The sequence below is a fragment of the Hydractinia symbiolongicarpus genome, chromosome 4 (genome assembly GCF_029227915.1).
Source record: "Hydractinia symbiolongicarpus strain clone_291-10 chromosome 4, HSymV2.1, whole genome shotgun sequence".
In the NCBI taxonomy this organism is placed as follows: Eukaryota; Metazoa; Cnidaria; class Hydrozoa; order Anthoathecata; family Hydractiniidae; genus Hydractinia; species Hydractinia symbiolongicarpus.
The window spans coordinates 10,198,536-10,270,624 of NC_079878.1; the positions used below are offsets into that span (position 1 = coordinate 10,198,536).

At 35.9% G+C, this 72,089-nt stretch overlaps 3 protein-coding genes across 8 annotated transcripts; 1 reads left to right on the forward strand and 2 right to left on the reverse strand.

Moving 5' to 3' along the window:
* The first annotated feature begins 13,621 nt into the window (after positions 1–13,621).
* LOC130641181 (short-chain-enoyl-CoA hydratase-like) lies at positions 13,622–15,860 on the forward strand. 4 transcript variants are annotated; one of them, XM_057447873.1, is made up of 3 exons: positions 13,622–13,719; positions 13,950–13,989; positions 14,095–15,860. In XM_057447873.1, the coding sequence occupies exon 3, from the start codon at positions 14,103–14,105 to the stop codon at positions 14,946–14,948; it is 846 nt and encodes a 281-aa protein (XP_057303856.1). In that variant the 5' UTR covers positions 13,622–13,719; positions 13,950–13,989; positions 14,095–14,102; the 3' UTR covers positions 14,949–15,860. The 4 variants fall into 4 exon arrangements, with proteins under 4 accessions (XP_057303856.1, XP_057303855.1, XP_057303858.1 ...); XM_057447872.1 differs by having other exon boundaries at positions 13,642–13,765; XM_057447875.1 differs by lacking the exon at positions 13,950–13,989 and having other exon boundaries at positions 13,646–13,765.
* A 1,322-nt stretch (positions 15,861–17,182) lies between these two features.
* Positions 17,183–28,299, reverse strand: LOC130641180 (uncharacterized). 3 transcript variants are annotated; one of them, XM_057447868.1, is made up of 6 exons: positions 28,203–28,299; positions 22,175–22,498; positions 21,599–21,858; positions 19,617–19,780; positions 18,930–19,257; positions 17,183–18,594 (listed from the first exon to the last, which is right to left on the reverse strand). In XM_057447868.1, exons 2-6 carry the CDS (start codon positions 22,484–22,486, stop codon positions 17,640–17,642), a joined length of 2,019 nt encoding a protein of 672 aa, XP_057303851.1. In that variant the 5' UTR covers positions 22,487–22,498; positions 28,203–28,299; the 3' UTR covers positions 17,183–17,639. The 3 variants fall into 3 exon arrangements, with proteins under 3 accessions (XP_057303851.1, XP_057303852.1, XP_057303853.1); XM_057447869.1 differs by lacking the exon at positions 28,203–28,299 and adding an exon at positions 26,426–26,496; XM_057447870.1 differs by lacking the exon at positions 28,203–28,299 and adding an exon at positions 23,252–23,722.
* Positions 28,300–34,445: 6,146 nt separating this feature from the next.
* On the reverse strand, positions 34,446–44,625 carry LOC130641182 (cationic amino acid transporter 2-like). The gene is made up of 6 exons (XM_057447876.1): positions 43,502–44,625; positions 43,155–43,316; positions 42,840–42,983; positions 37,062–37,262; positions 36,173–36,556; positions 34,446–35,787 (listed from the first exon to the last, which is right to left on the reverse strand). Exons 1-6 carry the CDS (start codon positions 44,355–44,357, stop codon positions 35,630–35,632), a joined length of 1,905 nt encoding a protein of 634 aa, XP_057303859.1. The 5' UTR covers positions 44,358–44,625; the 3' UTR covers positions 34,446–35,629.
* Positions 44,626–72,089: the final 27,464 nt, after the last annotated feature.

The following is a 72,089-nucleotide window of genomic DNA, read 5'->3' on the forward strand; positions in this document are numbered from 1 at the left end:
TAGTCAAAAAATTTTGAAAAAAAATCCATCCGTTTTGTAAGAGAAACATCAGTTAGGAGAGACTGGGGTAAATTTTGTATACACCTAAACCTCAAACGACATTAATATTTTTCCAAAAAATATATATATCACTAAATTGAGAAAAATAAGAGCTTCCAAAATATCTACATATCAGGTTATTAAAATGTTATTTAGAGATGATATTTGGATTATAAAAATCATGCGCACTTTTCTTTACACCTGCCTTAAGTAAGAATTGACGTTGCTGTCTAGAAATCAATCCACTTTTAACAAACTTTTTCGATGGTGCTGTCAAATCAAGTAGGGTGGAAATGTTTTAAATGTTTCATATCACGATACTGAATGCGTCATCAAAGTGGCCTTGGGTCATGAGGGTTCCTGAGATCATAAAAAAAGTCTCGGGATTTAGTTAGGTACAGAAAAGTCATAGAATTCACGTTTTTTTTTAAAAACATGCCATGACATTTTCTTTTCACGATGAGTATTAAAATTGCTTGTTTAAATTTTCAGCTCTTTGTGTTTTGCGTATGCATTTGCACTTAACTTCTTAAAATTGACACGATAGGTCCTATTTATCTAAAAAAAAAGCAAGTCTTTGGAATTTATGCGTGTTTAATTCCATTTTTAGAGAAAATTACAAAGATGATTTTCGTAATTTTTTAGAAAACTATCGCATCCAAAAAAGAATTGATAAATTGTTAAAGACGATAAGTAAGAAAAAAATTGCTTTTTTGTCCAAAAATGTCATTAAATAGAGAAATCTTTGTTCAAACTTTTAAAAAAGATTTTATGTCCGTGCTTTTGCTTTAATTAAATCTCCACGTGTAATTGACAATGATTTCCAGATTATCAGACTCGTTAGGCCTAACAGTGAAATATCTAAAAACACAGAATGTCCTGGTTCAAGGTTGCGGAATAGCTCAATACATATCTGTTTAAAAAGGTTGCTCAAAAGACCATTCGGTATTGATGCTACGGAATAGCGTTATTATTACTGTTTTGAGCTTTTAAAACTAAACTCTAAAAGTGTTACTCTACTATTATTACTGAACAAAATACATAGATGACTGATCAAACGGCCAGACCTAAGGACTGCGCAGATATTAGGAATATCTTGAATTTATTTTTAACAAGTATTCTTGTTATTTTTTTTTTACTATTCATAATACATTACCAACCGCAACACCTAACACCCAAACTCACCATTGTCCTCTTTTGTACTGTTATCAAATGTTGTCTTGCCTCTAGTGCATACTTGACAAACAGGTTACCTTACGTTTCTGTAAAAAAATTGATCTAAAAATTAAGGAGCTAGCCAGGAGACTCGCATAAATTTTTCTCCGCCCCGGAGAAATCGAAAGAAGTGAATGAGAAAAATTACGCTGGGTCGCAAACGATTTTCCTGCAGGGAAATAAGAATTGTCTGGTTGTTGCTATAGTTGTTAGACAACGATCTGTAACTGAGTTATAGTTTTTTGAGAGACGAAAGCCACCAACCAATTTATCCTACTCTAGGGTTCTCATATGTATGAAGCCAATATCTAATCAAGATATCGTAATTCAATAAAAGACTCAAGTCTCACCTGCATAGCATTCGCTTAAAGGGATGCCAGGATAATTACTATAATTCTATTTTTTAAATTTCCACAAACGCAAGACTGAAATATAATGAAATGAAAAGTTACCTCATTTTTTGAGTAAAACGTTGTACCAATAAAAACATATTTTAATTAAACAAAATTCCCAGCATAAGAGCTAATATATTTCAAAAAAGAAAATACAGCATCGAGGAAACACTTTACAACATTCAGGTTAGCATTGCAGGTTAGGTTGACCACTTATTTCAGTTAAACCATGTCGTACAACTAGTGTGGAGTGCTTAACACATGTGCTGTTGTATGTTCGCGTGTTACACATACAATGAAAAGTACTTTTAGCAATGCTATTTATATAATCATATAATAAACAGTCTGTCGTTTACCATGTCAATTATATACCTCTCTCGGTTAAGCGAACAAGATATGTATACTCGATAACAAAACAGGATCTGTTTGAGTTTTTATTGTATTATTTTATTATGTAAAATAAGGTTTTGGTGCTTGTTCTACAGAGGAAAAAATTAAACTGGAGAACTCCGTCTGAAATGCACTTATACCAGACCAGACGAAATGGAAAATCACGTAATAACAAGAAATCTTACCCTTGACAAATGCACCTCGAATTTGAAACATTTTAAATTATAAGCCCTTAATTAATTAAACTTAATTAATTAAACAATATTTCCCAAAGTTTAAGACCAAAACGCTATAAATTCGTGTCTTGTTTCAACTTTCTTCGTAGAATACAATGAATAAAAACGCTTTCATAAAAATGTCTCAATCTATGAGAAAGTTCTACGCGAGCAAAAATTACATTAGATCTCTATAATTCGCCAAAAATCTGTGTAGTATCATTAAGGAAGATATTAGAAAACGAACATTCTATTTGAGGAAGTTCCATCATATAGACGCCACCGTATACTTTCTTAACTGCTCTAAAATAACGGCAGTCGACATAATAAAATAATCAGGGGGGGAATTTCGGCTCTTTTGAAGTCACTTAAAAACTTTCCCCCGACTAGTTTTTGATATTCCTGTAGATAACATCACAAGGGAATTTGAATTAATTTTTTTATATTTTATCTATGTATGTTTTTACACAAAAACAACTACGAGAAAAAGTACGAAGATCTTGTCCGACACAATTATGTCGTTTTTTGCACTAATTGGAAAGTCAGTATCTGTGTCATTGTCATCCTCCTTCTGATTTTCTTCAACTAAGCCAGTGTAATTCCAATCGTAAGTTTTTTTTATCGTTGCACGTAAATGTTAGCAGTATCGGGATTTTCAAACCTCCAGATGGTATAGGCGATGGTCTGTACATTAAAGTATTTACATGACCAATAACTGTTCCGCCTTCACTCTTAATAAAGTAATAAACACGACATGATGTTTTAAGGGGAATTTAAGTTCAACTGTTACAAGATTGTCAAAGAATCGAGTTTTAATTCTGTTAGCACAAGGATCAATTTCGAGTGACGATTCATTCGTTTCCATCCCCACTTTAACTTTTTCCCAAACTCTTGCATTTTTCCAGGACGTATTTTTGAAAACGTGGTATCCCCTTGAAGCGACAGTTACTGCAAACGAAACCATGATGATTATCATAGAATTGACAACCCATTCCTTGCTTCTCGAAGTGAAAAGAACTGAGAGACCATTCGTTGTGTGACTTAAACTACTGCCGATGTTATAGTTGTAGATTAAAAACAGAAAATGTTGTTCCTTTTTTTGTGCAATCTTCCTTGCAATTTATTAAGCTGGTAACAATGAAAAAAAAGTTTAGGATAAAAGAAAAAAGTCAGGGTAAATTTATAATTTTTGCAAAGCCTTCTTTTTTATATCGCATTAATGCGGTATAAAAAAGACGGGCGAACCCGTGGATTTTTCCACGGGCTAACGACTAGTGTTGTGAAAATAACAGACCTACGTGCCCTTCGGAGGATTTTTACCTCCGCATCTGCACGGAAAAATGACTTCGTCAGAAGATGACCTTTTAAAAGATCATTTTTGGCAGTGGCTAACAATATATATCATAGTCCACATTCTTTATGATGAAACAATTAAGCGTATTTTCTTTTTCGAGACAACATTAAATTTATAAAAGAAATTTTTTTACCAAGGTGTAAAATTAACAGAAAATTATTAAGAATTCAGCAATTAAAAAAAAAAAAAAAAAATGAACACACCACTTTGCCTGTCACAGACATAGCGTATATAAGAAAATTTTTTTGTTGTCACACTGCCTACACATTTTGATACTGCTTTTGCTGAAAGAATAAGGGATTCACACATTACGTAATCAATTTTTCGCCTAATTTCTCCTCCCCCATGTAATCAGTTGTAATCATTTGGTTGACCCCTCCCAGAATTACGTCGTCATCCATTTGAGCCCCCTCCCCCCTAAAAAAACAAAAAAATCCTTAAAAAAATTACGAATATTTATAGTTGCACCCCACCGAAGGGGCGCACATTTAGTGGACCGCGGGTATATAGTGTTTGTTTTGTGTATGGAGAAGTTTCATTCTTACTCTCAACTTCGCGGGGGACTTCGGCTCGAACATCCAACCTAGGTTTGATATAACGCAACCTGTGTGTTTAATACCATCAAGACAAAAAAAAACACTGATCGAGCAAAACTTATCTTGTCTCGGTTTCCTTGTTGTCTCTGAAGATTTGACTGCCATAAAAAATGTTAATCGAGATTGTTATGTTAATTTGAGGCTTTGTAATATTGTCTCGTTTAATGTGCTTAAATGTCGCTGCACATAAAATTATCTTCAAGAAAAGATTTGTTTTTGTTTGTCCACAGTCAGGGAAATCCTCTTAATTAAGCTGTACAGCTTAATTTGTATGTCAGCTTAATTAGGATGTATCATACATCTTAATTAGGTGACATTCATATAAATTAGGAGGTAGAAAAAGTTTTTCCCCGATTTCTCGAAAAAATTTTAGCAGAATCACCGCTGCAGCTCTTTCATCATCAGTTTGACCACTACGTTATAAAAAAGGAATGGTATCTCCAGAACCCCGGGTTCAAAAGATATGGATAAAGAATGCTAGAAATCGCGAGCCCGGCGTCTTTTTTCAAAAGTCGCAAGCAACAAAAAACTTTTATCCTGCCCTATGTCATTTTATCAACGAGGGTGCTGATATGCCACATACACCGTAAAAAGTACGTTTTGGGTGAGTAAAATAACTTCTAAAGGAACCTTTGTGGGGCTACTATCAGGTGTATATATAAAAAGATATTTGTTGAATCATGAAAAAATATTGTTGTTCATTGCACGGAACAGTCAAGTTGAACTGATAAATTAACCAACAACATAACATAATTAGCCGTTGCAGTACAAATAGACGCTACCCACAGTATGTTACAGGTTTCTTTGTTTTCTTCACTTTTTCAAGTTTTTTCTTGAAATTATAATATGATGTTGTTGATTTATCAAATCTGACAAATTTATTAATTGAGTGTCTGCCCTTTTTTGTATCAACTTGTTGAATTCAATTCGAAAACAATGACCAATCAATTTCCTCGATAATAAACAATCAAATTTGTATATATAATTCAATAAATCGATTTCGACAAAATAAGTCCTGTATTGTCCACAGGTTTGAAAATCTTGTATCGCCTGCTTAATTTTTCTTGTTTAACCAGCTTGACTAAATTTATATAAATATTTATATAGTATACCTTTTGTGCATCACATGGCATTGATTTGTATCTTTTTAATAAATTCTAACTTTAAATAAGAGAAGTAGACAATAATTAAACATGTTATCAAACCATGCACCATCAGCATTTTCGAAAAATCTTTAACGAGTTATTATATACTAGTCGATAAGGCCCGTGGAGAAATCCACTTAGGCAGATGGGCAATAGAAAAATAGGTTGTTTTAGATGTTTTGCTGACGTCAGCAGTGAAGATCCCAAAAAAGTTAGAGAAATTTATTTTATTATTTTATTGTAATGCGTAGAGGTTGAATCACGCTGATCAAAATAATGTGTAGGATGATATGTTTTCGAGGAACGCAAAAAGAGATATAAGTGTTTAAAAATTGTGCTGACGTCAGCAAAGGCCCCTAGAAAACACAAAAAATTTTTTTTCAGAAATTCATGTACCTGTTGCCTCCCTCGTATAGATCTTGAAACGCTGATCAAGAAAATGTATAAGATCATGTACTTTTGACCAACGGTTACGGAAATATTGTGGTTTAAAGGTTTTTTGATGACGTCATAAACCCGTTCGTTACGAAACGAATTTGGGGACCCAGGTTTGGAAAATTACCCAAATTGGTCCCAGGTGGTCCCTAGTTACCCACGCGGTTAAAAAACATTGACGTCACCAACTCGTTTCCAAGTTATTTGGCCTCAAAATTTTAGGTGCACTGTAATGGCTTCACTAATCTTAATTAACTTTCGTGACGTCAATACTATTTTAGCGTTAAAGTTTGGTAAATTACAGAACAATTTTATAGGCGATGTTTTATAGAATTTGTTAAAGAAAATTGTGAAGAATATAATCCACTTTGCAAAAGTCACAGACAGACAGAACTGGCGTATTATTATATAGACTAGTCGATAAGGCCGTGGAAAAATCCACTTAGGCAGGATAACAGAGAAAAACAACCGTCATTTAAATTTTGATGACGTCAGCAGAGACATGTCAGAACACAAAATTTTTTTTTTAGAAATGTCTATGCCTGTTGCCTTTATCGTATAGATCTTGAAACGCTGATCAAGAAAATGTATAGGATCGTGTACTTGTGACAAACGGATGCAGAGATATTAGGGTTTAAAGGTTTTTTATGACGTCATTAACCCGTCCATTCCGAAACGGATTTGGTGACCCAGGTTTGGAAAACTTACCCAAATTGGTCCCAGGTAGTCCCTAGTTACCCACGCAGGAGATGACGTCAGTTATTTCCACTCGTTTCCAAGTTATTTAACCTTAAATTTAAAAGTGCAATGCAGTAGCTTCACTAATCTTATTATTCTTTCCTTTGACGTCAATATTGCTCTAACGTCAAAGTTTGCTAATTTACAAAACAAATTTATAAGCGATGTTTTATAGACTTAATCAAAGAAATTTTATCCACTTTGCAAAAGTCACAGACAGAAGCTCCGTATTATTATAAGAGACTAGTCGATAAAGCCCGTGGAAAAATCCACTAAAGCAGGATAAAAATTTTGATGTTAATGAGATATAAGAATTTAAAGATTTTGCCGACGTCAGCAATGGCCCCGTCAAAACCGATAAATTTTTTTTGGAAATTTGTATACCTGTTGCCTCTATCGTAAAGATCTTAAAACGCTGATCAAGAAAATGTAGAGGATTATGTACTTTTGACAAACGGTTGCAGAGATATTAGGGTTTAAAGGTTTTTTGATGACGTCATCAACCCACCCATTCCGAAACGGATTTGGGGACCCAGGTTTGGGAAACTTATCCAAATTGGTCCTAGGTGGTCCCTAGTTACCCACGCAGGAGATGACGTGAGTTATTTCCACCCGTTTCCAAGTTATTAAGCCTTAAATTTAAAAGTGCAATGCAATGGCTTCACTAATCTTAATATACTTTCCTTTGACGTCAATATTGCTTTAACGTCAAAGTTTGCTAATTTACAGAACAAATTTATGGGCGATGTTTTATAGACTTTATCAAAGAAATTTTATCCACTTTGCAAAAGTCACAGACACAAGCTCCGTATTATTATAAGAGATATTCGAATCGTGAAGTTCATACATAGCAATCCTGTATCCTGGAATTTTCAGAATTTTTCAGATCGAGATCAGTTATAAAAATATCCAGGTAAAGTTTTAACTATTGTTTTAAAATATATACTATATATATGTAAAAAAATATTTTTTATTTTTTATCTATAAAGTTGTATTTTACGTTAATTACAATAATAATTGAGAATTAGGATACTTATGATGTGTTTATATATATAGCCCCTTTGTTCTCCGTTTTTAAAGTCTACTTCAAATTTCAGAATCTTTCAGGCTAATGATGGAAATCTTCAAGTCGCAGGGCTTTTTATTTAAAATTTTTCCCCGGGCAATAAGCTTATTTACGATGGCCCACAAGGGTCACAGTGCGAGAATTTTTTATACACTGCGCGAGAATTCTAAAATGTGCGAGAATTTTCCACTACACTGCACGAGAGCTTATAAACTATGCGAGAATTTTTTTGTACACTGCGCGAGAATATTCAACAATGCGCGAGAATTTCCAAATATTACGAGAAAATTTATATAGACTGGACGAAAAAATATTTTAAATATCGCAGGCCTACATATCATCGATCTGGTCTTTAAAATTAATTTTCTTTCGCGCTTTTTTTCTCTTTTAATGGAAACAGCATGGACTTTCGAAAGCATAGCTCGAAGTCATAATGCCTATACCAACGCACTTGCCATGCATTTCAGTGAGTGTTAACAGTGATCGTGATTCTTTGATATCGCAATACTTCTCTCAAGACATGACAAATCTTGAAATAATATCTTTTCTTGCAATTCATCACAGTATTTACATAAGTTTGTCAACATTGAAAAGAAGTTTAAGAAAAATGGGCTTGAGACGACGCATTGGTCAGTACGAGTCCAGAGAGGAAGTGATTCAAGCGATTTCAGGTGAATTGACTGAAAGTGGAAAGTCACTAGGTATTATAGCATGAGTATACGAACAGGACTTAAATTTTTTAATGTCTTGTTCCCAAGCATTTTCTACCAGGCGTGAAAACTGTTATTACAGTTGTTTACTTTTTTTAGGCTACAGAAAGCTGTGGAAGGCCATAAAGGCATACGGAATACCAGCCAGAAAATCATCTGTCATGGAAATTTTAAGAGAGTTGGATCCAGTAGGAGTTGAAAGTCGCGCAAAGAAACGGTTGAGGCGCCGAATCTACAGCGTACCTGGGCCAGATTTTTTATGGCACTTGGACGGGCATGACAAACTGAAGCCCTACGGTTTCAGTATACACGGTTGTATTGACGGGTTTTCCCGCCGATTAATTTGGCTCGAAGTTGGACCCACAAATAAACGACCAGAAGTTGTTGCTAACTATTTCTTAGAAGCGGTAACCCAGTTGAACAGACTACCTACTAGAATAAGAAGCGATGACGGGAACGAGAACAGCATAATCGAGGCCATTCAGATATGCATGAGGGCTGATCACACGGATGAGTATGCTGGTCTCGGCAGTTTCATCGTGGGATCCTCTCCGAACAATCAAAGGATTGAATGTTTTTGGTCGCAGTTGGCCAAGGATAGACCAATGTGGTGGAGAGAGTTTTTTGCAGAGCTTTCTGGGATGGGCTACTTGGATGGTGGCAATGTATTGATTGCTCAATGCGCTCGTTTTTGTTTCATGCACTTGATTCGAAAAGATTTAGATGATATGGCGGTGCGCTGGAATCAACATATCATTGCACCGAGCAGAGGTTCAATCCTACCACGCGGACGTCCAGATACCTTACATTTTATACCAGAGCTATACAATAGCAAATCATACAAGAAATTTGTTGACATTAGTGACATCAGCGAATTCAACGATCCTACATTTGCTATTGCTGTTGCAGACAACGAGCCTGAGTTTATTGAATTTGCAGACACAGTCCTTGCAATGAAAGGACACCCAAATGGACGTCCAAGTACAATTCAGCAAGCCTTAGAAATATACTTTCTTTTACTTGATGCTGTAGCAGAATTTATGTAGATAACAATGTAACAAGTTGGTGTTGAAAAATACAGATGTAATCTTGAAATCTTCAATCTTGAAACAAAATGTTTAATACATTTGAAACAGCTGTATTAAAAGTTAAAATAAAAAACAAAATAGAAGAATGGTCCATTATCAATGATAAAAAGCACTGATTCAGCTTCATTAAAAATAAAATACAGAACAAAATAGAGGAAAGAAAATCTGTGTCATTCAGAATTAAAACACAACAAAAACAGAAGACAAAACAAAAGACACCGCCCCCGTGTCAACGGCTATGAAAAACACAATTCAAGCATTGTCGTGGCCAATATTTGCAAAGCTGAATGATGTTTTAAAAATATGCTAATTCAAAAAACAATAGAATACCACTGATAAAATATACTTATCAAACAACAAGTATTTTTAAACAATGCCAAAGCCCGGCGAATTAATAATATCTTCGGTAATGTTTCTAGAAAATTTTGACCCAGTATATCTTGGTACAACCGGAAAAGTGAGCTGATACTGACATGTCGAAACACTGATTCTTCCCTTTCCAGGTATATGATCAAAAAGAACTTTGATTTTTTCGTTATTAGGTACAACAGTAGAGCCTGTGAGAAACATCATAACATCGCCTAGTGAAAGTTTTTTCTCTGATTTAGCACTCTCTTCTGTTTTTTCATTCTCGACATCAGATACGGTGAAAGTTTTAACAGTGATAGACTTACCGTGACCCAATTCATCGAGGAAGTTTTTCCAATTGTAAAAAATATCTTCCTCTAGGGCAGCTTTAACACTTTCGTTCGAATATGTTACATCAAAACAGGACTTGATAACCTCAGGATCAACAAGATCTTGGTTGTAAGTGAATAACTTCATGGCTTCCAAAGGATGCTTTCTAAGCAGATCAAGAACACCAAAAGCTTCAAGTCCCTTTAAAAATTGCTGAATTTCCTCTAATTGCATAGATATTATGATGTGGTGAGCAACCTTTCGCAATAAATCAGTTTTGTCTGCTAGTTTCGGACATGGTTTGTTGTAACCATAGTCAAATCGTTCATGGAAACGTTGAACTTGAGACTGAAATTCTGCTTCTTTATCACAATTTCTGATATTTTCAAGTTTAATTTTGAGGTCAATGCTGGGTATTTCATCAATGCAACATAAACAGTCTTTATGCCCTGAAATAGATTAAATAATCTTAGGCATAAACAAGAAGTCAATATCAAAATTTGCCAAATAATTCACTGAAACACATGCAAACAAGGCCTTTTATAAAGCTTCAATACATCAACACTAATGTAAACCAAACGCCACCTTGGAAATCACATGTTAGTTAATCCTTAGACTCACCGACCCTGAACCTTTGAAACCATATCCCCCCCCTCCCCCCAAACAATGTCGAAACGTACATATTTCATGAAGCAGTAAAATGACATGAAGGCAAAAATAGGTTTTCGTTTTTAAAGAACTCACCCACTATAAAGCCACTGAGACCAGCACTGAAGTATGGTGGATTGCAACCATGTAATAAAGATAATGACACAAATTTTCCAAAAAACATATATTGATCTTCTGTTAACTTTTGCAGATCATGGATGAAAAATTCATTATTTTGAAGGCCATATGTAAGTTTACCAATTGTGCTTTGATAAAATAGCGATATTAACTCACGAGTAGGACCACCTGTGTCTACACCAGCTTCCTTACCACCCATACTGGTGAATTCTACCTTGAAAGGAGACAATTCAGCATCTGAAAAAAACACCTCCATTTTTTGCATAACATCATTAAATACACATCTTCTTCTGATATTAAAAGTTACTTTACTTTTTTTCATGAACTTCGCTGACAAAACATTCAACTCCTTCTCCAAGTTTAATTTTGGTGAATTACTAGATAAAGCTTTAATACGTTGTTCTCGCAAATTTTCGATAGATCTGTCAGTAATATTTTCATTGGATGGTTCTTCGGATGTTGATCCACCTTCAGAGTCAAATGAATTCTTTTGACTATCTTTCTGCAATGACTGTTCAAACTCCTTATCTTGCTTACATCTGATGCAAAACCTGAAGTAAGTGCCCGAGCATGTGTCACAAATTTTTCTTTTCAAAGCAGGACCAGCAGCAGTAATAGGCTCAGAATCAGAGAGTGACATACAATCATCATTGTAATCATAATCAAAATAATTTTTAAGCTCTGGACCATTATCATTTAAACTAGTTCTCAAAACAAACCATGTTTTTGATGGAAACAAACCCCTTTCTTTAAGATAATCTGGAATACTGTCCCGTAAGTTGACTGTAGTACCGGTAACATCTTCCAGTTTTGCAGTCACTTCTAGTCGGTCTTCATTGAAACAGTTCTTTCCACACACACCAAAATAAACATCCAGACTTTTTGTCAATAAATGTTTGAAAGTTTGATTCTCCTGATTTAAAGCAATGAAACGGCTTCCTCCTCCCTCTGCTTGTTTCACATTTATCCAATTTCCTCCAACCTCTCTCATTCACCTTACTTGGATTCTAATATCCTTTTTATTTGTTGAAGCATTGCCAGCAGCACGAACACTTTTTTTGGTTATCTTTGTCAACAAAGTGTTCAATCTGGTAGTGATGTTTCCATGTCTCTTCTGTTCGTTCTTGATATCACTGGATTCTCCATTACAAGCTTGGTCTTGGTCATGTTTTGACAAAATACTTCTTTCAATTTCTTCTTTCACCTCTTTCCTGACTTCTTCATTTTGAATTTGGAAAACAAACAGAACAACTTTGCTCTCACCCCGAGATACCTAAATAAATCCTCCATAAATGGTATGGGAGGCGCTGTGGTGGAGTTCAACCTCGGTTCCAGGATACTGCAGATAAACTTCAGACCAAGGTCTGTAAAATAGCATAAATTTGATTTTCATAAGAAACTTTCTAACACAAATATAAATTCTCGCGCACAGTTTCGAAATTCTCGCGCACAACAGTTAGAATTCTCGCGCAGTGTATAAAAAATTCTCGCACTGTGACCCTTGTGGGCCATCGTACTTATTCACAAGCCTCTATGCAATTCCGTACTGCATTTCTGTTATCATATTCGTTATCACGCAGAACTAAAATTTTTGGCGGAAAATGTTTCAGCAGAAAAACTTTCGGACACAATTTGTTATTTCAGCACAAGAATTTTCGGAGATTTGTTAAGTAAAAAATGTATGCGTAAGTCTTTTGAACGAATTTTAACCAAAATTCAAAAGCAATGATTACGTGTTTAATCAAGATCTAAGAAAGAGTCTTCAGGATCCAACTTTATAGATAGAGCCTTAGCCAAATGTGAAAATAACGAAAATAATAAGTTCTAATACCACCATTTTCCATTTTAATTTTCAATCTTGTTCTAAATGTAAATGTTTTAAATCATTATTAGCAATTCGGGGCGCATTAGTGGCTAGTTTTACATTTTACCTTTATATTTTACATGCAACATATAGAATATGGTGAATGCAAACGCTTCAGATAGTTGATATTTTTCCCACTCATAATAGAATTTGCTGTTAAATTTTTTTGATTTGCTTATGTCATCAACCTACTTGACCCCTCCTTCTTCCCCATAATCAAGCGTAAGCAATTTCGATGACCCCCCTCCCCTTACCTGATTACGTAATAAGTGAACGCTCCCTAACAATACCAGTCCTTTAGGGGAAAATTGTAGATGCAACGTTTACTGAATGACAGTGTATGATGATGAGTCTGCTCAGCATTTTTTAGAAAATCTTGAAAATACAGCTTTAATGATCTTATCAAAAACAGTTTAAGTAGAAAAAGGTCTGGGATTAGTGTAAACAGATCTTGATAATGTCTACTTCGTGCAGAACCTTTCGTATGGTCAAGAACTTTTGCGAAGCTTGTTCACATTCGCGAATAATTCTTTTTATATGCGATAATATCAATAGGTGTTTATTCATTTATTTATTTACTCTAAGATAGGTGTTTTATGTTAATGCCATCGCGCTTTCAGAAAATATTTTAATCGCATGTACTTGTTGAATGAAAGATTAAATATAAATTTCAACTTATTAAGCGCTCCTCCCCACGCGGTTTTTATAGTTAACGTTTCTTTTGCTTTCCTGCTTGCATAATTTGAAGGTAACAAAATCTGCATAAAAATTTTTTTAACTTTTCCATTTCCTCTGTCTCCCTATTGACTCTGTGTTCTATTAATCAAAGTAAGTAAAAAGGGAGGATTTTTTACCCCTTCAATGTTCACAACTATGGAGAGTACTTTTCTGATTTGAAAGGAACTAAAAAGATTGAAGCTATTTCTAACGGTTTGCGGGAGGTAAATGAGCTGAATGAAATAGACTATTTTTGCTTTACAAAGCTCGTAAGACTTTTTCAGCCTTCAGGTACGAGATCATATAGACGTTATTTGAGTTCTGTTTTGTTTGCAAGGTAATATGAATAGGCAATTTTAAATGTAGTTTTTAATTTCATCACAAACATCAGGTTTCTTATCTATATTTTTTATCTCTACTTTTTTATCTTGTAAACCCTTATTATTTTTTTTTGTTTTTCACAAAGAAAGTTCTCTTATATTCAAGTTTGCATAATTTCTCAAATTTTGAGTTTATTTTAGGGTGCGGAAACAAGGTTGGCAAAAGGCAGTAAAACACAAGGTTGAAGCCAGTTTTTTTAGTTCTTATAAGAAAAACTGTGTGATGTTAAGTTTTTTTCGCTGCTTGAGGTTGTAATATTCTAACTGTGAATACACTCACTTCTAGTGATCATTATGGCATACGAGGGATACACCACATTTAAAGTAAATGTGAACGAAGGCGTTGCTTGGGTGACGTTTGATTTCCCACCTGTCAATGTGCAAGGGATGCCCATGTTGAAAGATCTGGATAGTCTATCATCGGAACTCGAAAAAGACGGCAGCGTCAAGGTTGTAGTCTTCCAATCTGCACATCCAGATATATTTGTATGTCATGCAGATATTGATATGCTGTGTGATCTTAAAGCTGAGGAAGTGAAGAAAGACAAAGAATCATTGCTTTACTTACAGAAAGTCTTACATCGTGTTTCTACTTTACCACAAGCAACCATAGCGAAAGTTGAAGGTATGGCTCGAGGTGGAGGTCACGAGTTTATGTTAGCATGTGATATGAGGTTTGCCGCGCGTGGGAAAGCTGTCTTTATGCAAATGGAAGTAGGCATGGGTATTGTACCTTGTGGTGGTGGAACCCAAAGATTGGCTCGTCAAGTGGGGTTAGGAAGAGCTTTGGAAATAGTATTGGGTGCGCATGACTTCGATGCTGACATTGCAGAAAAGTATGGAACAATTAATCGAGCTTTGAATGCAGACGAGATTGGTCCTTTTGTCGAAGAGTTAGCAAACCGAATTGCAAAGTTTCCAGCTGCATCAATCACTGCATGCAAGCGGTGTGTTTACGCAGCAGTCGACACAACTATAGAGGAAGGTCTCGTTGAGGAGGTGTACCAATTGGGACAAGCTTTAGCACGTACTCCTGCGACGAAACGATTTGCGTATGGCAAAGAGCAGGGAATACAAAATGACCTAGAAACCCAAAAAAATTGGGACAAAGGGGTTATGGATATTCAAGGTATTCAATAATTGCGCGGTTTTAATATCACAACTATTTGATATATATCTGCTGGATAAGTTGCATACTACACGCATAAGCATGTACAAATTATCATTCCATGTTCACACACACTTTAGTATACCTTCAAAAAAAATAAATGAATAATACTCCGTGTTCTAACTTGTTTTAAACTTCTTGGCGCAAGTACTGAGCTGCAGTTAGGTAGATGGCGATTTTCCATTACTAATGGTAACAAATTGATTTGAAAACCATCTTGTTTCTTTCTACTCCACAGACTTTACATTGATGATCTTGTATACAACTGAATTATCGAAAACAGTGAGGTTTTTTTAACTTGTGTAGAAATAGGAATTTCTGCAGTAGAAACCACTTCTTTAAAAGAGTCCTTGATATGACACAAGTTTGCCAATTCTGATTGATTTGATGTTAATTTTTCTTAAACTAACATCTTTAGTCTTTAGTCGGAAGTATTTTCACAGATTATTAATACTTTTTGAATTGGAAGAGAAATTTGCCACAGTCCACCTCGATTTAAATGAGAAATCAAATTATTTCTTTCTTCCCCCTTACTTGCTGCCATAAGTGCTATTGCTTGTTGGTATTCCAGACTCTTCCAATTTTTTGAACTTTTTAAATTTCTGCGAAGTTTGTGTAAAATATATCCCCAATGTACTGGAGTCCTCCTATTTCCTATATAAACACCGTTTGAAAATCCTTTAAAGTTTTCCGATCTTCCAAACCAGTGTCTTTTTCTAATAACTATGGTAAGATGTAATATGTTAATCTACTTTAATTTTTCCTCCTAGCCAGATATTATAGGTAGGATGTTATAGTTAGCCTATGCACACTGAAATGATGAGCTGTCCAGCTATGTATATATTTTTGTCCCATTCCCTTGCTTATATCCTTTTACTTTTGCATTCAGCTGCATTTTTTGTTAACCCAGTAGTAATCACAAATTTTTTTTCGCCATTTTCGATTTTTACCAAATTTTATAATTAGCCTAATTGACAAGTTAATTTGAAAAATAATAAAAATAAACAAACGTATGTGCATCACTTCGCCGGAAAATTAAGTGTCTAAACTACTGACCTCGTTTTCATGTTAACGTGTGCGCAAATGCGTCAAACTTTTCATTAAACTCCATCAAACTAGCGAGTTTGATGAAAATTTTGACACATTTGAGTTGAACCATCAAACACGATTTTTTCGAAAAAATGAGAAAAGAAGAAAAAAATTGAGTTTGATGAAGTTTGTTCGTGATCAAACTTTTCATCAAACAAATAACTGCGATGAGTGCAAAAAACATCAACAGTGGAGGGTCTTTCGAACGTTTCGAACATTTTCAACATTCGAATACTGCTTTTGATAGTCCATAACAAAACACAAATGCTCATTCGGTCATTCGTTGAACGTTGAACAAGACAAAATGGCAACGTTAGAAGGTGAAACGGAGATCAAAAATGGCAATTTGTTTGCCAACAAAAAGAAAGAGAAGAAGAAAACGGCTGCTAAAAACAAAAAAGAACTAAAGCTAAAGGTTGATGATAAAGCCAAGGCTTTTAGTTCCTTTACAATGTATCCCTTTTCATCTCTTCGTTTTATCCAGCTGCGTGTTTTTCCTCGATGTGGCTTTTGATCATCAGAATCCATAAGCTCACTTAACACCAGACGTTTCGCCATATCAGTCGCCATTTTGAAATTTTGTAAATGAATAGGCCTTCAATCATTTCGAATGTTTTGATAAAACGTCTTTGACGAATTATTCGCAGTTTGATAAAATTTTCATCAAACAGTTTGATGAACAGTGACGCATTTGCACCCGTCTTTAGCATGTTTATTCCGGCCGTGGATTTTTCGAAATAAAAATGAATAACAGTAAATGACTTGATTCGAACGTTTGTTGGAAAAGCTTAACGGAGTGTTCAATTCAGGTACCGCAAGTAACATTGTGGTATAAACGGGACGGGTAATCGCGTGAGTTTTCCACGGGTACCGCCTAGTTTGTTATAGGTTCTTCGTATATACTTTACATTGTTAGAATTTAACAAATATTTTAAATAATTAGTCATCAAAAAAGGATACTTTTGTAGAATTTTGTGTTTCCACAGGTGCCTAATATTTTTATCGACTGAATATGTATACCAACGGTTTCGAGTCCACGCTTTTTTCTCCGACTATCGACAAGCAACCACATTATTGACAACAAACAGTCATAGGGGTGGCGTAAAGAAATATGTCGTGGTTAAACTACATATAATTATGAAAATAATTACAGAAATAGCATAAATTTACATACAAATTAACTGATTAATTCATTCAACTGCCCATGTGTAGGTTTATTGAGGTTGGAACTACATAAGAAAAGGAAGTTTTTGAGCCAGAAGTTTTTCGAAAAGTCATAAAAGTATTTCTTTCACAAAGACAAATTACTTTTTGATTATGTGTGTTGTATTATTTTAAAATACACTCTATTAGTGGAAAAAAATAGGATATAAGAAAGAGAATGCTTGGCTTCTGCGAAATAATTACCACCAAATGCAAGAAGAAAGAAACAAAAAAGAAATTACAAATTTGATTTAAAGTTTTAACCGCTGCTTCTGTAAAATTCAGGCTCTGTTTTATTATTTTAAAATACAGTCTATTACTGGGAAAAAATAGGCAGGCTAAGTCAAATCAGGCTCCACAGCATACGAAATTTATAATTTTGATTTTAATTCTCCCTGATTGTCATATTCGTTGTACTTAATCCAATCCAGAGCAATTGGAGCTGACAACATGTCGTCTGTCAGCGCGAAAGCGTCCGTAAGCGCAAGCGATTGAGGGGCAATCTCTTTGCACAATTCGCGAGCAACTTCTGGAACTTTTTTAGCCGCCCACGCAGGCAGAAGTCGCTCACCCACAAACCATCCTAGATTTCGCTCTAAAATTGTGATCACGTATAGATGATGCAGCTTTAATAAAATATCTCGTAATGACGGATCTGCCGAAAGCCGAGTTTTAGTGCACACTTCGCTCACCAACCGTTCACCATACGCATGCGCAGCATGTTGAACAAGATCACTGGAGTCGTACATCCATGTTTCGAACAGTTTTGCTCTTCCAGCTTTTGCCATCTTCGTGCCCAGTTCTAAATACAACAAGTCTTCTCTTTTTTTCAACAAGCCATGCAAGTAATCAATGCTGTTAAGGTTTGGTCGCGATAAAATACCAGTGCTAAATTTCGACGATAACCAAATTGTCATAAGATCAGACTTCGTGTATGATGTCAACCGTTCCTTAGCAACCTTTTGCATCAACACGCAGTTGTCTCCTTCCGCAGTCATCGAAGCATGGGAGGACGTGATAACAGTTCCTAAACGATTGACAGACAAGAATCCTTGTCCACCGGTTCTTTCGCGACAGATAGTTCCAACATTTTCCACATTCCATCCACACAGAGGCTTAATGACGCAACACATTGTGACAACATCAGCATGTTCGGATCCATCAGCAGCTTGGAACGCCCACCTATCTTTTACATAATCCAATCCGATGTTCAAACAGTAAGTTTCTGCTAATAGGGGTATCAAAGCACGCTGCTGAAGTTGGTAGCTCAATATCGGTCTGTCTGATTTACCCTTTGGACCTACAGTCAATCTTGTTGCCGAGTACCTAAAATCAAGTTGTATAGAAATGTAAAGCTCTTACATCTTTTTATAAGCTTACAAACTCTGTGAAGTCCATGAAAATTTAGCACATTGAAGATTAATTGCAGCCTAAACTTTGAAAGCTAAAAATTTTTACCCTGATACGCAGAAAGAAACCTTTGGCCAACACTGTTAGACATACTTTAGGCATATTTAGATTATAATACCCATATATGTCTGTCTGTCACGCGAAATGGTACCGCAAGTAGCGAGACGCACGCAATAAAGTGTAAAAAGGACGAACGGGCCGTGAATTTTTTTCACGGCCAGTGACTAGTATATATAGAATAAAGCACCTACCGTAAGGCAACTGCTAATGCAGTTTTGGCACCGCCTTGCGACATGGCAGCTATGCACAATCGTCCGGAAAGCAATTGATCAGCTACCGTTAAAAAACGACCACGGTTGCTTTTGATATCAGTAGTGAAGGTTCCATCCTCCGCCACATCAGAAAATTTATTCAATAAATTTTCTCTTGGCACTCGAACATTATCAAAACTGAGTTTGGCGTTGTCCACGCCATTTACACCCATCTTGTATCCCATATCTTCCACTGTAATTCCAGGCAATGGTTTTAAGTTATCGTCTCTGATTTGAACAAGTATACCATGTATGCCATGATCAACGTCTAAAACACGAATAAACAGGCATAAAAACTTACAAACTGTAAGTTCCTGCTTTACAAAAATGCTGACGTGCCACATTCTTTCCATTAGTAAAAAAGGTTATAAATATCCCTAACCATTATTTTATGCATTTAATCTTTTAGAAATTGAGCCCATCAGAATGTATACGCTTTTTTATAAAAATATATTTTATAATCAACTTTTGTCTGACAACTTAATTTTGCGAAAAAGCTATCTTATAAAACACCATTTCCTTTCCCAACTGAAGTTATCTCAGGTTGCCTAGTATATTTCAATTAAACTGCCAGAGTCTAAATTAAAAACAAAGAAGCTGAATGAAACAATTTCGGTTGAGACCTACCGCCTATTTTTAATTGTGCGAACACCACACAGTGTTTTGCATGGATGGCTCCATTAGTGATCCAATATTTCTGCGCCAGTGGTGTAGGTGTGTTTATGATGAATTCTTTCGTGGCTTTGTCATACACAGCTGTGGTTTCCATTTCCACCGCATTGTTGCCATAACTACCAGAATATAAAAACATACCAGTAAAATAAAACAAAAAAGAATAAAAAAGCCATCGGTTTAAATTGACAGTTTTTTTTATATCGGTCAATGTTTATCAGTTTGCACGAAAGAATTACTTGCGTTTTCAGGATCAGTCAAGTAAAATTAGAAATTTTCATAATTAGTTTAATTACTACGATTATTTACCCTCCTTAGATTCTAATGCTGCTGATTGATGACGGTCCTGAAAAGAGGGCCCTAGGGCATTTAAACCTTCAATTTGAGCTACAGAGGGCGTGTAATTACAACAGCCGCTCAAATAATATCAATCCTATTCTCAGGCTGAATGTTAAGCATAAAGGATAGATTTACACTTAATAGTCTTTGGCATGGCTTGGTCACAGAGTTAACGCTCTACCACAAAACCACCAGTCGGTAGCTAGTTTTTTAACATATTTTTGCCTGAATTTTGCCTGTATATATCAGTTTGCGCAAATACCTCTGTACGCAACACCTGTACCAAGTGCCAAGAATATAAAGTTTATCACCCCAAAATAGAGCTACAAATCCCAATTCCGTAAAAAAAAACTGGGACGAACGTGATGCGTGACGTTACAAAGTGTGGAAAGCGCAATTTTATGAAGTGACTGGTCTAATAAAGTAGCAAATTTGTAAATCGTTTATAGTTTTCACAAATATAGCTACTCGCAATTCCATCTTATTTTATGCTAAATATGCCAAGTTGATCAGCTTTCGGTTGTACATGTCGCTGCACGTTTAACAAATTGCTTAGTTTTCATAAGATACGTTAAGAAAAATCAAACAACACACTTCGTAAAAAATGATTGCAAGCGATTAAAAGAGATAGGTCTTTAACAAAAGGTTCTGTTTTTTACATCTGCTCAAAACATTTCACTGGCGATTGTTTCCAAAGGGATATGATAGTGAGACAAAGTTCATCTTGATTTCTTGAATGTAAAAAAAGTCACTGGTCTTCAAGTCCACGCCATTGTATAATTTACGTTCACTTTCATTTTACTAATATTGTTTCACAAGTTTGTTACCTTCTTCCATTTTAAAATTTGATATTTTAAAGTTAATTTTTCGTCCTGCTTGCCACTTATGATTATCTTTTCTCACAACTCATAAGCAAAGTTTTACTTCAGAGACTAAAAAATTGTCCCTTTTACTCCCTGAATTGTTTCTCATTTAATATGCAAACTTTCCAAGTTGAGGACCATCACACAAAAAATATAAAAAAGAATGGGCTACTGTTCTCCTTTGTCCATAAAATTTCCTTTTTTAAAATTATAACGGTTCAACGGGAGAGGGACAATGCATCAAAAGTCTTTGAAAACATTTACAGTTTTTTTTATGAAGACTGTTTGTTCATTTGAGAAATATTGTTGTTTTTTGACGAAAAAGAAAGATTTATTTTTAATATATGCTTAGTTATTTTGCTTCTTGTTTATTAAAAAATAAGTTAATCGTAATGTCTCCTCTTCTTTTCGATGTGTTTTCTTGTAGGCCTCTCTCTGCTGCTTGCTACATGTCACACTTTGCAACGTCTTTTTTGATACTATTTCCAGTTTTCTTGTTTTTACGCAGCCCGTTAAAAAAAAGGATAATTCTGGCAAAAAAATTGCTTTTATTGAGATAAAAACAGACATAATTAAGTTGCACTTTCTTATTTTTTTACATATATTACCCATTTTTGACAATATATCAAAAAATATTTTTTGCACGCAGTTCCCCTTTAATTTAAAGGAATAAAAACTATGATGCTCTCCTAGAAGATAGCTTGTTCAAAATTAGGAAAACGTGGCCAACCTTACCCAAGCTCTGTCAGTCCGAAACACCCTACATCTTGCAATGAGTCAATTCCTTTTAAAAGTTTCTTGTGATGACGTTCCGTACCAAGTTTTAAAACAGTGCCACCAAACAAATTAAACTGGACTGTCATTTTTGTTGACATTGCTGGATCCACAATACTGGCCAACTCATGAGCTGCAAATATTTTCAACGGATTGTCGCGAAAATCAAGCACTGAGATATACCCTTTGTCGCAAATCTTTTGCAAGCGCTGCAGAGCTACCTAGAAAATCAATCAAATGTTCCAGTTAAAAATTTTTAAACTATATGACTATGAAAAAAAAATTGTCTGATAAATTTAAAAGAACCACACAAGGCAAATTGAAGAAAAAACAGAGAAAAGAAGACTTTATTTCATTCTTTCTGCAACCAAATAATTGTATATAAGGCACATGTAAGCTTTAAAATGTCAAGTGTGTTACATCACGCAAACATAAATAAAAACTACAAAACTACGAAGTCATTAAACAGTTTTGAAGCTAATTTCCAAACTTTAAAAATTTAATATATAAAACACGGAACATGCTAATGCTACAAACCTCTCTTTCCTCTTGTAAGCTAATGTTATACTCTGGTCGAAACACAGGATCACTGAGAAACTCTCTCATCTCCTTTCTCATCTCATGATTATCATGGTCAATCAAAGCAGTCATTTTGTCTACATCAAAAGATGCTTTTGGCCATTTTGATCGCAACTCTTTTGGATCACGGTTAAGTTCGACAGCAGTCCAAGCACATCTTTTCAAGTTTAATGATTGCCTGTTCCGAGGTTTAAGCTTAGTAGTGAAACTTGAAGCCCCAGTTGAAACAGCAAACCTTTGACTTGACTTAAGCATCTTACATGCGAACATTGTCTAGTGTATCTATATATTTATTAAAAAAGTAATTTATTATGCCAGAAAATAAAGTTGTGCCAGACCCCCAACTATTAAAAAAGTTTAAAAAAAGTATACATTCCATGGAACTTATACAATGCAACTTATATAGTCATATTACGGAGGATAATTGGGTAAGAAAGTGTAGAGACTTGATAGTTCCTGGGGCAAAGCCTAGAGGCAGACCGAGAAAAACTTGATACAGAGGAGGTTGAGTTTGATCTAACACAGTCTACATGAGATTGGAAGAGAGTCATTAATATACCCCGTCCAACCCATGCTAGCATGGAGAACGGACGTTAAGCCGAGAATGATGATTACATTAATGGCAATATGTACGGGCAATTAGGTAATTTCTTGTATATATTTAAAATGATTAGCATATATATATATATATATATATATATATATATATATACATTTTTTTAATTTATTTTTAAGTAAAGAATGAGTTATATGACTTCCCTAAAAATATAAAGGTCTAAAATTTACTTATAAAACTGGAAATAAAGGTAGTTTAATTTCTTAAGTCTCCCATTGTTTTTTCCAGCTACCTACTTCCAGCTACTTTAAAATAATTCTGTATACAATGGCTATGCTTTTGAACTTTCAACAAAGGCATTTTACCGGAGAATGAGGATATTTTTTAAAGAAAATTATAAACTCTGACTACACAGTAACAATTCGCAAACTAGTTTTCATTTATCATACTTTTAATGAAAAAGGTTAAGGCAAGCCCACCTTTTTTTCTTTATTTTTCAGCCATTTTATTTGCCAGCTCTTACAACGCAGGCCATTAATAACACATAGACCATAATTTTGCCACCCTTCAAATATAACTGGAATAGAGTAGGTACATGATCACTACATCACATCACCAACATAAAATCTAAAGTTTTATCATAAGTCAATTTACATAGCAGGCAGCGAAAATTTTTTGGTGGAGCAAGACAGTTTAATTTATTAATATTAAGCGGACGCCACAAATATCTTGTGTTGGTGTCAACTGACCAACCGTATTTTTTATTAAAATTTTTGTCTCCTCTACATAACATAATGGCAAAAAGAGAAAAAAAGTCCTGGGATCGATATTGCTTACAATCTGCATTATTCTATATTTATAATCGCTGAAACAAAACGTCTAAAAATAAAAGCATGTGCAACAAACAAAAATAAAAAAATTTATAAAATAAAATGTCTTAAATAATCCAAAGTGTCTAACAACCGTTACGTAAAAAGCGGAATACGCTAAAACTATATACTTGCTTTGCCATTCCAGAAGTACACCTGGGAAAAAAAGAACACCAAACATTAAAAAAACCCAACATTTTTGATAAGTCATGCAAAAAGCTATTCAGTCTATTGCATCAACAAACCTTACAAAATTATACTAAAAATATAAAAAATTAATAGCTGAAAACACATAAAAGAGAAATATGAAAACTTGAATATTGTATATATTTCTTTATATGTATATAGGAATTACCAATGATACTATTAAAACACAATTAAAACCCCACCAACAATTATTAGTAATCGCCTAGATAGAAGATCAACAATCTCCCTCTATTTTCTTTTTGTGTGGCTTTCAGTTGGTTATTGGAATGTGAGAGGAACTTATAGCAACTCCAACTCGCTTAGTACAGTGGTCTAGGGGCAAAACCCGCATTTCACCAAAACCCTCTACTGTACTGGTCTTGGTTAAGTCATCACTACATGTATCTCTCTTTCTTCGTGTGATTATTTGTGTGGAATTTAAACATAAAAATTCCAAAAGATAAAAACTAAAAGAAACTTTAATTTTTAAGCAAAATATTCAAATTTTCAAAACTCAACATTTAATTGTTCACTATTATTCTTCATGACCCCTCTGTAGCACATTCATTAAGAGTGTGCTATTTGCTCCTTGTTTTGTTAATACGTCTGCTAACTGATGTTTGGTAGAAATCCACTTCAATTTAATCTTTTTCTGATTGACACTCTGTCTAAGTTAAGACATATCAACCCTTAACCGTTTGTCTTCCAAAGACTTTGTTGAAAGGGCAGCTTCGAATAATGATTTGTTATTTGTATGACATAAGATGCCTTCTAGATTAGTATTCAACACTTAATTTATCACATTCTTCACCCATATGCATGAATCAATACCATTAACAAGAGCAAGTGTCTCAGCAGCAAGAGTGCTACTCGCAACCCTCTTAATTTTCAAGATTCTCAACACCTTTCAGGAAAATAAAAATTCCACTTTGAGAGCTGCCATCTTGAAGGTTCCCAAATGAAACATCAGAATATAAGATCAGTTGTAATGGAAACTAAGCTTCCAAAATTTCATGGAAATGTTGGGATCCAATTTCAACTTCTTTACCACTTTATTGGCTCTCATAACATCATCAACTACTGCATAGTTTAGTTTTCTGCTTAGCTGGCACACATCAAATGAAATATCAGGCCTTGATTGTGATGACATCGAGTTTAGTTGTCCACACATGCATTGGAAGTTTGATTGTTCTTCATGTGTTAGTTGTTGATGTCTGTCACTTGAAAATCATGGAATCCTCCCCACAGAAAATTATCAACCTATATTACAATCAGTCCTTGGCAGCAATCATCTTGAATCCAATAAAATAATGCTTCATCAAATAAAGACATTCTCAACCCCAAGCCGATTAGCTCTTCCTTCACACGTAGATACAAAGCTCTTGAAGCATCAGCAAGGCTGTATACAAGTTTATTTAGTTTCCAAAACACACCTGTTGATTTGCTTCCTTTAGGGGCTTTATGATAATCTCTCTGTCAATCTGGTTGCCTTGAAGAAATGCGGTCTTGACATCTAAGGTGTGACATTCCCATTCGTATGTTGCTAACATCGTAAGTACAATGCAAAGACTTTCTTTTGAAAAAGTTGGGGATTTTTTACCTCTTTTTATTTTCGAAACCAAACGACCTTTAACTGTTTTGTATCCCCATGTTCTTTGTTGCGACCACCCATCTTGTGGATATTACAGATTGACCCTTATCTTCTATGGTGGAAAAAACTTTGTTGTCCTCCAATTGGTGAAGTCTTTATACTTTGCATTTAGGACCTCATCTGTAACAGTTGCTTAAGTCGATAATAGTACTTCTTCAGTTTTGTTTGTCTCAACAACAGGTTGCCAGTTACTCACACATCTTTTGAAATCTAACCAATTTATTTCACCTGTGTCTTCATTTTGGCATTTAAACAGCTACCATACTGTCTGCCTTCTTTTCCTTTTTTGCTCACTTGTCCAGCTCTGCTGTGGACCAATCCCCTTGTCGGGAGTTAGCTTGTAAATGATTTTTGTCCACAACTTTTGTGATTTCATTCATTGAGGCACCGTCTGATGTTGTTTCTTTTGTTGTTTGTAAATTTGTTGTTTTCTCATTTTCTGGTTCTTCTGTATTTTTACTGTCAAAATCATCTGCACCAACACATTCACCAAAAACATCATCTGCACCAACACATTTACCAAAAACATCATCGCATTTAAGTGGAATGCAATTGTTTACTTGTGTAGTTGTCACTTCAGTACTCCTTTCTGTGTCTTGTGATGTGATTTTTGTGAATGCAAAACTTGGTCAAACTTCTGCAAGCGACACATGTATACTCTAACATAACTTCCACCATGTTTTACAAGGACCTGCTTATTCTCCTGTCCAATTACAGTGTCTGGTCCATGCCATTTTCCACTGTCTTTTCTTTTATAGAAAACTCTATCTTCATTGATACATCGGTCATCATTGTAACATTCAGAGGATTTTTTCCAATATTTAACAATTGTCCTGTAGGTCATCTTTGCAATAGTTCTTTTCTGTGTATATAACGCAACGCTAAATTAGTGTGATTGATTCAACTAACACTATGGAACAGAATCTTAACTGAAGACAACGACTTACCAATGATAATGGTTTAACACAATTAAAACTCCACCACCAAGTGATTCTATTAGTAATTGTCTACCGAAATATTTTAACCCAAAATATTAAAACAACAGTTTGCCTTACAGACCCAAACTTATAATCAACAAAATCATGCATAAAATCAAAGAAGATAACAGTGCAGCGTTTTTTGAATTTAAGAATTGAATATTTTTCAAACGGTTGTAATGTAACAGATGAAAACATTGATTTAAGTTTAGTTTTTATGTTTAGGTTTTTTATAACAACATCAACACTGAATCACCCAGTCTGTAGTGTTAAATAGAGTAACAACGGCAAAATTACTTTGTACAGCTTATGTAAATTTTTATAAGAATAGTATATTATTTTTAATATTTTCTTACCATAACTATAACCTCAAAAGACATATTTAAAAAAAATAAGGCCATCTAAAAGTTACTATTTTTAATGCCAATTTCTACTGTATGCAACAACATTGCTTTGGACATAAAAAAGTTCAGTTTGTTTGATATGCAATAAAAAAGTAAACCTCTGATTAATTTTGTGCATCATAAAAATTTTCATATTGAACAAACAATCAAGCTTAGACATATTCTTAGGATATTCTGACCCATTGTTTAGAATGTATTCTTACAAAAAAAAGTTCCTAACTTTCTTGACAAATACAATCCTTGTAGCCTAAAAAGCTTGCTAAATATTGCTATATATAGCTATTGGCAATTTTTTTATATTTAGAACAAACAATCAAGGGTAGATATATTCTTAGAATAATCTAAACTTTTGACCCATTGTTTAATATATATATATTCTTACAAAAAAGTTCCTAACTTTCTTGAGAAACACTATCCCTGGTATTCTTAATTATATTTTTAGCATGTCTATGTCCTGAAAATATATAAGGGCTATGAACCAGTTAAAACGCTCACATTCCGTATATCCCGCGCACATATTAAAAATCCGACAAACGCGTTTTGTGCAATGAACAGACCAGTGCACTTTGCTTGCTGGTTCAATATTTTTTCCCAAAAGTATATTGCAAAGAAATATTTCAGCAAGACTCATTCTGGATGAAAACATGACCAAGGCTGTAGAAAATAAAAACTCTAGATATATCTATATGTTCGAGTCTGTAAATTACATACATGCCGGAAAAATAACCATTTTTGTTTTTCGCTGCCTTCAGCTCTGATAGTTGTATCTTCTCATTAATAGTTATCTAACTAATACAGCTGCATGGGACGCTGAGTTTATATCAACAGAAGTATCACCAAAGTATCAATCTAGTTGGACAGGATCAAACTCACTGTAAGTGTTATATTTCAATTTAACAAGCTCGACTTTCGTGTAAGTCATGAAAGTCGAAATCCAACAACTATAAGTTGCTGTATAGCTATTGGAAAATTCTTTTTATATTTAGAACAAACAATCTAGGTTGAACATATTCTTAGGATATTCTTAACTGACACTGTTATAATTTGTCTAATTGTCGCTAAACTGATTATACAAAAATCATAAAACATAGATGCATAAATGCAAAACAAACCTATATATATTATGAAACTAAACATATGATAAAATGTGTGAATAAAAAGAAAGAAAAACACATTGCCAACAGACCAAAGGCCTTATTTTAGTAATCAAGTGAACAGCTAGCTCAATTTGCTTGAACTGTTGCTATAAACATTAAATGTTGTTAAGACCCTCAGAAATCGAATTTTAAATTAAAAGGATTTTAAATTAAAATAATAGTTAATTATGAAATTGAGTTACTTACCCTCAACCGAAATATGGTTTTGTCAATCGCGTCTTTTCGTGGACTTTGAACTCTATGTCTATTTTGTAGTGCCGAAGACTAGGGGCGGCTGCAGTAGTAACGACTGACACTGCGCCCACCCAGAAGAACCCAGGCTACGGATACCGTCGCAATGATGCAATTAAGCGCCCAGCATTTTTTAAGTTCCCCCCTTTTGAATAAGCGCCCAGTTAATTTCCTTAAAGTTCAATGAGCGCCCAGCACTTATTAAGCGCGCCCCTCCTTGAATAAGCGCCCACCTGATAATGGGGGGCGCTTAATCGAAAACTACCTTGTGAAACTGGGCGCTTATTTGAAAATTTTACTTTCTTATATTGAGAACCCTGAAAAGACTAAACTCATTTCGCTTGTTCGGATCATCAAGCTGTATATTGGAAGCGTGGACGCAACATAGTTACCAGCACTTGCCCCTGATTTAAATAAAAAGCAGCGTGCGTTAGAAAAAAGGTTGGCATATGAACGTTTCAACTAAATCGTTTTTTCTTTGTGGAAAATAAACCTAACGTTTGTCACAGACATCAAAATACGTCTCAAACAAAAATCTCTAGGAAGATTGTCTTTTTCTGGGAGGGTCAAAAGTTTATTCTGGATTGTATCATGGTTATTAAAATAGAACACCTTTCACTTTCTCTTGCGTACAATAGCACTAAATATTTTACATGGATCCCTCTTTTAAATTAGGCGCCCCTCACCCAGCCTTCTGTCCTTTAATAAACGCGATAAATTAAATTAATTATTGTAGTGTCAAACGACGTTTAATTACCAGGCGCTTCTTTTAAGTAAAATTTCAAATAATCGGCTACTGCATTTGTCACGCTATTAACCTGACCTGTAGTAGTACCTGAAGTCCAATTTTCTTTTTATCAAGAGACAATTAATGCTATCCGTTCACTGCTTTAAAAAAAATCGATTTTATTACCATTTCCTCCACACGTTATTCACACTTATTCCGAATTTTGTTGAAAAAAATTAACCATATCTTTAGACTGATCATGTAGTTACAGCACAAAAGTTCGATATGTCCAATTTGCTTTTTTATCACTGGATTCCATATGTCAGTTTGAAGATGGTATTATGTGTCCTATATGCCAGCCCTTATCGTATTTTTTCCGTCTAAGTGTTCAATAAACTATGCTTTATTTTGTTGTTGCACCCAAGAAAATTGTGGAAACTACTCCCTCATTTCCCTAAATCCCCTTATGAGGTTTGAGGGTTAATGATATCTACTAGGTGACCAACAGGATAATAAAAAGACACTTAAATCTTAAAATATAATGCTCGTACACTGCCTTCTCACCTTACTATGTTCGCAGATTCAACTTTCAACGCATAGTTTGAATTTGGAACTTCGAAAATCGTTCTCGCATAATCGACACCACTGCACATGTTGTTTACCTTTGAGATTGACACTTGGCATGATCGAAACATCTGATGCAAATTTTAATTCGTCAAAGATTCGTCAAGCAATGAAAGGTGACAGGTCGTCCCTTTTTTACTCTCCATTGGGCACACACAAAATTCTTTAGACATTCTAGACAATATCTTACCGAGTGGAAGCTAAGAATCCAAGCAGAGCATAATTTTTATTGTGAAAATTTCTAATCTTAAGGTTAGATTCAGGGCTGTTATACGATTTACTCGAAATGATCCTGGTAAGGGTCGCGTGCGAGTGAAGTTTGCTTATCTCAACTTTCACGGGTATAGTAATCAATTTACTTTTAGGATTGTAAAAGACTTCGTCCACTACTCCTTTCAAACCTTATGCAGTTGTAGGTCTTCCTTAAGGCTAGTATCCTCCTTTCTTATTGTGATGACCTTACTGGGCAGTATTTTTTTAAATGCCATGCCCATGCAGCAAGACCATTCCACAGGACCTTCTTAACTTACCTTGTTAAATTTCAGTGCAATGTTGAAGATTTTATAGGTGGCATCAGCGGGCGTAAAGAAACAGAAGAAAGGTCTGGTGTACCTGCAACACCTGGACCAAGAATGATGGAGGCAGTGCTGCTGATGCAGCGGCTAGTACTGGATGTAGTAGTGGTAAGCGCTTTGTGTGAAAACAGTTTGAGAGGATTCCTAACATGCTAAAATGGCTAGCCGGTAAAGCTGCAGCTGTCCTACCTGGCATTCTAGCAAGGAAAATCAAGTTCTTCTTACGTTCAGCTGCTAACGTAAAATATTTTATTGTTCAAAATTTATACATTGCAGTTGCTTTCGTTGTAGCTAGTCATGACGTACACTCGACGTCGAAGTTTTATTGCTTGTGAAAACTGTAAAACTGTCTAGCCTTGCTTATGCAAAATGAGGAATACTATACTTATTACACCAAAAGCAAGCACAATTTTTTTCATATCCTCATGAGCATCGGCCATTCTCCGAATATGTGGTGCAGACGTGTATTATATGCCATGGAGCTCCGCCTAATCTAAAAATGTTGCCAACTGATCAAGATTTGGTTTTTGAAGCTTATAATTTTACTTATATGAAAAATTATTTTAGTGAATACACCTTTTTCAAAATGAAAATTCGTTCTTCAAAATACACCACAAAAATAACCGGGAAAAAATTTCGAGTAAAACTTTGAATTGCTACATGGAAAAAATCAAAAGTGAATGTTTAAAATGTCACAAAAATGCAATTTAGCTGAGCTTGAGATCAAGTCGTGTGACGATTTTAATATATATGGTGCGAATGCACTTAACAGTACTTGGGTATTAGAAATAAATCTTTAAATCGTTAATTCGATACTTTGGCCAAAAAGAAATCCTTTATTTTCATTTTCTTATAAGGTATGTGGTATCAAAAAGCTATGTTCTCGTTTTTTTTTCTTTTGCAAGCTTTTTTTGTTTTTTTGACTACACATTTTTTCACTTCTCTTCTTTCAGGGACATCGAGAACGTTTGTTACTGAAAGAGTACAAAGAAAAGGCTCTCTCTTTGGAAGATCCTTTGGCTTGACTAAGAGAAAATGAAGGATTAGCTTATTGGCCAAAGTTATATTGCTTGGACATATCTAGGTAATCTCGGTAAAGTACAACACAGATAATTTCGGTAACGTACAACACAGGTAATTTCACCAATTTACCTTCCAGGCTGTTTCCATAGAAAACGTGTAAGGTAATTTGCTACAGATCAGGTCATGATTCTCAAAACTCAAAGAAGTTTCTAGTGTCAAAACATCTCCTGTTTCTTGCATTTCGAAAAACAAATTTGTACCAAAGTTGTGCACTGGCGCGTGTAAACAAATAACAAAGGGATGCCGTTTCTCCCATACATGCCGTTTATTTTGGCGTTCCTTCAGGATATGGTTAAGTGGGTTTGAATAATGGCTTGGTTGTTGTAGGACCATGCATTATTCAACCTTTGAAAGCTGACGATATTCGCGAAGTATGTAGGGATCTTGGCATGCTTGTATAAAATAGCCTTTCCCTGTAACATTTGCTACACACAAGATCTTTGTGTTTAAAACTCAAAGAAGTATAGTGAAGTATTATTAGTTAGAATCATGCAAATCGGTGTATTATTAACTCAGTGAGTAAATGTTGCTACAAGCGTGTGGCTAACATACTCAACAGATATCTTTAAAGAAAAGCAAAAAGAATTTGGACTGACATTCGAAAGTTTGCAGTTTCCTACCAAATGTAGATCGACGCTCATCACCACTTCGTGTTAATGTGGCTGCAAAGATGTGTTATCCAACTTAAAAGAAGCATTTAAGATGGTAAAACGTCCAAATCCAAATTATTCTCCTAAGCTTACAGCGTTGCTGGAATCTTTAAAGAATTTGGAATACAAATTCATCTTTGCGTATGGGGAATATCTGAAAAAAGGACGTGTTAAATGTCACACAAAATCAAGCTTTAGTAAATCTACTTTGATGAATAAAACTAAAGAGTTTTTTAAAGACAGTAATGTTAGCATCATCTTCAGTCGTGTTGCCGTACGAAATTCTGTGATAATAAGAGAAACGGTACTATATTTAGATCATTTTAAGCGATATGTCATCCCATATTTAACAGCGTAGAGAGAAAACAGTGTTTGATGTTTATTGACTTAGCTAAGCTAAGCCATTTTCAGACCAGGACACTCGACTTCACTCTTGTTATTCAGATTTTGTGCAACCATTTCAAGCCTTTAAATATTTTTACCAAAATTTTAATTTTATATAACAAATCACTACAATATAATACATATTCCTTTTCAGTTATGTAGTTCGGTTTTTGTTACCACAAAGGAAAAATGTTAAAAGTTTAAAAAATAAAGATATTATAAGAAATTGCCATATTCTCTAGTTTCGTCATTTGTCCCTAACCTTCGGCAAATTAAAACTTTTCTAATGAAAATTTGTATGCGAAGCTGGGTGTAATACACCTTTTTATTATTTTAACACTTTACTTATTATTGTATTAATTTATCTATGTTCGCTAATATTTATTAGTATTCATTAATAGCAAATTTTAGGAGAAAAAACTTGTGCCTCCCACAATTTGTTTTATTGCTGTACCTTTCACCAAAGAAATTTCGATTTCCTACGCTGGTCTAACATGGCAATACATGCTACAACTCTGTTCAGTTATTAAACAGCAATTTTCTATTTTCGTGTAATTATATTTTTTTCTTTTCCCGTTGACACAAAACAAAAATGACATAAATTGTAATTACGATGAGCTGAGCGCTTAAGTGCAGGTAAATCGTGCTACACAGCCAGGTGAGGTTTGTAGTATTGACACACGTCGCTAAGCAAATCCAGTGGAGCACTTCCGCAACCATTAAGAACATATTTTATACTTAGCTAGCCAACTATCTAAGCTAGCTCTGGTTTGGGTTTTTTATTGAATATATAACTAACTAGCTAGATGCCTAAGACTTACACTTTTTTCCAAGGAGGAACAAGACTTTTAAAATAGAAAAGCTAGCCACCTAAGTTGGGCTAGGTTATCCATGTATCAGCTTATTGCAACAAAATCAGCTCTATCTAATCACACATGACCACATTTTGTTTATAAATAATATTTCTTAAAAGATTTCATCACTATAAAATATAGTTTCATGTGAACAAATGATTTTGGTTTAAAATAAAACATTTTTAAAGTCAAGCGTTTAAAAACATTAACAACCAGAATACTTCGCCATGTGAAAGAAACTGTAACAGAGCCACAAATCAATAATTATTTATAGTGACTAACATAGTGGTTATGAAAAGCAGCCTATACCAGGGTCTTGTTTAGCCGTCAAGTAAGCGCTAGAGGCTTTGGCATAGGGAACAAACCCTGGGGCATGTTATATTTTTACATCTGCAGTACAACGTTTGATACAAAATTAAATTTTGAAAGACTTTAGAAGAAAATTTTGTTGATGCACATTTTCACTTTTTTCTGTCAAAAAGTTCATGTTTTTATTTAAAATATATATTCTAATAATTATAAGCTTACCAATGATATCAAAATAAATATATTGACAAAAATAACGCTTTGGGTGTTTGATATATAGTCAATTAGCTCTATAATCTCCAAAATTTAAGAAAAAATGTGGTGTTTTTGTTACTGATGCATTTAACTGGCTTTCATAAATAATTGCGCCCATATAAATATTTCGCAGTTAGCGTAAATTCTATAATGAACGCCTCGTAATTTTCGAATTTTTGGAGAGAAACGTTTATTGGAGACGGGTATTAAATTAGAGACAGGCCAGGCCGGTTATTAAAAACAAAGATTTGAGGAGAAAGAGAGGTCTAGCTTAGCTGAAGGTTTATAAACTAAGTTTCTCTCATACAAAAACTTGACGCAAACGAATGTCAGAACAAATCCCTAAAATTCAAATCCACCGAACAGCAAACACCCAAATCTAAGTCAACCAATGCGCACATAGCCGGCGTGGCCACATCTTACCCTCTTACAATACGAGAATTAATTACATTTGATCGGGTGGGTGAGACCATTTGCGTTTAAAACAAAAGATTTCCCGATATTGATCACGTGAGTGAATAAAGGTAATCAACCGAAAATAACCGGCCTTAACTATTTCAGTTTACAACAGGCTAGGAATATTATGCTGGGTTTTCTTGATAGAGGAGATCTGGCCCTGTTTTTTTTCAATTTTCAGTTTAGTTACGCACGTGATGCATGGGGTTAAACGTCAAACCAGTCTTCTCCCTGGGTGTCTTAGGTTCCTGTATTTGGACATTTCAATAAAAAGAAACTAAGGATTCCTGGAACGAGATGTGGAATTTTATTTTGGTGCGTAACTTATGCACGAATGGGCGAAAAACCAGTACATGTAAGGTTATTATATTTATACAAGGTGAAAGCATGATTTCTTAGTTAATCATTACTATACTTTAGTGAATTGTATTTCCTTAGATGAAAGTTTTCTGAATAAATTGTGATGGAAACATTAGAAAAATGAGAAGCGATCTTTACCTTAATGAAAATTATTTTGGCAACTTTCGTGAAAAGAAAATTAATGAAGATGAGTTGAAGACGCATCATAGAAAACTAATTAATTTAAAATTCATGGAAAAGAAAAAAAAATTGGCAAAAATCGTTTTTTAGAATAGCTGAAAAAAATTAAATCCGCGGGAAAAAATGTTAGGAAGAATTAATTTCGCAAAGCTGATGAAACTCAGAAAATTTTGGCAACATAATTTCCGAAAAACTAATTCCCTATAAGCGTAGTAAATAAATATATCGTTTTTAATAAAAACATCCTAACAACGATTACCAAAATATAGTCTCATTTTTGTTATATAAATAATAAAATAATTCAAAAAATGCTTCCGTCACAAACTACTTGTTCTACCTAATATCGAGGAAATGGTGTAAAATACAATAAATTTTTATGACAAATATTCGTAAATATTGTGCTCCTTTTTAAAACCACTACTTCCTCTCCCTAGCCTGCAATTTATCCTGCTAATGACATGTACATGTAAAAATACATGTGGGTGACAAAAGTTTTAAGAGTAAGCCTATCGCAGCGCAATAATAACAGCAGGCCACTTTTAATTCATAGTAAAAAGAAAGAATTTTTTTATTATTTTCACTGTAGTAACTTCTTGTAAACGCCACAAGACTATTATAAAGCAGTGTTTTTTGAAAGAGGCGTTTAGGTATTAAAATCCAAGCCTAAGTAACGCAAATAAACAATGTTACATTCAATTTATTCTTTATTAGTGGAGCGTTTATTCAAAGGCAGCATTCACAAAATAAAATACTGTGTTTTCTCTCAAAAAACTTTCTCGTTTTATTGTAAATTTATGTAGAGCAGCATTTAATCTAAAATTCTAATAAAAAATACCAACCTATCCAAATAACTACCACCTAGTGATATGTATTTAAAAATAAAATTCAGCTCAACTCGTTTAGAGCCGTCAATTGAAGGATGTGATCACTAATCTTGCTTAGCAATAATTTTCAGTGGTGACGTTTCGGTAGGTGGGTCATTTCGTGTCATTTTGTTTTCAAGCAGGATATACTCTTCCTCATCATCGGAAGCATTTAACTTCTCTGAGCTATGATGCATGCTATACCCCAAATACACAACCAAACCTATGTTGAAAAGATGGAGAAAAAAGAATTAGCTAGAGTTATTAAGTATCCCTTTTTTGTAATTTGTATGAGGCTTAGATTTGCTAATAAACCGAGCATACAATTTTTCAGATATTCTCTCCCTGACCAAAATGATATAATGTAAGTAGCTAAACACAGGAAATGCGGTAAATAAAGGACGGGTAAACCCGTAGGTTTATCCACGGGCCACGGACTAGTCTGGTGTAAGCCAAAGATAGCCGTTGCAGGACTAGTATTTTCTTAATTTTACATGCTTACGAAAAATGTTTATTACTAAGGAACACTTAAATTGCGCAAGCTATTTCAGCGCATAACGGGTAATGTATACAAACGCACGGACGAACGAACATAAGGAACACCTTACCGCCAGCCATCCACACACCAAATCGAATCCAAGTTAAGTGACTTAGTTCTAACATAAGGTAAATATTGAAGAACAATGCAATAACAGGTAACCAAGGTACCAATGGTACAGTGAAACTCAAACCTTCTATATTTGTTTTCAATCTGGATAAGTAAAAACATGCAGCCAACAACATGATTAGTAATACCAAAAGTATTAAAATAAAGCCAAAATCTTTCTCCAGTAGCTTATGTCCATATTTTGAAAACACAATGCATAAACCCAATAAAATGAAAATGATACTGACAACCATGACATTAATTAGTAACGGATTGTTCTGAAAGTTGCATCCATTGTCAAAGCAACCTTGATTAGCTTTCGATTGGTCCAGAAGGAGAAATTCGTCTAAAACAGAAAACTGTCATTGGGTACAGGTAAATAAATAAAAACTTTGAGACTGTTTTTGTTTTGCTTTGCACTCACAAAATCACTTGCAATACACTTCATTGCGCATAATTATTTGAAGTTTTGTTTTCAAAATTAGCATATTAAATGAAGCGCCTGTTGTTTTTTAAGACATTTTAATACAAAAACAACATAAACAGTACATACATAACTAATAACTTAAACAATATTTATGACAGTGAAACTTTGTTAACTTTATAAAATTACTCTCAGAAAATTACAAGAGACACAGTTTATCCATTTAGCATTCCTTCGCCTCCTCATTTTAAATTGCGTTTGTTTACAACCGCGCGGACTTACGTCACACAGCTTAGTAATTTACCGAACAAAAGGTCCTTATCGACACTGTCATGGCGGCAACTGTAGTACTAATTTGACCTTAAACATCTCGAGAACCAATCTTTAGTTTTCCTTTAAAGACAAAAGTAAAAAAAGTATTAATTACCTCCTTCTATTTCCTGGGTTTGAATGTCTAAATTAGAACCAATAATACTTTCAGATTTAATGGGTATTTGTCTTTGATACGTGTTAAAGAACCTGTAGCGCAATACAATAACACAAACATCTACGATGGTGTACGCTAGCAGAGTACCAATAGATAGCATTTCAACTAAAGCTTCAAGGTCTAAGAGAGCTGCCATCAACCCTAGAACAGAAAGCAAGTATGTTTATAACCTCCGTATTTTATAACAGGTTGCCATCAAAGTGAGATAACGTTCAAAAAGTTAGAAAAAAGCACATTTTGCGGTTCCGCTCGTTTTTTAAAAAAGAAAGGTTGAGGTGCACCACGAAATAAAATTCTGCAAAATGGTAGATTCTTTAATTTTGCTTCCTTGGCGTCAAAACAAACAAACATAAAAATCTTTCGATAAAGTTCTTGACAAAAGGCGAACTAAAGAAGCGGATAAAAATGTCTTTTTTCGACGATCCCTTAGTCATAAAAAAGTGCAGATATTAAGAATAAGGAAAGTCAAAGTGAAAAAGTGGAGTGGTTTAAAAAAGTATATAATTTGAAACAGGGTTAACATCGACACACAAAAAACAACAAAAGAACGGTCCCTTCGTCTTCAAAAAAGGGCAAAAAAGTAAAGTAGTTCAAAAAAGCATATATAAAAAAGAAAAAAAAGAGACTAAGTGAAGAAGTAGAAGTAGAAAAGTGAAGTTGGAAGCTACAATAAGTTACTTCGGAAGTGAAAAGTGGAGCTAGAAGTAGTAAAGTTAGAAGTACAAAATGAATGCTAGAGTTTCAAGTGAATTGGAATTGAGAAAAAGTAAGAACTTTGATATTTTTAGACGTTCCGTTTTTATATGTAGCACACTTAAAATTGTCAAGGGGAATCGCATTCTCAATAAAAAATCCATTGGAGCTTCAAACTCTTTAAGTTTTATGTTTTACCCCGTTTTTTATAACAAAAAGCTAGCATTTGTTTACTTTTTTTTGCATAATTAATGTGTCTCCTGGTGCGTAACTAATGAATTTTCTTAAAATTCAAAATGCTGCATAAAGCTGTTAGCTAGCTACCAAACAAATGTGCTAGCGAAATAGAAAATTTTGGTTTGTTGAACTAAATTCAAATGTCATAATTTTTACATTGCTATTGTTTTCCGTTATATGTGTTTTACTAAGCATAAATAGCTAACTATAGACTTGCTAAGTCTCCCCAGCTTAAGTATATTTAACTGAGTGTCTTAGGTATATACTGTTTTGTTAGCTAGCTAGCTAATGTTAGCTTCAAGGCTCCATCCCATAGCTAGCTCTAATCTATGAGTTTTGTTGTTATTTTTTTTTTTTAGGTATTTATAGCTACCTTAGTAGTCAAACTTCTCTTCTTTTTTGAACACGAATTATGATGTAACAAGCTGGCTACAAAATCTTTCTTGAACTTTTAGGATACTGTGGCACATTTTTATGCCCATAGAGAATAATTTTTTCACTTTTCCTGTAAACTTTACATGGGGAGCACAATATGACAAGTGGAATGAAATTTATAGAATTTAAAGTGTGTGTGTGTCAAGTTATTTTTTGTTTTGTTTCCTCATCCTGTTAAACTTTTGTCAGCCTACATGTAAAATGCCAGGTTTTTTTACAGGAGTTTTTGACATTTAATTGGAAATTTATATACGTGGGTTTATGACTTCGGGTTAAAAGAATTTATGAGAGGATGGTATGGTTGTCAGTTCATATTGTTCGTGTTTCAAAATGCTGTTTTTTGAAATTTTGTCTAAACTTTGTGGAAATAGACCTCATGCAAAATATATATTGAGAAAACAAATCTTTGTAGAATCAGACTTCACTGTAAGCTATTGTAAAGCTGATGTCTTTATCGGTATAAATAACAGCCATATTTTACTAATTAAGAAAAAAATAAAACGAGTTTGAAAGTTACATTAAAAAGTTACATTAAGTACATCTTCCGACTATATAAACAACTTTGTCTGTATATTTCGTTTTATAAACTATTGTTTGAGAGAACTGTATGTGATGTAATTTTTGCTGGAAGAAAATTCCATGGCTTCACGTTTTTGTTTTTCTTGAGAATTTTACAAAATTTTGGAGGGATAAATGTTCACTGATGATAAACAAATTACTTAATGTTCTGACTGATACTGTTTTTGTTTTTACATTTTGTAATCTAAACGCGAGGACTGTGTGCACTGAAATGACTGATATTTTTAAATTCTGATGTGTTTCATAACCTTTTTGTGGAAGATTAATGGGTAATGGCATTTTGAATTTTAGGACATTAATTATGCAAAAAAAGTAAACAAATTCTAGCTTTTTTACAAAAAAACGCGGTAAAACATAAAACTGAAAGAATTTGAAGCTCCATAGCATATTTTTTGAGAATGCGATTCTCCTTGACAATTTTAAATGTGCTACATATAAAAACGGAACGTCTAAAAATATCAAAGTTCTTACAATTCCAATTCACTTGAAACTCTAGCATTCATTTTGTACTTCTAACTTTACTACTTCTAGCTCCACTCTTCACTTCCGAAGTAACTTATTGTAGTTTCCAACTTCACTTTTGTACTTCTACTTGTACTTCTTCACTTAGTCTCTTTTTTTTCTTTTTTATATATGCTTTTTTAACTATTTTACTTTTTGCCCTTTTTTGAAGACGAAGGAACCGTTCTTTTGTTGTTGTTTTGTGTGTCGATGTTAACCCTGTTCCAAATTATATACTTTTTTAATCCACTCCACTTCTTCACTTTGACTTTCCTTGCTCTTAATATCTGCACTTTTTTATGACTAAGGGATCGTTGAAAATAAGACATTTTTATCCGCTTCTTTAGTTCGCCTTTTGTCGAGAACTTTGTCGAGAGATTTTTATGTTTGTTTTTTTTACGCCAAGGGAACGTTCTATTCGAATGCCGTTCCGTTTAAAAGTAAGTAGTAATTGGGCGAATCATACTGCTTATTTTCTATCACGTGGTTGCTAACGGTTGCGAGACAAACTCGACAAACTTCCGCATTCAGGTGGTAAAAAAACATAATGTTTGCAAAAGTGACAGACAGACAGGACTGGCGTATTATTATATATAGACTAGTCGATAAGGCCCGTGAAAAATCCACTAAGGCAGGATAAAAATAAAAAAGAAGCGTCATTGAAATTTTGATGACGTCAGAAACCCATCCACAAAAAAAAATCAGTACCTTGTTTTCACGTTGCCTCTACTGTGTAGAGCTTAAATTGCTGATCAAGAAAATGTATACGATCGTGTGATTTTAATAACCAGTTAATGAGATATAAGGGTTTAAAAATTTTGCTGACGTCAGCAATGGCCAGTCAAAACTTAATTTTTTTTTTAGAAATTTGTATACCTGTTGCCTTCATCGTATAAATCTTGAAACGCTGAACAAGAAAATGTATAGGATCATGTACTTTTGACAAACGGTTGCAGAGATATTAGGGTTTAAAGGTTCTCTGATGTAACCCGTCCATTCCAAAACGCGTTTGGGGACCCAGGTTTGGGAAAATTACCCAAATTGGTCCTAGGTGGTCCATAGTTACCCACACGGTGAAAAATCGTTGACGCCATCACCTCGTTTCCAAGTTATTTGGCCTCAAAGTTTTAGGTACACTGTAATGGCTTCATTAATTTAATATTGGACATTAACGTTAAAGTAGTGTTATTGACGTCGCGCCCTAACGTCAGAAAATCTCTATAATAATACGCTAAGGGTGTCCGTCTGTTTGTGACAGGCAAATTTGATATCATCATTTTCCTCTGATGTTGCCGAAATTCTCTTTAAAGTCGCCGAAAAAAATATGTTCATTTTGCTAGCGGGTTTACTTTGTTTACATCAAGTAATGAAAACGACTCATTTTGATTTGCTGAAACTCATTTTGATTTGCTGACATAAATTTAACGGCTAACTTTCGAAAAATGGTGTCCTCTCGCCATCAAAAAAAAAAACCCACAAAAGAACGATCTTGAATAAAGTAAAATAAGTGGTTCAAAAAAGCATATTTAAAAAGACAAAAGTCCAAGTGAAAAAGAAGAAAAGTGAAGTTGGAAGTGAAAGTGGAGCTACGTCGAGCTAGAAGTAAAGTAAATTTAGAAGTAGAAAATAAAGGCCACCAAAAAAAGCAAAGAACGATCCCTTTACCTTGAAAAAAAGGAAAAAAAGTGGTTTAAAAAAGCATAGCTATATATTTAAAAAGAATACAGACCAAGTGTAGAAAAGTGAAGTGACAAGTGGAGCTAGATGTAAAGTAAAGTTAGAAGTAGGAAACAAAGGCTAAAATTTTAAAGTGGATTTGAAATCACAAATAGTATAAAAACTAAAACTTTGAGGCCAAATAACTTGGAAATAAGGTGGTGACGTCAATGGGTCTTCAGCGCGTGGGTAACTAGGAACCACCTAGGACCAATTTGGGAAAATTACCAGGCAACAGGTATACAAATTTCTATAAAAGAAATTTTAGGTTTTAAAGGACCATTGCTGACGCCAGCGTAATTTTTAAATCTTTAGATCTTCTTAAACGGTTGTTTTATAGCACATGATATTATACATTTTTCTTATCACCAATTCAAGCTCTGCAAATTACAGGAAACGGATAAACAAATTGCGCGAACTTTTTTTGTTCACGCACTGGCTGATGTCAGCAAAAAACCTAAAACAACCTATTTTTTATATTATTAAGTGGATTTTTACGGGCTTTAAGACTAGTTTTGTTAATAAAGTAAATCATCAAAAGAATTGTACACCCAAAATCTATACTATATGTCATAATACACATAAAAATACACCTAACTTTAGTGAAGATCTATTTTTTGGCGAACTTTGACTAAAATGTCCACAATTTGCAATAATATATCTTTGCAAAATTACTAAATAACTTATTAGCTAAAGTTAATCTTCTACGAAAGAAACTTTCACGAGTCAAATCAGGAAAACAAGGAAAATAACTTTCCAAAACAGCCCCTTGTAAATTTTTTACTTGATTATGATATGTTAAAGTTAAAGTCCTGAAATAGCGTTTAAAATTTACATTAAATTGCAAGCATCGATAAAAAACCACATAATTATAGTTTTGTATCTCAAAGAAAAAAATTTAGAATAAATAAAATTCGCGAAAATAAACTTTCCCGAGTAGCATTTTTAATATATATTTAGGGGCCAGGGGGACTAACTTAGTATATTCGCAAAAAAGTGTTCCTTTATAGTATTCAGTGATTTTTTTACACATCGGATAATTTTTTTTTTATCTAATTCGCAACAAAATAATCTTCGTAAAATTGATTTTTGCGATTTCGCGAAAATTAATAACTTAAAGGCTCCTTCCTAATTTATTGGATCGGACCGGATTTTCGGGCCACGTATGTGCAAATTACACATATTTTTAGTCCAGAACGATCCAAAAGAGATCTGGAAAATTGAAAGGGAGTTAACTTTTCCCAGTTCGCCTAGATTGATCCAGTTTGATCGATGTTTGAACCAATGAAGAACGAGTATTTCTGGTCATTTCACTTTGAAATAACAAGGAAGGGCACTATAATGCTTATTCGGAAAAAAACGTTCATGTTGACAGAAGGAATTTAAATTTATTTGTTGTAATGGATAACCACGAAGAAATTATAAACATAATTTTTTGGGGGTTTCTTGTATATGTGGCAGCATTTGAGAATGTTGAAGAAAGTATACTTCTGATCATCATGGATTAAACAAGTTATATATATCTCATGGATTAAACAAGAAAAAGTATTAGAATACCTATTGCCACACCCGATATTACAGTTGATATCACCGGGACACCAGTTCTATCATTCACTTTGGAAAAAAACTTCATCACCATACCATCTTGTGACATTGCATACAAAAGTCGAGGAAGAGGTATCATGGACATAAGTGTGCAACCTAAAGAGGGTGCGTTAGACAACTAGATGCCTATACACATACTGCTTTGAAAACATAAACATAATAAAATGATAAAAAAATTGGAGGTTTATTTTTTCTGTTTTTTTTTCACTTCCACAACATTTCGCGAACAAAAGCGCATTTGCACCTATACTCAATTAAAAAACAAACCTAATAGGCCCATGGTAGCACCTACGCCAATTAAGTATCCCATAAATCCCAAACCACGTTGATGAAATGCAGTTGCAACAGCTGAAGAATCGTGCAAATCAGTATATGGAACAAGAAGAGTAACGGACGCACTGACTCCAAAATATGCCAAGAAACAAATTGCTAAAATGAAAGCATATTACATGAGAGCTTTTGTGTTTCTTTTTGTTTAGTACATGTCATTTAGTACAAAATCTTTTTTCAACTATACAACTATATACAAGCAAAATATATATATGCAAATATTATAAAAACTGCAAAATATATTTAGAAAATGTGTTGTCATACATCACTTATAATCAACTCACTTATGGTTCCAATCATACTGATTGGGATAGATCTTGATGGGTTTTTCGCTTCCTCCGATGTTGTCGCAATGACATCAAATCCAATAAACGCAAAGAAGCAAGTAGAGGCACCAGCCAAAACTCCCTCGAAACCATAAGGGGTAAAATTACCCCAATTTTCTACTTTTGCATATGCTAATCCAACAAAAATAACCAGTAAAACAGTTGATATATTAATTGCAACACACACATTATTAAAACGTGCTGAATTTTTAACACCAAGTGACAAAAAAATTGTAAACAATAACACAACACTTAAAGCAAAAATGTCAAAATAATTGCTCACACCAGTAACATTAATGTCACCAAATATTCCAATAGTTCCATTTTTAATAGCACCACTGGCAAGAGAGTCTACATAAGCACTCATAGCTCTTGCTACAGCAGCTCCACCTATGATATATTCCATGATGATATTCCAACCAATAACAAATGCACAAAACTCTCCAATAGTTAAATAACAGTATACATAAGCTGATCCAGCTTTTGGAATTCTCGCACCAAACTCTGCATAACATAAACCAGATAAGACTGATGCTACTGCAGCTATTAAAAAAGAAAGTACAATGGCAGGACCAGCCTTATTTTTTGCAACCTCACCAGTAAGAACATAAATACCAGATCCCAATGTGCTTCCAATTCCAATAAAAGTTAAATCTAATGTTGATAAACATCTTCTAAGTTTAGTGTCAGTGCTTGATGAAGTATCCCATGACTTTTGTCTGGCACAAGATGTTAGAATGTGAGTTACAAGTTGTCGTAAAAGTCTCATTCTCTGTTGGCAAAGGTGTTTTATCTGAAAAACAAAAAGAACCATTAATTTTTTGTAGTGTACTCAGGAATATTGTTGTTTGCACTTTTCTTTGTTTTCTGTTTTCATCTAGGGAGCATAAAAGCTATACAACTGTTAATGCATATAGATAATCTTTTGGCATTTCTTAAAATTCTTAAACAGCATCAGCTGGTTATTACTCTACAGTATAAGCAACCTGTTAAAGTTATGATTTTTGCAGCAATTTCCCTATCAATCATTGTTGACAGTTTGATTTGCCGTCCACCAACTATTTTCATTATTTTATTTTATTTTTATGCTTATCAATCACTTTATGGATTGGTATATGTCTACAACTGTTGTTGTAGGAACTAATCCTACAATCAACTGTAACCCACTTATCAAATAGATTACTGAGATGTAGGCATTTCCACAAAATATGCTTAGAGGGTTGCACGAGAGACACTGCAGGTGAGTTTGCATTTCCAAGAGAGACTAATGTTTTCATGTGAGACACCCTATAGGTCAGTTAGTGTTTCTATACGAGACGCTGGAGGTCCATGACAGACACCCCAGGCGAGTTAGCATTTCCATGAGAGGCACATGTTATTTCCACTAAAGCCGTCTTAAGGGTCTACTTAATACAATCCTTGCCCTTTCACCAAACTTAAGCGTAGTTAACATGATAAAAGAAGAGACATATATATACTTTTTTACACAATTTGTTATCTTCTTTGTTTTTGCTTCGCAACCATGGCAATTGAACCTAAAGGAATTGGCTATTATGTCAACAGCATGTATATATTGTTTAGTTGATGGTGTAGAGAACAATTTATTCTTTCATTTATGGTGAAATTTCTAAGCTGTTATGAGTTAGGGAAGGAGGAAGCTAGTGTTTGCAGCGCTGTAAATTAGTGGTTATGTGGCGCCGTAGATTAGTGGTTATAGCTCTTGAACCGTGTGCGGGAGATTGGGGTTCGATTCCTCTTGACAGCGACTTAACATGGGTGAGTGGCGCCGTAGATTAGTGGTTATAGCTCTCGTACTCTGTGCGGGAGACCGGGGTTCGATTCCTCTTGACGGCGATTCAACATGGGCGAGTGAATGTTACCATAGCCCCGGGTTAACCCAAGCCATGTGAGGGAAATTGGGAAGATGGCACACTGTGTGGGCCGTTGGATGTTGCCGGGAGTTGTCTAGTAGAGCGCGGGCTCTAATTGGGTCTGCGTAGCTCAAAATGAGCATTAAATACTCTAGGACTCTCCATCTACGCCATGGCCCCTCCTGGAAATAATAGACAGGGTATATCCCTCGATATTTGTGAGGCTAGCCATGTAAAATATGCACCTCTATCTCTATCTCTAGTGAATGTTACCATAGCCCCGGGTTAACCCAGGCCATGTGAGGGAAATTGGGAAGATGACCCACTGTGTAGGCTGTTGGGTGTTGCCAGGAGTTGTCTAGTACAGCGCAAGCCCTAATTGGGTCTGTGTAACTAAAAATGAGCATTAAATACTCTAGGACTCCCCATCTAAGCTATGACCCCTCCTGGAAGTAATAGACAGGGGTATATACCTCGATATTTGTGAGGCTAGCCATGTAAAATATGCACATCTCTCTATCTACCTAGTGTTAACGGCATTTAAGGTTGCCGCCAACCTTATAACAAGTTAATCTTAATCGAAAGATATTATTAAAACATTACAGAAAAAAGTATTATTTAATGAGCAACTTATAAAATAGAAGCACAAAAACAGTTCATTTATTCTGTTTCCATAAAACCTTTAGCTTTGATTGACATTATTGAAGCATTAAAAACATGCTTTTCAGGATAACTTATGACGTCACAAAAGCCAAAGGTACAGACAGTAGTCTTGCAGCATGAAAACTGCGAAGAGGGATTTCGAAATTAATAATTAAAATTTTTTTGCGAACCTATAATTCTAATTATTTAAAAATGATTTTCTTTTAAAATATCGTAAGCATTGTTTGGTGTATAATAGGATGTAAAAATAACAGAGCAAAGAATCCATAATTATCATTTTTGCCTAAGAATAAAAATAAAGCAGGAAGTTCTCCAAAAACTATGTTAAAAGTCATTCTTTTGATCAGTTGATTTAGAGCCAAATCCTCTTTTTTGCAATCACATTAGGAATCGTGCAATATTGATTTTGAGGCAGAAGAAATCCATGTCAATTTTGATGTATAAAATGTGATCTTGGTGTTTGGGTAGCAGTAAATTGTCAGAACGCTAACGGAACCCTGTTGTTAGCCCAATTATGGAATGCAAGAATTTTCGTAGATACTAAAAGTAGGAACCAGCAGTAACCAACAGTAACCAGCAGTATTTCGAAGTAACCACCAGAGAACCAACAGTATTATGAAGTAACCAGCAGAGAACCAGCTGTTTTCTTAAGTATCCACAAGAGAACCAGCAGTTATTATTAATTTACTCCAAATAAGGCTGCAACAGCCGCGCAAAGGTATTGGGATTTTTGTGCGCAGCACTTCTTGACCTTAAAACTACCAAATATGATAAATAAAAGGGCACCTAGCTCTCAGGGCTTTTTTCTGATACTTTATGCTCTTGCTATCTAGCTACGTTTAAGTTGTTTTCACGAGGTCCAATAAAATGCATTCCGTGAAGATTAATTTTCGCAAACATGAATAAAATTCGCGAAATTCGCGATACCAACTTAAGTTATTTATTTATTTATTTATTTCGCCTAAAGGCAATAATGGAAACAAGAAGAACAGAACGATAATAGTATTTTCGGGAATAAGTTTCATTCTTTGAGATAAAATATAACACGTTTCAAGAAAAAAAAGTTCATATCGAAAGCATAATTTTTTTTACTTGAACAGAAACCATGTGAGAAAAACAAACGTATATTTTCCGCCGGATGCCACAATGTTTCTTCACACAATTTATAAATTCATTCGAACTTTACTTTGTCTACCAAAAGAAAAAAATGTCTCTTTTTGACCCTCCTCCGCATAGCGTTATATTTGGTTTACAATACACGAATTGTAAAATGAAAACCCTTTGGTCAAACACATAATCTGATTAAGCAGAATAATTTTTTAGGAAACGTTGAAGGAAGTGTGTAATAACTGCGAAGAATAAACTAAAATTTGATATGAACAGGAAAACAATGTCTCTTTTTGGACTATTCTCCATACAGTGTTTCTTTGTTATATTTGGTTTAAAATTCAGATGTTAGTTCGTTATTTAAAATATTAATTGTGTTTTTGTTAATTCTCGCGTCTGGTCTTCTGTCTCAACTGTTGCATAAAGCCCGAGTCACACCAGACATAAAAATTTCAGAAAAATGGGTAATGAACTGTTGTGTATGTACATTATTAAATGTTTCACATTTGAAGCGGTAGCTAGATGTGTTTTATTTGTTTTATCGATTTAACTGGTCGTTCTCTTGTGGTTACTTAAAAAAAATTCTGGTTCTCTGTTGGTTACTTCCAAATACTGTTGGTTCTCTGGTGGTTACTTCAAAATACTGCTGGTTACTGCTGGTTCCTACTTTTAGAAAAAGCGGTAAAATATGCACATCTATCTATTTAGTTACTCGAAGAAGGAAAAAGCCAAAGCAAGAAGTTAAAAATTAGACTAAAAATAAGGAACTTCAGTAATTTTTAAGGGTTAGTTGGGGAACACTTTAAAATTCTAGTCTATTTTTTTATGCGAAACCAGAAAGATTTCTGACGTGATGTCCAAACCATTTCAGCAGCCATCTTGAAATTGTGTTTACAGATTGTGCGCGATAGGCGCCCAGGCGCAATTAAAGAATTATAAAGAAGGCGCAAAAATGTACTTCTAAACGCCCCCCCCCCCCCCAAAAAAAAGAATCTGAAAACATTTATAAAAGCCTCTCTCTAATAAACGCCCTTTTTCTAATAAACGCCCCTATGTTCTTCAAAGGGGGCGTTTATTAGAGTTAATAAAAAATCTTTTAACGGATATTCCTGGAATAAAATAAACGAGTTTGGCCGTCAATTTGCTTTCTATTTCTATCGAACTACATTATTTATAAAATTTATAAATTATAAACAAAAGCATATGATACAGTTTTTTTCTTGATGTTTAAGTTCCATGTTAAGTTCAATGCTTTATTGTATCGTTGTTTTCGCTTAGAAATTTCTCTATCCAGCACAATGGCTGTTCTTTGTCAAAAGCGTTGGATTTAGGCGTTGTGGATGAGGTTAAGCTTACGTGCTGCATGGATAATCAAGATGAAACGTTAACGGAAATGTCACATAAGGGTGAACTACGGCAGAAACACAGCATGGAATTTAAAAAAAGTGTGAGTAGCTAAGTATGCAAAAAAAAATTCTTACAAGTGCAGCCAAGAAGTTAAACATTGACGGTAAGAGAGTTCGTGAATCGATCGAAGGAAAAGCGATTCAGAGTTGCATTGGAGGTCGTAAACTTAATGACAGTGATTTGGAGGAGGAAGTTCTTGACTGGATCCATGAACGAAGAGCAAACATGCTACGCATTTCCCGAAAACTAATAATGTTCAAACCCAAATCAATTTTCGATTAAAACTGTTGCGAAATTGAGGCGTTGACGGAAAGCTTTATCGCTAGCAATGGCTGGCTCGACAAGTTTATGAAACGCAATAACCTTTCATTACGAAAAAAAAACCACCATTGCGCAAAAGGACCCATCTCATCTCATCAGCAAACTTGTTGGCCACGTAATTACGTAGCCAACATTCATATGGTGTCTATCGGTACTGTCATATGCATATCCAAGCAGTAAGAAAAAATATTGACAAAATCATTCGCAAGTAGTGATTTCGGCTATTTCTATATTCTATTTACCCAATTTAAACTTGTGAAAGTTCACTATTTCTTATTATTTGGTTATACCCAAACTCTTAAGTTGTGCCAATGGTTGCTGACCTGAGATCCTTTTTCCGATATTTCGGCACCACTTCATGGCACCTAATGTAGGCTATTTTGTAATGCACGAAGGCTATCAATTAAAACCAATTATTCACGTTATTCATTGCAATGGACGAGACAGCTGTCTGGTCCATTGCAACTGCGAAGACTGATGGTATGAAAATGAAACCCTTCATTGTTTTTAAAGGTGCCAATAGAGAATCAGCAGCTCTTTTGTTGAATTTAAAAGTCAATGTGTTATAAAATTTTCTGTCAATGGTAGAATGAATGAAGAGCTTGTCCTAACATATCTGAGAAAGATTCTAGGTATGTTTACTTTCCAAAAGAGACTATTAGCCTGTGATTAATGCGAAGCTCACATGACAGGACCAGTAAGGAAGTTGTTGTAAGATATAAAAACAGAAGATGCTCTGATGGAGCGTGCACCAAATATATCCAGACACCAGATACTTTATGACATAAACCTTTAAGGAGTCACACGATGGAGCTTTATGATGAGTGTTTAGCATGCGGCGTACATGAGTTTAACGAATCTGGGAATAAGAAAGCTGTATCAAGGCTTTTAGTAATCAGTTGGGTCTTGCAAGCATGGATTCGCCTAGACAAAACTCTTATCCAAAACTCATATAAGAGTTGCATATGGAATATGAAGGCCGATGGTAGCGAAGATGACTTGATACACTACTTTAGAAACGACCAACCGTGCGCGCCTGGATCTGCTGTTCTGAAGGATCAGATGAAGCTATTGAAGGATGCTGATTTTCTTGACATAAACCTGTTCCAAACATTAGCCGATTCAGACATTGAAGAAGGCAACATCAAAGACAACTTAATAGATATTGATGATCTGGATGGTAAAATAACATTCTTCCTGATAAAAAAATTGATTTTTGAAAAAAACGCCCCTTTTTTTAAAGCTACGTTCCAATAAGCAGTCCCTGTCCTACAATCTGAAATTTTTATAAACGTTCGAGGCGTTTAATTAAGAAAGTACGGTAAGCATGAACACCCTTAAAATTCCCACTCCATTCCCTAATTTTAAATATAGAGAAAAAAAATGATACCAAATGTTCGAATCAACAAAAGCTTCCGTTAAGTTTAGCTCGAATAAAAGCGCAACATCTTCGAATTTTAGTTAGCACGCATTAAAACATATTAAAATGTTGCCAACAAATCTTGCACGGAGTTGTTTATTTTTCGTTAAAAAGCAAATGTAATGCTTTGTCCTAACCTCCTAGGATAACTTAAGCGGGCACAACAAATAAAAAAAGGGTAGAACCGTCTATGACTGTATTACTCTCTTTCCGAGGACCAAGAAAGAAAGCGTCAAGTCACACCGCAGGGTCCCTGTATCCGATATTATAGTTTAAAACGTTGTAAAAACTATCTAAAATAATGCGAATACAGTCTTAAAGGTAGGATGATAAGTCTTAAATCTGTTGGGATTTTGTTTGTCAACCGTTTGTTCAACAGGTTTAAGCTTCATGTCGCCTAAAAATTTTGTTTAGAAAAAAGAAGAAAAGTGTTCTGCTGCCAACTTTCCTTACACCAATGTTTGTAACATAAATCTTAATTGCATCATATTTCCCATTACTTACATAGAAAAACCAAGATCACATTTTTTGCAAAGTGTTAGAACTTAGAAAAAAAAAGAGAAATAACAAACATTTTTTTTCAACGCCGTTCAGAAATGAATTCGTCCGAGATATACCTAATCCTGATTGACAATAATAACATAGTAGCTATGATCTTTATTACGATATATAAAAATAATTTTTCAAAAATGTGAATTACATTGAGTTTCTTTGTCTGAGAATTATCTCCAGACTATTTTCGCTCGTTGAATGCGCAGCTTTTTAAGGCCTTTATATGCTACCACTGCAAACTTGCTGTTTAAATAGTCCCTTTTTTCCCTTTATGTCATTTTTATCCCTAGGATTTCATGCAACAATTTTTAACTCACGTTTCGAATTGATCCCAAATCGTGTGTATTTTTATCGAAGTGAGATTTTTAAGTGGACTTGGAATGGCATTTTTAAGCGTTTAGCTCCTTGGTGGGAAGCAAGGCTAGAATTTTTAAATTTTTACCAACAAGCAGGCAGTCGTCTTCATCCAATTGCGGACAAACAAGTCTTAACCTATGGTACACATCGGTTCTGTAATAGGCATTGTATTCACCATTCGTGTAGTACTTTTTTGCAGGCCAAATAGCTCTTACAAAAGGTCTTAATAACCACCGTATACCCGTCACTGACACGAAGCCTGCAGAGTTCATTTTTCAGGACAAAGAGCTTAATCTTATCTTCTGCTTGGCTATTGACAATACTCGCAATATCCTCAATCCTATATAAACCGTTCATAATCTCGATCCGGGTTACCCTCTGGTCAGGCCCCACTTTGCGGATAGCAAAGTCGTTGTTACTATACATGTTCAGCCATGCAGGTCTAATACTGATGGATTTCAGAGCTATACGGGTATCCTGTCCTAGGTAGTCTTTAAATATAGTAGACTTTTCGACATCACTGATATACAGTTGCTTCACCCCTTTCTTGTTAGAAGAAAAGGATGAACGAATACTCATACAACCCTACGGCAAATTACAAAGTTAACAGGGGAGAATGGCTACTTGTTGTTACAAATTTGGAGCATCAGGGCTGGCACGTGTCTACAGACTCACATATTGAGGTGGCATCCCCGATTCTAGCAAGTATGCCATCTCTATTCCCACAAATCTGCTAAATGACCTTGTTAGAGGGAGATGGACAGGGCAGGCGATGGACTACTGGAATATCCAAGTTAATTTTAACACCTATTGTGCAACTACGGCAGTAAGCATATCTGCCAACCATCTGACGGGTTCCGCAATTCTTGTTAACTCCATCTTTAAATTTCACGTCTATTACCACATGCATTATATTCTTGCCAGAATGAAAGCACCCATGTCTTATGACGACGGCTTTGCTCAGTAAAAAAATCCCTACTCCACATCCGGATACGCCCAAGTATGCCACGAGTATGGTGCAGATCCTAATACCCTGTACAAATTCAAAGCTGTCATGTCGTCGTTGACGACATGACAGCTTTGAATTTGTCATCCCCACAAGCCATGGTCTAACGTTGGAGGGTCTGACCAAACTTAGTGAGAATATCAGGGTTTACGCAGTCCTGGCATTCCTCCTAGGGTCCGGTGCAGACAACTACACAGAAAGGCAGATCCTATTGCAAAAATTCGGGGCCATTGTCCAACGTCAGGAAAATGTGGGGCATGATATCACGGAATTCCAGAAGGTGCTGCAGTATGCGAGGACGCTGGTAAATGTTGCTGTTATGCCCGACGTCTACATGGTGCCCTTTGATATGAACCTGAGGATAGGCAAAATTGTAGGGTATAATAAAAATATTTTGATCGCACCTGCCAACGTAAACGTGGAGGTGCGGCTCGATGTGAACAACAAGCCTATTCATACAGAAAGTGTCATCAAACCACTTCTCAAGCATACCGAGCATACCATCAGACATGTTGGAGCTATCAAAGCACCTTCAAAGCATACTACACCTCCTGTACCTCCTAGGCATACCACACCTATTACACCTCTCATACATACTACCGATCATACCATACTGGCTATACCGTCTATACTTCCCAAACGTGCTACGCCTCCTATGCATCCTCCAGAACAACTACCACAAAACCAGCATGAGGATACCAAGACTGTCATGATCATACCTGGGGTAGGTATCATTATTGCCTATATATGGCTTTAAAAATAGACCTATTTCCTCACGTAGCACGACAAACCCAGCAACGGCTGCAATGGCCATGTACAGATGCTTGGCCGCATATTTCACGATAGTTGACGCTACCCTCAAAAAGAAGGAGACAACGGCACCGATGACTCCTGGTAATGTGATACCTGCTTTCTCTTGCAGGATTTGAGAAAGTTTTCGAGCCTTTCAAGCTGTTTCTCCACAAACCCTTTCCTGGCCCCATCCGCGGCATTTCCCCCTGCAGCACCTGCCGCTGCACCTCCTTCTGGAATGGAGAGTACAATGGTGCTTAATAATAGACCGATGGCAGACACTATACTCGCTATAGTTATACCCTGCTCTTTGAAGAGTATCTTTAGCTTCTCCAGCAAAGGCATGTCATCCCAGCGAACTTCATCAACTCAGCCTTGATATTTTCCAGATGCTTAAAAATCTCGGAGGAAAGTAGACCATTCCTACTCAGTGCAACCTTCTTTAATTTATCAATCTCCTTCTCAAGATCGGCGATATCCTGATTCCTTCGCACCCCGACCTTCTGCTTTTTGAGTTCTTTCAGATTGCCCTTCTTTGTATTGATGTCACTACCATATTTTATAATTTTATCCTTCACCTCCTTAATTTTATTCCGCAAGGTTTCAATTTCGAGCTTTATTCCTCCTATATTAATATCCTCCTTTACACGTATCTACATAACCCTCCAAATCATTTGTAAAATTTTGAATACCATCTAATGTTTCCATCTGAATTATCTCACCCGGGGCCCCCTATTTACCCTTACTCACAAGGGCATTAACACCCTGGATGAGGTTCTGGGACTCTGCTTTATTACCTCTATTAGGTGTTTGATAGTTGGTAAAGCCTAGGGCCTTGATACGCGTAGAGCCTAGATCCTTTTCTATGGCTGTAATAGCCCTTATCTCACCAGCCTTGGTTGTGAGTACTATCTCTTTATAGACCTGTTCACCCTTCTATATCTGCCTAAAAGTAAGCTTCTTGCCCTCGCCTACCCTAAGATAGTCATAGATTTTTTCGGATGCTGTCCTGTTTTAATGCTTGCTAAGCTCTTCATAAATTACGTCTACATCATCCTCTAAATTCTGTTCCCCAGCCTCAATACCAGTCGCCTACGTGTACCCGACTGCTGTCCCGGCGTTGAGGTCCCCGATGTCCTGGGGAGTTGTTGCGTCGATGGGGTATATTCCTTATCATCCCCATCACCCCTACCAAGATCACCGTCATGCGTGAATACTGGATTATCAGCCATTCATTAGAACATTTTCCTCCTGTAATAAAATGAATGCATTCGGTATAATGCTAGATCCCTATGCAGAGAAGAAGCAGCTTTTTGGTATCAAGGGCAGGGTTCACATAAGTCACATACCCTCGACCATCAACTAGAATGAGGACCTCTACGTGAATATTCCCAACATGGGGCAGAATGATGTCATTCTGCCGGGTAGTCTAAAGCTCCTATTTGACCGGACACTGGCAGGAACTAATACAAAGCGTACCGTTGCCAGTGACCATGTAGGTACGGATGAAGAAAAGTCGATCGCGGCTGCCTATGGCAACACCTTTTCTATATCCTTGGGAAAAATGTTTAAACTGGCCCGAGATTTACACTTATATACGGCAGGTTAATACGACAGACTGCAATTTGCCTTACATTTTGCAGCCCATGTCGACGTCATCAAAGATGCAAGGACAGCAGCCTCACGGTCTACGGCAGACAAGATGAAGATCATGATGAAAAAGGCAGATACCTGTTACAACCTCCAAATTGACACCCCGGCAAAGAGCCTCAAAGGCGTCCTTCTATTGTTCATAGACCCTGGAAAAGTGAAGCCCTATGCCGGTGTCAACGAGTTGTTCTACACGCCCAAAATTGAGAGTATTATTATCACCGTTGAAGGGGAGCCTAATGAACTGTATAGGCATGTATGTAACTGTCATGCTTCCCAAAGATCATTTGGAACAGATTGTTAACATTTTCGGTGCCCAATTCTTGAATGAAAGGTATGCCATATTTGTGGACTTCCGGGCCTCTCCCGACGATATCCTACATGGTAGCGGAAGGCCCCTGCAGAGGGTTAGTGATGACATTAGCCTCCATATGACAATAAGGCTCACGGAACTGGGGATTATACATGCTATTTATACTTGCTCCAAGACGCCTAAATGAACATCCTGGATGGCAGGCTCCATAAGGTGGAGTATTAAATAACGATGGCAACGATAGTTATGATCGTGGCCAAATTATCTATTTTCTAAGCTTTCGAGGCATGGAAAAGCGGAGCGTAAACGGCATGACGAGGCCGTTAAAAAACTTAACAAAGTCCGGGCAGAGTGGATATTAAAAAGGCAGGCTAAATTGGACTGGTTCAATGAGCATAGGCAGATGCTGCACAAGGCAGGAAAAAGTCTCAAAGAATTGGACGACGATATGTATCAGTATTACATTGCTTCGGACAAAAAGGCCCTGCAGCTAAAAATGTTTTACACCCCTTCAAAAAACCCAACAAGATGGTGAGTTAACATTCGTTTTTGGCTCATTATCCCTACTAAGATTCATAGCCTATAAATATAAATGACGCCTTTTACAGCAAACATATTTACAGGTTGGACCGTATAGTAGCGGGTAGTCGCGTTTTGTACTACCTAAAAGACGGTCCTGAAAGAAGCTTCTTCTCGGAAGAGTTGATGTTTATTCCAGAGGATGTGAAAGTACCTCCACAACATGTAAAGGATTGGTGGACCCTTTCAATTAGCATACCTGAACAACTGTAGTGGCCGGCTAAGCGAGATCGGCGTTTTACGTCACAGATACGTGCGACGAGTTTGTTTTGATTCCTCTCATCGCAACACACAAATTTCTCACAAACTTCCTTGATTGTTTTGTGTAAATGTATAAATATACAATAATGTTATTTAGGCTGCTGTTTACTTGAAGAAATTCAAGCAATTTAGTTATGTGTATTTCACTGAATTGAGTAACTAGGTTGCAAAACTTGTAGTTAGGGGAAACTTGGAAATTATCCGTGTCTGCATTTACTGCTTTAATAGGATGACAAAGATTTTGCTGTATTTAAACAATACTTAACTGAAACTGAATTCATATATAGTGGACTCATTGCTTGCAGTTATATTGGCTGAAAAAGGCTTCAGAAAAGTATTTACTTCAGAAGTATTTTTTCATTTACATTTGTGGCCTCAACATTTCCCAAAAGCCACCCATTTCTGATAAATTCTGCTTTTTCTTTTCTTAAAGACATGTTTTTAAAACGCCTTGCAGCTTTTTTATTTTTTACTCAACAAGCTCACATTTAATTTGCACACACAGATATACAAAAACAAGGGTTTTTCTGTTTAAAACATAAATTATCCAAACATTTTATCAAGAGCATTATGCTGGTTTGAAAATTGAAATCGAAAAGTGTACGTGTGATCTGTTTTCTTGATTTAATGTATCACTGCCTTAATAGTTTAGAAAGAATTGGTATACGACTTTACCAACAGCAAAGTATTGCTACCTTGAGAAAAAAATGTTTCGGAAATAATTTTTTGAGGAAATTATTTTGGGGATTTTGGACCAAAATTAGTGTCATAAATTCGCACTTTTTAGAGCTCATCAAAATTCTGCTGCTGTTCAAAAATCGATTTTTTATTGATACATGCATCTATTTATTGTTATTATTCTGCTTGGAAAATATTTAAAATGCCAAACTAGCTAGCCGTGAAGATTAATTCAGTATTCTCATAAGAGCATCCTATGACAAAAAGATATCAGCAAAGAGATATTTCTTGCAACTAAATTTTTTGTTTACTGGCATAATTTTAGGTTGAATCTTATCTGACATTTCTGAGGTTAGAATAGCTTTTAAAATTTTCTGAATCTGTATCTTGGTCAAAATTGATATGCTGTCAAAACGCCTTATCGGCGTCTCTGAAAAGGGCTAAATTCTTAAACTCAGAAAGCATGATGATAATAAAACTATTTTTTGGCTCAATTTCATCAAACCAATCTAAAACCATATCATACCAAATCTCAAGTCAATATTTTAATTTTTACTGTGTAAGGTTCGTGAGTGGGTAAGTGGGATCACTAGAGGAGCGGAGCGACGGAAACGTTTTGCGGTTGTTGCAAAGGTGGAACTGCTGATGGGCAAGGTCTCACTGGAGGAGGGATTGAGCTGTCATCGTTGGTCTGGCGGCAAACTGGGAAGATCTGTTTGAGGAATCGTCTGTTTCTCCAGGTGGTGTATCGGCTTCCATCGACGACGGTCCGATATTGGCGGTTCGGCAAAGTTTCGGATACGAATCCGGTACTGTTCCATTTCTTTGGTTGATTGCCTTTCTGGTTCTGTATTTGCACGGAGTCCCCTACGTTGAGTGGTGGTAGTTCGTTGGTTGTTTCTTGTGGCGGTTTGACAACGTGTCGTTTTGCTAGCGCTTCTTCTCTCTTGCTTGCGATTTCTTGCCATTCGGTTCGTAGCTTGACATTCGACATTGGAAGGTGGTTTCTGATTGGTCGACCGAATAATGTTTTTGCTGGTGATATCCCGGTAAGTTGACAGGGGGTGTTACGGTGAGTCATAAGGACTTTGACAGCGTTTTCATTGTCTAATTTCCCGGTTCTTGGATCAACATTGCCGAGGAGGATGCGCTTAGCTGTTTTGACACCGGCTTCCGCTCTCCCGTTGCTTTGGGCATAGTAGGCTGACGATAAGCGTTGGCGGATCCTCCATTGTTTCAGGAAGACTCTGTAGTCGTGCGAGTCGAATGGTGGGCCTCCAACGGCAGCAATCTCTTCCGGTACTCCGAACAGGGCAAAGTACATCAGTAGGACTTTTTTGAGGGACCGGAAGTTCGTACACGTTAGATTTGCAACTTCGACCCATCCAGAGTATGCGTCTACATAGATGAGGTAAGTGAATCCTGAGAGTTTGCATATCTGTGGCATCTGTGGCGACGATTTCGAACGGAACTTCTGGTGATCGTGACTCGATTGGTGGTTCTGCCGGCTGTGTTGGTGCTTTCTCGTTGCATTGGCGACATTGAGCTCGGTACAATCTCACGACTGCATCGAGTCCTGGCCAGAAGAATCTCTCACGAGCATTTGCCATCATACTGCTGATTCCCCGGTGGGCTGCGTGTAGGCCTTTGAGGACGATGCGACGGAGATCTTTGGGGATGAGCATTTTGAGGCATTTGAACGGCACGCCGCCGACAACATACAGTTCTTCTCGCATGTTCCAGTAGGGATGTAGGTCGGTAGGCAGGTCGGCCTTCGTAGACGGGAATCCGTTAGTGATTACGTCGACAAGGGCGATGCACTCCTGGTCATGAGCTGCATGGCGTCGGACGATTTTTCAGTCGACTGAGGAGATACTATCTGCTTGTGATTGTGCGAATGATAGTGCTGCTGCTTCACAGGCTTCAGTCTCATTGGCTTCTTCGACGGGGTTACGGGATGTGGTGTCGGCAACCTTCATCTTCTTGGACTTGCCTGGGATGTGGACGATCTTGAAACGGTACATGAGTGTTTTCTCCTTGAAGTATAGTAACCGTGGGTTTGATATCAAACTTAGTTCTCTGTCGTTCCGAGTCAGCGGTTTGTGGTCGACCGCTACCGTAAGATTTGGGGACCCCAACACGAACATTCGACAATGTTGTAGGCCGTGGACAACTGCTAGGGCTTCCCCTTCGATTGGGGCGTATCTGCTCTCAGCGTCGTTCGTGAAGCGGGAGCCAGCGTAGACTAGTTTCCAATGGTCGTCTCCACAATCCGGTTTGGAGGATCCCTGAAAATCACAGTGCTTCTGTGTCAGATCGAAACCTATTCCTGTTTTTGACCAGTCTGTTGTCAAACAGGTAGGGCGTTGTGGTTCAAATGTTCTCACACCGTCTTTAACTAGTTCAATAATCTTATTCTTGGAAGCTTCGAAAAGTTCATCTAACGTTTCGTCCCAAAAGAATGTCTTTGATGATAGTAATTGGCGAAACAGTTCCATGATCGGGGCCTGAGCAAAAGCGTATGCGAGTTGGTTGACTAGTTCAAACCAGGATCTCACGTCAGTGACACATTTTGGTGTTGGGAAGTCCTTGATGGCGGAGAGAATTTTCCTGAGTGGGCGGTATCCGTCTTCGAATAGCTCAAAACCAGCGATTTCGACGACTGGTTGACAAAACTGAAATTTATCTTTGTTGAACACAATGCCGTTGTTGGCGCACAGAATTAGATAGTCTATTGTGTGCCAGAAAGAGTTTTCAATGCTGTTGTCCCAAAGAAGTGTATCGTCGATAATTCTTGCGGATCTTGGGAATCCTTGCGTGATGTCGTCGAATCTCCGAGTGTACGCGTCTCCGGAGACGTGGTGTCCCATAGGGGCACGGCAGTATCGGTACCGGCCCCATTCTGTGATGAATGTCATACTACTTTTGGTGGATTCGTGGAGCGGTAAGCTGTGATATCCGTTCCATGCGTCTATTACGGTCCTCAGGGTTCTCACAGGAACAGTTGATACGACGTTGAAGGGGCTTGGTGTGTGGTGTGGTTCTCTGAGAGTGGCATCGTTGAGTTTTTGCAGATCGACGGTGCGGCGAGGGTCTCCGTTTTTCTTGGCGGTTACGACCATGCGTGCACACCATGGTGATGTTGTTCCTTGGGGAACCTTCTTGATGATTCCTAGGCGGACGTCTCGATCCATGTCTTCTTTAACCTTCTGTTTCCAGTGATGTGGGACTGGGATGGGCGTATGAGTCGCGTAGGGGGTCGTGTCTTCTTTAAGGTGCAGTCGGACGGGTTCTCCTGTCATCGTAGGTAGTTCTTGATGAGGGCATTGATTGAAGGCGGAGGAGTTGAATGTGTTGAGGATCCATTCTTTCAATTTCGGACTGTTCTCTGGTATGGGCTCGAAAGGGATGTCTTTCGGCCGTTCTGGTGGTGGCGTTCTCTTGGGGCAGTGGCACTCATCGGCTGGAGATTCGGCAGATGAGGCTACGCTGTTCGGGAACGACTCGTCGACAATCCCAAGATCTTTCATAGTAGTTTGAGAAAGGTAAAATTTATGACAGTTCTTAGAGATGTAAACCATTTGGTTGGATGAGCGTCCTCCAAATGTGATGCGGAGGAACAAAGTGCCTACTATGTCAAGCGTGGCGTGTGTAATACCCACTATTTTATGCTTTGTTTTTACGAGGTAAGCATGCGGGCACTTAAGCTTGTTTAACAGTTCGGGCACAGCGGTGCACGTCTGGCATCCACTATCTGCGATGGCTTCGGTAGGTACGTCCGTAGTTAATGGGCCGTTCTTTTTACCAAATTTTTCGTGTGTTCGTTCGATGATGCTGATGGAGACGTCGATCTTGGGTGGCTTCTCAGGTCGGATTGGGGCGAAGGAGTCGCCCTTCCACTCCATGTGGGAGGGCACGGCTGCATTTGCTAGGGTCGGTTTTTCGGATGCGGGGCCAGACAAAAATCCTCAGCATTTGCAAAGGCGAAGGATGATGCATCTTCCGGTTGGCTTGAATCACCTTGGTGTGGCTGGGCGGTTTCTCCTCCTGTGGCGTTTGCTTGTGAGCGGTTGGATGTGTCTTCCATGCACACGGCACGGAAGTGGCCTCGAATACCGCAATTACCACAGTTCTTATTGAACGCTGGGCAGTCCTTCCGCGACATGGTTTTCCCTTCGTGTGACGTACGACCGCAGCCCTTACATGGGTGGATGGTTTGCCTCCTTGTTGTTGTTGCTGTTGCGGGCGTTTGTTTTGGGTGCGTCTGTAGGTTGATTTGATTGGTGCGCTGGTAGAGTCGGAGGTGGGAGGTTTCGTCCTCATGAGATCAGTTGATTGTTCTGTTGACTCCAGGCATTGCAAGCGTTCTATTTTGTCTCTCAGCGTTGGTAAGGATGCTGTCTCAGGGAGGATTCGGGACTGGTGTTGTTGGTTTCTCAGACCGAACACTAGTTGATGGGTGATCATTTCCTCTGCAAAGCTGACGTGGTGTGGTTCTTCATGGTTTTCGCATGCTATTTTAAATTTGCACAGGATAGCGTACGATCGGAGACGGGCGACGAATTGTGTAATGGTTTCGCCGTCCATTTGACAGAGTCAAAAAAATTCATACGATGGACTTCTTTGTGAGTGCCTTTTACGGCAACACTCTTAATAAAGTCTAACAATTGATCTTCGGTAGTAGTGTTCAAGGTTTCCGCGCCGATGTATTCAAACAGCAGGCGGTTGACGTCTTGGGAGCATGCGGCTCTAAGTTCTAATTGAAGTATATTAGCGTCAGTTATAGCTGTCATGGTCTTATATCTCTCCCAAGAGTCTTTGAAGAGTTCCCATTCTTGTTCGTCGGTGTCGGCGTTGATCACCGGTCGGTCAGGGGATTTCCTCTTTACTCTTGGTTGTTGGTGTTGGTGTTGTTGAGGTGGTGCAACGACGTTGTTTCTTAGCTGTGCGTTTTCAGTTTGGAGAGTTGTGAGTTGGGTCATTTGTTGCTCCATAAGCATAAGCATACGTTGGATTTGTTCTTCGGTAGCCATGGTGGCGTCTGATAAGCGGCGAGCGTCGGATGGGCGTTTTTGATGATGTTAGCGCGCTGAGGGCGGATCGATGGGCGTTCTTGAAAGGTGGGCGTACGCGTCGATACGGGCAAACGCTTTCTTGTGAACGGGCGGAAATTCGGTTCCGTACGAGTGGATGGGATAGTGGTGCGTGCGACCACAGTTGGCAAAACAACAAATATGGCGGATGAAAAAGTTCCGTACCTCGTGTTGGAAGCTGGTTGAATTTTGGTTGATACAAGCTGGATGCGTGATTAGGCTTTTTGAAATCCTACTCGCAGCGCCATGTAAGGTTCGAAAGTGGGTAAGTGGGATCACTAGAGTCTCAAAGCCTCGATGTTTAGCACGAAGGTGACAAGTGACAGGAGATCAACAACGTGACTGATTACCAGAACTAGATATCTTAAAAGAGGATGGCCTCACGGCCTATGATAAACTATATACATTCTACATACTGAAGTTATGGGACGCTATATAAACTTTATACTCGGTTTAGACTTTTTTTTTTTTATGTTCACTGCTTTGTAATTTGTATTAAAACTCTTGAGATAATGTATCACAGTGGTGAGCTGTTAAATATCTACTACCATCTGCAGTACATCCTGGATTTAACCATATGCCTGATTGAGCGCTCAATCAAATTTGATTGAGTTCCATTTTCTGAAATTTCTTCATAGCGCGTTAAAAAAGGCCTAGCAAGAATCAGTTTAAGAGAATCTTCCTCAAAATGGCTTTGTAAATTTTTTATGCCTTGTGAAAAATTATATTTTATCAGATTGGTTTAAAAGTACTCCTTAACAATAATAACTTTAACTTAACAATAATAATAACAATAATAACTTTACCTTAACAATAATAACTTTATTTTTTTACTGAAGCAATTGCACTTTGAATTTTCTTGAATTAGGCCTGGTAAATGTGCATTCAATGATAAAATGGCTCCGACAGTTAGCCTACTGAGTTTTTATATCTTTTATAGTAACCAAAGCATATAAGGTAATAAAACATGCCCACTAATAACAACCTGATATAATTTAAAACGTAATGTATATATATATTTTGTAAAAAAAACATTTTCGATATTTTGTGCAAAATTATTTTGTCTATAAAGGACATGGGCAGCAATTTTATGCAACGTCATTCTTTGCAAAAAGCTGCAAATTAAGCCTGGCCACTTGGAAACAAGTTGAGTTTCTTTCTTTTGTTCTTATCTTGATAGTTTGCTAGGTATAGTGTGCTAGCTAGCTACTTTTCTAGCTTTATTAAACATTCCCAGCTATTGAAATATTGTCATGTAAGCAGTATTACTTTATGATGTCTTATTTTATACTCTCATTGCTTAGTAATGCTTTTTATTAAATTTTTCACTTTGAAAGAAACTTACTTCTGATAACCCCCTCCGCCATTTTAATACGAACAGCTTCCTCCTGTTGGTCATAGACTCGCCGCCTCGCCAAAATGTTTTGTATGACGCAATAATTATTTGACATATCCTCGCCAATCAGGTTTCATATCGGACCAGCCTCCTCCAGGGCCATGTTCGTATCGCCGTCCCAGGGTCAGAAAAGATACAAGATGCCCTGGGGACGGGGTTGTTTCTACTTTTGTGGGTAGTAGTAAAAATTAGCGTCTGCCTAGTCCTCTAGTGCCGCAACACCCAGATCTTACAGGTCATCACGAGTAAGATCGATTAGTCCAAAATGGTTCCTGAAACGTTCTACATGCCCATCCTCTTAAAAACTATTAAAGGCGTGTTTACCATTGGATTGGATTGTCGATGACAACAATCTCTTCGGATTTTGGGTAGTTGATGTTGAACCATCTCCCTATGAATAATACGTCTTTGAACACGCGCACAGTAGTATTAAAGTTGATGGTATTCGCCGTCATCCTGTGCACTATGTTTTCTGTGTATCATGATGACGTTGTCCTTACCTGGATCCTGAGCATATGGTACGTACCGTTCTTTGAGCCTTGCATTTTCCTTCTGTACTTCGAGTTCGTATCCCAGCTCCACAAGTTGTTCATCCCTGGAGTCATGATCATCCTCGAGTATGGTGACGGCAATATCTCTGTCCCGGCGGTGCTCTTTAATTATATCCTGTAGTTCTTGGACACCTGTCCGGGCTGGCCATTTCATGACCCCAATAGCTTCATTCTTTTTTGACCTACGCACAATCTCCAATGCATCGTCTAATGTCACAAAAGCGTTATGTCCATTATGACCTTCTTTGAGGAGTGCGACCGCCGCACCCCTCATAATATCACGGCGAGGTAAGGTTTTCATGTCTCTGTATTTTACCTTTATATCATCAATTCCTAAAAACCTCCCCAAATCGGCACGTTTGAACATAGATTGATCCTGGTTGTTGGCCAGGGTCTCGATGGCTCCTGCGTTGAACATAACTTGCGACGACATCTTTCAAATATAGAGACGAGGGCCAGAGGATTTCAACGTGGTCATTCGAGAATCTTCCAAGTCCTAGAGTGTCAATCTCACACATAGGCATGAATGCTTGCTTTTTTAAGCTCGGCTTTAATTTGATCCCAGTCTGGGATTAAATTCGTCTCCTCGTCCAGCAGCTTCATGTCGCTCCGTTCATTAGGGTAGCACAGAAACAGGGCCTTCTTTTACCTCCTCAAATTTTTGGGGAGAGCGGTATATGACTGCTTAAGTAGCCACAAGCTGTGTTCGCGGTGCCTATCACTGATAGCAAGCTTAAGTAGTGATTGTCGACGCTTGTCGAGGCTTTCATCGGCTATGACGTGGTCGACTACGAAGATACTCTTTTTATCTGCCAACAACGAGGACAGTTTTTGGATCCATTCAAATAGTTGTTCCTTAGGATCAATCAGAAACACATATTCGTCACGCCATAGCGTTGCCCTCTCAAGGCATGGTTTATTCCATTTCAGAGTAGGGCACAGTATGACAATATTGTGGTATTTCGTTTTATACTCATTTTCCAGGAGGTTCAGTACACGCTGTGTCTTGCCGCAAGAGGTAGGGCCTGTGAAAATTTCCGTGTTGTAGTCTTTTATATCATGCATTTAGTAATAGTTGCTCCACTTCCTGTTTACCTTCCACTGAAGGGCGCTACGGGCCGTCTAGAATTTATGCTAACACACGCCTATCACCATGAAAAGAACGTCTCGTCCACCGGCCTCACGATGTATTTGCTAATTGATTTAAATTCAATGCGGTTAGCCCTCATCGAGTGTATAGCTAGCAGCTACCCTGTCCATTGCAATCCAATCATTTTACATGCTTAGAGCAGCTCCTAAAAGCAAAGTAGCAATAAGACATTAAATTGCTTAAACTGTTTTATATAACATTTAAATATGACAACTTGCAACAACTTTCTTTTTTTACAAAAACTTTTAAGTTTTTAAAGGAACGAGATTTCAAAGATCGCCATTTCTACGTAAAAGAACGTGGTATAATACACCAAGTATATTTAAAGGAACACTTAAACCTTCACTAGCCATCGCTCTTCATTAAAAGGTTATTACTAAAGTGAAGAATAAACCCTTACCTTCCTGCATCTATGAAGAATTCATATTCCGTTGAGTATTTCTTACAAAAAAATACGTTTGTTTTTTATATACATACGACAACAACAAGTATGGTTGGTTGACCTTTAATCTTTTTCTCAAACTAATTCCCTTTTAAATTATGCAGCTAAATTTTTTTAAAGACAAGGGTAAACCCCTAAGGGTTATTTAAACAATAAACTTTGGCGATTCTTCTTGTGACAAGAACTTGCAAATTAGAAATGAAAGTTCGATTGGTATATGCCCAACTAGCAACGAATTATCTTGATCATGTTTATATATTCCAACGGCTTAATCAACGTGAAAAGAGCTTCTTCTTGTAATTATGATGTCCACGTGCGGCAGACGTAGAAATTTTTCTGTTAGATGAAGATGATGATGAAACAGATGAAGTTACATTATGTATTAACTTGAAACATAGATATTGTGTTGAAAATTCTATTATTTATTTACCCCCTCCCCTTTTTATTAAGCCCCTGTTTGAAACCTTCAGAATTTAAAACGCCTTCCCTGGGGACTAAAAAGAGGAATTATGGTATTTTCCTACTATTTTGCAAGTAAAATTATCAGCATTCTACACTGAAAGAATCGGTCATTAGTAGAACCCAGTGACGAGCCTCCTCCGCATTGTTCGTTTGAACAATAGGGTTTATCGCATTGTGTCTCTTTCTCTTTAATTATATCTAGGTCTGACCTAGTTTTTGTCAATGCCTTATAATATTTTTTGAAGTACTTTGGCTGTAAATGTCTCAAACGAAATTAAATCCAATGTCTTTTCTGTAAACCAGCCGTACGTTGATACAACCGTTTTTTTGTTATCAGATTTGTTATTCGTTTACACGATTATAATCGTTAAAAAAAAACCCATCTTTTTCCTCTGTAATTCTTTTATCTTCATAAATAAATAAAATAAGTTTTACGATTGAGGTAATAACTTTTGTTATAATCTCAATCTATGTATTATCATTGCATCATAACCCCAATAAAAAAAATTCTGAGAATACTTCCTCTTTTATTATCGTATTTTTTAATTTATTGTAATATGTACCAGGAAAAAATCTGCACGACAACGTTTAATAAAACAACCTGATTATTCTAAATTTTATTAACAAAAGATAATCATTCTTTTCTTCAGACAAAACAAAACAAAACAAGGAAATAAATTCGTATTAAATTTAAAAAGGATTTTATGTCACGCTTTTGTAAAATGGCCAGTATTACGCTTTATGATCACCTGGCCCAGATTATGGATACAAAAGGGTAAATTGTAATTAATTTCTTCAAAAGGATGAATTAAAAAAACAACCTATGCTGAATGTTGATGCAATTTTAAATGGATTTGAATGATTACGTTTATCTACGTAGTAAAAAACTTGTTATCTCCCTTTTTCTTGTTGAAATCCTTTTAATTTTTTTTGCAAACGAGTTTATTATTCAAGTATTTATGGTAAAAGGAAATATATTGTCCTTAAAAAATACAACATTGGTTGCTGCAACTACAAATCCTCTAACATTTTTTATTCTTTTACGTTATACCTTATGCACCATCTTCATGCGTTTACCCTTTGCCATTTGATTTTCAATTTAATTAAAAATTGAAAATCAAAACTTTTTTATTTTGAAATTTAAAATTTATAAAATAAAATTTACATATTTTAAAAGAAAAAATGGAAAATCAAAAATCAAAATTGAAATTCAAAAATCATTATAAAATTTTGATTTTTTAATTAAAAATCACAATTAGCCACTATTTGTGATTTTTAATTTTCAAATTAATTTGAAAATTAAAAATATAAAGTTTGAAAATTTGAAAATTTAAAACTCAAGAAAGATCAAAAAACAATAAAAGAAAATTCAAATTCAAATTTGCTTTTTAATTTTAAGTTTCTCTACGCACGTTACGCATTGGCTAAACGTCGAAGCAGTGTTCCTCCCCAGGCGTTTTAGGTTATTGTATTCGGATTCATATCAAGCCTGTCCTTCTAGGTCAAACGTTATTACACCCGAATGTTAATTGGAAATTTGCAATTTTATACCAATAATAAACGCCTTTTAATGTGTTATATAATAGACTCTCGATGAATGTCAACAAATTAAGAAGAATGAACATTAATTATGCTTCTGATTGGTGCAGTTACGTTTCCTAATTTTCTCCTATCAAATTAAGTCTGTAAATGCTTGATCTCAAACTCTTCTAAGATTAGCATAAACGTTTATTTCCAGATCTTTTTGAACAAAAGAAATCCAAGGAAATATGATTGAAGCATATCAAACAAACAAAATAATATATATGCCTGGCAGTCTCAGGACTTCCTAATAATATTAAACACCAATCTCAGCTCCTTATGAAACGCTCCTAATAAAAGAACTCTGTGCAGGAGTACACTAGGTTGGTCAAAAAGAAACTGTTTTTTTCATTGCATCACATTTGATGGCGAAGAAAAAAAATTGATTTTTGTTTTCAATTTTCAATTTTTTTTCTTCTAAAATATTTGAATTTTATTTTTTATTTGAAGTTTATAAATTTTGAATTTGAAAATAAAAAAGTTTTAAAAAATGAATTGGATTCAGTTGTTCCAGAGAAACTATTGGTGACAAACAAAATTGTAAAAACTTTTATGCAAGTACTAATATGTATCCCAGACATATGCTATTTATACTATTTTCAATAAAACTATTGTATAAAAAAATGGTACGTGTTGATTTGAATAAGACGTTTTTTAAATTTACCATAAAAAGTCGATGCAAACTTTCTGATACACGAGTCTACAGTTAATGATGCTACGCAAACAGTCAAGTTTTTATGATACTTTAGGTACTAATTTTTACGCATTTTTTTGTTTTCAATAAAAAGTCAGAAAAGTTAGAGAACACACAAAGAAAAAGAATAAACGTCGACACATAAAACTGTACCACATCAACATACTTAAAATTGTAGTGATGTTTACAGCTAATATGCAGAGAGTCTTGTCTTCTTCCTTGGTGTTTATTCTAAATTTATCCATCTCTTATAAAATGGTGGGAATTATGATCATCATGGTCAGAGTGTTCACATTCCTTTTAAACACTAACTACAAAGGAAAGAAAGTTCTTTTGGAAGCTTTTCATGTGACTAAAAACTTCATGTTGAGGTTATCGTTGCTGATCTCTGTTTTAATGTTTATGACTTTTACAGTTGTGAGAATGTTAGCAGACAGAAAGCCATTGCTTAATAGAAAGATCACAAGGAGAACCGCCATTACCATTTGTTACTGCATCTGACTTGTCGCTCTGGTTTTCGTCACTGGCTACTATTGCGTCATGAAATTAACTCTCACCGAGAAAGAAAAGAGGAAATTTGAAACAATTCTGTATCCCCTTACAACTTATTTTGTCTCTTTCGCTTTTTGTTACTGCTATTGGAGTATCTATTCATTATTAAGAACGCAAAGAAAAATAGGCAACAAATCGGACATAACATGGAAAACATTTCAAATGTTTTACCACCTAAATACAACAAACAGAAGCATCTCAAAATGTCGGACGACCAAAGAAAAGTTTTGCCCTTTGCTGTGTTGTCTGCCTGTGCCTTCATGGCTTGCTGGCTACCCTTATCTACATTTGCACTAATAAAAGCCAGCGGTGTGCTGGATGGCTGGAAACACACACTAGAAGCAGAGTATGTGTTTTTTACTTTGGCTTTTGTGAACTCCATATTGGAGCCATTTATCTACATGGTGATTTCCCATCATTGTAAAAAATATATTATTCAAATTATTTGACAGGAAATCAGAAGCAGAGACAATAAGAATAACATTATCTTAAGCGCATGACTCGCCCAAATTTGAATGGTTAATACTTTTAGTCTTACTTTAAATGAAAAAGCATAAAAATGGGGTAAATTTACTTTGATAGAGTGACTTTTAGCTGAAGTTCTAAAAGAAAAAGGCCTCGCAGGAGAACGACACACCAATAGCCAGTGCAGGAGATTAAATATCAAACGGTTTTACTGAAGCGCTAAATCCAACCAGGACAGAGTATCCTACAATGGTAATTCTCTTGAATTGAATCTAAAATTACGTTCCGACTGCGTCGATGTATTCAAAAATCAAATATCTAAAAAATAAATAAATGCTACCTCGCCCCTAATTCTGCGAGGATTTAATTGGTCAATGTTTAACCGTCTAAGGTGAAGTTGGAAATTATGTATATAAATCTTTATAGAAATAAGTGACAATTAAAGGGCTATTTTGTACTATATTTTATATTATACTATACGTTAGATGCCGCTATAATTGTTTGGTAAAAAAAATTATGTAAAGTGTTGTTTTCCTTACGCTTCTTCTTCTTGTACCAAACAAGTTTATTGGAATTTTACGATTTCTTATTGAAATTAAAATCTTAGATTGTCTAGTTTAGAGCACAAGGTAATTATTAATCGTGGAATTCGCAATTTCCCATTTTAGTTCTTTAATTGACCACGCCAGAAAACTCTCTAAGCAAAAGGAATCACTTAAGCAATATGACGTAAAGAGAAATTGTTAGGAGGTAACCGGTCCCCTTTTGCTTGTGTACAGTAATGTATTTAGCTTTCCTGTCCGTCTTTTTCTTTTTCCTTTGCTTGTTGTTATGCGCATAAATTGTACCTTCGTCGCTTTTATACCAACTACTTAATAAAATATTTAACGTCTACATAATACTATTTGTAGTGCTGTAAATAAATTTTGGAACGGTACCTTCAATTGGAATTTTAAAATGCTGGACGCCTGAACTATACACCTTTTTTTGCCAAAGAATATTTCAAATGTATCATTGATGGAATGTGTGCTTAGGCGCATTGATCTGCATAAGAAAGTCTCTTCTTCAAGGTTGTGCACACAGAACTTGCTATGTTGGCCAAACTTTATTCTGCAGTTAACCATTTCCGTAAAATTAATAATGCTGCTATTTTGACGATGTAGTAACTGTCATCTGTATTTAAAATATTTTGATATTTTCAGTTCTTGGTCCCAGAATGATATTTGTCGTTTTGCAGAAAAATTTGTCACAGTGAACAAAAAATAGTAAACATGCTGGCGAGATTAAAATTCTGCATCTTTTGGTCCTACAAATATTGATTTGATTTAAAGTGGCTTACCAACAAATAACCTATATCGCAGAGGATTGTCTTTTCTAAAGTTACTTGATGAGGATATCATAGTGCGCAACAGTACGACAAAATTAAGTCCAAAATTTAGTTGATTGGTTGCCATGGTTACCCGTTGCTAGGTAAAATAAGAGCAAAATATGACATTTTTCTGCTCAACGCTAAACCAAATAATTGAATAACATGCGTTTTTTACCGCGCCATTTTGGCCGCGTATGTTTCTCAAGGGTCACTTGTAGGGATTGAGTGAAACGCATTTTCGTAAGGCTGACTCGTCTCCCAGGCAACTGACGCAGTATTTCTTGGACGAAAAAAAGGCAAAAACATGGCGAAACTGGACCAGGTAATTGAAAGACAAAACTTCGACTTGAAAATCAATTTCAGTTAAGCACTAGGTAATACTAATGCTCGCATCCACAAAAAAATTGTAAAGCATGTGTGTTTAGATCTTGAGAATTCTTGCTTTCCGCGGATTCCGAATTTAAACGGCAAAAAACTTGTTTAAAGGTTATTTTATGGACATTCTTGAATTTTGGATTGACAAAGGATGTACGGCAGCACTATTTTGACCTTAAAAGCACCAAATACCTAAGTCTAATTGACGATGAGTAAACTCTAACGATTTCACTTTGGATGGTGCTTCGTTAACACAGCTTTCTGACTGCATGTGGAACGACACATTTAATATTCAAAACTGCCATATATTGTCCTAGGAGGCCTTAAAGTATCATCCGGCTATTGCAAAGCATTAAACATCGAAAGAGGGGCAGGAAAGCTGTCTAAAAATGAGAAAATGGTTGCCATGGGCGTTGCTATGCACTTATATTTGCGATTGGTTGGTACCAGATTGCGCAATAAAAACCGAAATTTTTCATAAGCACTACTTGCCACGGTATTCTAAGATGAATTTGCTGTCAGAAAACAGGTAAAAGACAATTCTTGAAAATTAGACATTATTTGATGGTAAACCACCTTAACGAAAGTCGAGACTAAAGACTTAGCTACAAGAAATTGCAACAGTGAACAAATTTAATTGCTAAACACAATATCATAAGATGAAATGTATCAGGCCAGCAATTCAATTTTCCAAAATTTAGACAGGAGGCTGAATTCTTTAAATCGTACAGCTACAATAATTTTATTCTTATTATTTTTATCGAATATTTTTACAGGATAATCAGTCAGTTAAAAACAAATATGTTGGTACTGTTGTCAAAGAAGTCCTGCATAGTAAAATCTGAAAAAAAATATTTTAAAGTTACTTAAAAATATTTTCACAATATAGTTAAAACAAAATATAGTATTTCTTAAAAGTAACCATAACATTTTCACAAAGACCGCCATTTAAAGACATTTAAAAACATGAGTGCAATATCATTTTCGCATTACATTTACTACACTGGGAACATTTGCTCGAACACCATTTGAAATAATGTGAAGTTGTCTCGATTCCAGAGTCTGAATTCTAAGAGTTTATGTGTTATTCATACATGAAGTCATGAGGGTGCAGTAAGTCAACAGTGGTATGATCATAGAACGATAGATTGTGTTAGATGTGTAAGCGTCAATAAAGTATTGAATTCTTCTCACATTAATCTCAAGCAGCCGGATGTTTTTTTCAACTTTAAAGATTTTTTTAAATTGCCGTGCTCTCGTGCCAGTGCTCTTGCTGTGTTTGAAGGCTAAAGTTGAATAAATTTATATGTTTTGACCATGAATGTCTCACGTTCGTGCACTATTTCCTTTTACTAACAAATTAAATATTTATTCAAAATCCAAATAACCACACACGGTTATTTATTTTTCTCAAAATTATTATGCACATTTTTTTAAAA

What these genes read in the sequence shown, in the direction of transcription:
- LOC130641182 (XM_057447876.1), bottom strand. Translation starts at nt 44,357, where the DNA reads ATGGTTCTTTTTGTTTTTCAGATAAAACACCTTTGCCAACAGAGAATG. An exon ending in AATATCGGGTGTGGCAATAG is followed by an intron (nt 37,263 to 42,839) that starts GTATTCTAATAC and finishes TTTCTGTTCTAG; the next exon opens with GGTTGATGGCAGCTCTCTTA. An exon ending in AACCCAGGAAATAGAAGGAG is followed by an intron (nt 36,557 to 37,061) that starts GTAATTAATACT and finishes TTTCTGTTTTAG; the next exon opens with ACGAATTTCTCCTTCTGGAC.
- LOC130641181 (XM_057447873.1), top strand. Translation starts at nt 14,103, where the DNA reads ATGGCATACGAGGGATACACCACATTTAAAGTAAATGTGAACGAAGGC.
- LOC130641180 (XM_057447868.1), bottom strand. Translation starts at nt 22,486, where the DNA reads ATGTTCGCATGTAAGATGCTTAAGTCAAGTCAAAGGTTTGCTGTTTCA. An exon ending in TTCGGACTGACAGAGCTTGG is followed by an intron (nt 19,781 to 21,598) that starts GTAAGGTTGGCC and finishes ATATTCTGGTAG; the next exon opens with TTATGGCAACAATGCGGTGG. An exon ending in CGCACAATTAAAAATAGGCG is followed by an intron (nt 19,258 to 19,616) that starts GTAGGTCTCAAC and finishes TTCGTGTTTTAG; the next exon opens with ACGTTGATCATGGCATACAT.